The sequence below is a fragment of the Quercus robur genome, chromosome 8, assembly GCF_932294415.1.
Source record: "Quercus robur chromosome 8, dhQueRobu3.1, whole genome shotgun sequence".
Taxonomy (NCBI): Eukaryota; Viridiplantae; Streptophyta; class Magnoliopsida; order Fagales; family Fagaceae; genus Quercus; species Quercus robur.
In genome coordinates this window covers 21,921,004-21,993,092 of record NC_065541.1, presented here as the reverse complement: position 1 = coordinate 21,993,092, position 72,089 = coordinate 21,921,004, and the positions used below count along the sequence as shown (strand labels likewise).

Sequence of the window (72,089 nt, the reverse complement as noted above, 5' to 3'; positions counted from 1 at the left end):
TAGACGACAGCTTCTCCAACGCATACTTGGAGTCGTCGCGGAGGAGGGAAGGAGGTCTCTCTTGCTTAGAATCTGGTGCCGTCATTAATCCTTTTCCCGTCCCGTGCTTAGCTGGGGTGACGGTCTTGGTCCCCTCAGCCATCAAACCAACCACAGGTTAAAGAGAGACCTTTGGTTGCTTAAACGGACAGTCAGATTTTGATGTCGGTTTCCTCTTCGGGGCTGAAGCCGACACCCTAGGTACCACCTCACCGAATTCCTTCTTCTTGACGGCTTGAGCTTTAATTAAAGCTCTCCTTTTGGCGTCTTCCATCTCTGCAAATAATGACGGATGAAATTAAAGCTAAGTAAAGTCAATTAAATGGCAAAGTAAAGTTGACGGGCTTACGTCTATGAACTCGCTCGTCGTATCTAATAGCCTCTTGGGTGGGCTCAGGACCGTCGCAGTACCAATGTATGGTCTTCGAGTTCACCAACTTAGCCCAAGTCCTTTCCTCCGGCGTAGTTTTTCTGCAAATCTTTTCAAGGAAACTAAATTCCTCAAGGCTAACTTGCGGGCGCCGTCTACCTGCAGAGAAAGACGATCAAGATATACACATAAAAATGGACGGATATGAAAAGCATTACAGAATTAAGACGGGTGCATACACGACTGATTTATCACTGCCCAGGTTGTGTCGACGGGCATGTACTCCGTCTCCCCTGGACGGTTCATCCATCTGTCACCCTCTAGGAAGAAGTAACGACTCTTCCAGTCTCTATTTGAGTCTGGGGTCTCAAAGATCACCTTCAACAAGGGGCTCCGACTAGCAAAACTATACATCCCCCTTGATCCAGAAATCTCGTCTGGACGGTAACAGTGAAGAAATTCACGGACCGTCAGTCTCCTTTCTCCATTCGACATTGCACCATAAAGAATCTCCATGGCTATGAAGACCCTCCAGGCGTTAGGAGATATCTGGGTGACGGACAACCCCAGATAGTGCAAAAGTTCCCTATGAAGTGTTGAGAGCGGGAATCGAAGTCTTGCCTTCAACGCCTGCTCGTATACTCCGACACCGTCTACCCCTTCATAGTAACACTTCTCCGACGCATAGGGTAGACGGATGGAAACGTAGTCCGGGATTTGGAAGTTTGTTCTAAAGGTGCTGAAGTGTTTCTCCCTGATGACGGATGTGAACCTATGCACTGTCCACTCTGGCAACATGATGAACTGCCTTAGTCCATCAGCACCTACAACGGACTCTAGTGCTTGATTCCCGTCGTCATCGAAACCCTCTATTTCAACTATCTCAATATCCTCATTTGTTGAGGATGAAGAGGAGGCAGACGGACTCCTATATTCGCCGGGGCTCTCTTGGTCTTTATGACCGGACGGGTATACATCCTCATATTCCGTCCCGTCACGAACCACCGACTGGTTACTTGACGCACTAGACATTTCCTACAATTGACGATGAAACCTAAGACTGACGGGTTTGAAAATATTGACGGGTATAGTAAGCCTAACAACAATGCAAGGACGGAAATGTAACTTGATTATGGTATTAAAGTAAGTACTTACCACACTTAGCAGAGGACAGGTGACGGTTGGTGTAATCTGTAGATACTCGTCCTCGACGGATTGCTCTGACAAGGTTGACGGCTTCGCTCTGACAAACGATTTCTGAGTGAAAATTGTAAAAATGGGAGAGTGAGGCGCCTTATATATATAGGAAGTGCACGGAAGACGAAGCGACGCTTCGATCCTATACAACAGCCATTCAAAGATTGACACGTGGCATGCTCAATAAATGTTGACAACCTGTCAGTACGCATCAACAGATTTGTACTTATCGTGTAACCGTCAACTTTATGAATCTTCCTCTGACGGGTTGGTCCATCTGGAACCGTCACCTATCTTGCGTAAATCCGTCAACCAGTTATGACTAAACTTAAAACCTTCTTTTGTCTCATCCCCTTCTGTCATAAAATACCCGTCATACCCATACGTTAGGATCGTCACCCCATTGATCCTTTGACCTAAAAGCTGACGGACCATTGGGGTGAAGGGGGCAACTGAAGATGATAAAATATTGAGCCTGATGGGCCTACCTTAATGGGCCTGACGGATCGGAACTGCTGGGCCTCTGTGAAGATGATCCCATGCACTTTGAAGGCCCATCGCTGACAGACGTAGTAAGGGCCCATGATCCGAAGTCCCTATCGCCTAGGAAAGCCCTAAGATCCAAAAATGGAAATCCTTGCTCACCACGCTCAGAGGAATTTGTATTAGAGTCCCAGATGGAAAAGATTTGGAAACCAAGAAGAAAAGTCAACCCTCTATCACTATAAAAGGCCTAACACCCTTAGAAATCGAGGTACGCTTTAATTGACCCCCTCTAACGCTCTAAGTAAAACAGAAGAATTCTAACTTGACCGTCGGAGAGCGTTTGGCCGGGACCACACCGGTGCTCTCTGAAGGACTTCTTTCGATTGCTTCTATTGTGCAGGTTCGCTTCGAGTCGCGAGTACGGTGTGACCCATTGGTGACAATTTTCGACGTCATCAGTAACCATTGGAAAAATAGTATTGAGTGAATAAGAAATTAACGTTTAACTTATTCACTAGAAGATGTTATTAAAAGTGATGAAAATCCTGAGTCCCACATAGGAAATGAAAGAAATAATATATGAGTTTATATGCTCATGGGCCAAACATTGGGTTGGGTTTTGGTATGTGGACTAGGCCCTCTTATCCCAATAATAATTTTTTTTTTTTATTTTTTTTTTGAGTTAATCAATCTGTTCACAAAAGTTATTATTTGAACAGTGTGTCTATTCACTAACGTATATAAATTCATAGTCCCTCGTTCATGAAAACTAACTTTTCTGGAAAAAAAAAAAAAAAAAAATCTCCCAAAGAGAAAATATTTTGTGCATTTATTTTGAGTCAAAGAGAGAGAAAAAGACATAAAGTAGTTCGCAGAGTACAAACCTTGTGTATTTCTTCTCCGTACTGTAGATCATTTTATCTTAGGAGGTAGACGTCCATGAGTCTCAAAACATCACAGATTATATGAGGGGCGAAATCTATTTTAAGGAGATTGTGTTAAATACAAGACTTTATCTGAATTATTCATCTTTTACGCATTTGATCTATGAGTTATTAATTATTTGTAAATTTCTTCTTATATATATACAGTATTTATTTATTGTTTTTACCTATTACATCTATTTGTGTTATTGCTTATATTTATATCTATATGTTGTTAATTTGGTTAATTACAAAAGTAAATTGTTGATATATATCTAACAATCTTAAAGCAATTTTTTTTTTATATATTTTAATTTATTTTGTGATTGCTGTCTGAATTGGTGTGAATTACTGTGCGAGATTGTTGGACAATTTTCTTTTCATGATATTGCTTTGGCTTTCATGTTTAATATTTTGGGTTTGTGCTTATCACAAATATCTTCTTTTTAATATTATAAAATTAATGTGATCTTTGCTTTTTGAGAAAGTTGATTTGTGTCTGATAGTTGGTGGTTTTGATTATTCAATGACTTCCATCTTCTTTATCTATATTATATAATATTAGGATTTTTTTGTCTCTTCTGGATTATTGGTTTACTGGGCATAGTGTAGATTCATTTGTGTAGACTGTATGATTTGTGCCTGCTCTGTTTCTTGCCTTCCACGTGAATCTGCAATCTCTTTTTTCGTGTTGGCATCGTTTCACACAATTTCCTATCTATTCGACAAAAGCAATTGGCAGACTCTTGCTTGATTATTGTATTTGATGTTGGCCTTCAATGATTTTTATTTTTATTTTTTTTTAGAGGGAAGGCATTGGCTTATTTTATTCCAAAACAGTGGTTAAATCAGGCTGAACAAAAATGAAAACTGATAGTGAAACATAATCCTCCATCCATATTATATTATCTGGGTAATTTACTACTAATTTAACCAAATAATGTACAACTTTATTACCCCTCTCTTAACATGAGAGTAGAATAATTCAAAAAAAAAGGTTCTTAGAAACACACGCATCCAAAATAAGCCAACCATAGAAGGACAAGCCTAGTTCCTTCGTCTTCAAACCATTCATCACGATGCTTGAGTCACCCTTAACTACCACTTTATCCCAGCCCAGCTCTGCCACGAATTCCAGACCTCTGATGGCTGCCATGACCTCCACTTCAATGGGCTTATATGCTTGATTCAGTTGTTGTGATAGCGAAGCAATGACTTGCCCATTGTTGTTCCGAACAGTGATGCCGAGACCCAACTTGTTTGATTCCGAGAATACAGCACCATCGTAGTTAACCTTGAAGACCTCCGATTGGGGTGGCTGCCAATAGATAGAGTCGATTGCCTCTGGTGAGGTAATTTTGGGAGGGTGTTTTATGGGCAACCAATGGTGTTGCCAAATCTTGATGTCTCTACCATCTCCAACCCGCCAGCATGCACCATCAAGTATAACATATTAACATCACGCCTTCTCAATATACTCTTCCATGCATATAAACCTGAAACTGAATCTTTCGCTTCCAAAATAGAACAATGAGGAAAAAAAACTAGCTTTAAAGACTTAAAAAAAAGACAATCAGTGTTATTCAAAGACTTAATAGTGCTAAGAGTTCGATCTAGTCTTGCTTCGTCTGCCCATATTTCGACTATGAATATGACAAAGGGATCTTTTGCCCGTATTATTTCACCAAGATTTCACCAAGCTCTCTCTCTATATGTGGGTTTCCAAGCCCACGACAGTTCAATGCTAAGAGATTCATTGCTTCTAGCAGGGTTGTGGAATAGCCTCCGCCAATATCTGTAATTAAGTGACATTCTCCTTAAAAACTTGCCGCCTCTTATTTGGTAACTCAGGAAGAATTCTGTTGTCATCCATTGCTCTTTTGCCTAGACCATTATTTTTCTTTTCCCCCTTGCTGAGAAGGAGGTGAAACCTGGGCTCATAGAAGTCGAGACCATTTGCCCTGAGATGTGAAGTTGTTCAGGTGGGGCAATACCAAATTACATGCTTGAGAAAACGAGGGATTGATGTTTTCCTGAAGGAACGGATTGGCAGTGTTGATGCTCGGGCTGTCTTTGTTTTCTCCATCACGTGATGTGTGGCTGCCAATAAAAATATCCACGTGATCAGAATAAGTGGTTGCACTTGCTTCAAATTTGTAACTCCCTGAATCAAGGCATTTTATTGTTTCATCCAAATCGGCAAGCTGTGAAGGAGTTTTATTCTCATTTAATGTCAATCCCTGATTTTTAAGGAGAGTTAAATTAGGGAGTGAGCTGTTTTGAGAATTTAATTCTGCCGTTTCCCAGTCCTTTCCTAACTCTGACGTTGGCTTTTTTGTTGAAACTGATACGTCATCAATGCTGTCTTCCCCATCAATGCAAACTCTAATGGTTTGCCTCTCCACCGGCACAACCATCGGACTTCCAACAACCGATGAAACTTCCTCAGTCTCCCCAGTCCGATTATGCTTCTTGGTATTATTATGTTCTCTGTCAAAATATCCTAGAACAAAGAAGACGTTTTTCCCACCTGTTTGGAACGGTGTAGCTCTGAGATATGATCCAAATTGTTTTTGTTCCGTGGTCGTTGTCAACGACCCCTGCTTTGAATCCAAAGCTCGCATTCTTTGTCGTCGTGGTTCAGACGCCCACACCAATAGCACATATTGGGCAATCTCTCATATTGAAACCGGACCCAAGACTTGTCACCATTCTCCAAAGTTATCACTCTCCCTCGACACAAAGTTAGAGTAATATCAATTAAAACACGAACCCGAATAAATTTTCCTCCGTCGTCATCTATGGATTCAGGCAACCTTCGGACTTCTCCAATGATTTCACAAATACTCTCGATGACCTTTTTTGACATAAAATGGATTGGGATGTCATGTACTTGAACCCAGAACCAAGCTTTGTCAAAAACCAGTTCGTTAAATTTTGAAAACTCATCGAACTTCTACAAGACCACAAGGTGCTTGTCGAAACTCCAAGGCTGATTTTGGATAATCCTTTCCACATCTGAATTGTTATCAAAGACAAAAAGTACAATATGATCTCCCATATTCTGAATTTTAAAACCATTTGCTGATCTCCATAGTTGTTTAAAGGTTCGAACCACAGCTTCCATGAGTAGATAGCGTGAAGTTAAGAACTTTGCTGCTATAATGTATTCTTTGGATTGTTGGACTTTTGGAAGAGCAAAACCAGTGTCCTCTCTTATGGAGAGGGTTAAGTTATTCCAATTCTTGGTCAATTCTTCCATGGATAGGAAACTTGGATGAGGAACATACGAAGGAGAGCAAAAACAAAAATAAAAGTGTTTCCCTAGACCCTACAAAAAGAAAACAACCAACAAACTCAAGAGGCACTCTTGGTGATTCAAGAGAAGACAAATACAAACAAACAAACTCTCCTTCAAAGAAGGGACAAGCAACTTCTACTGCCTAAGATAGGAGGGAAAGAAAACCTAGCTTTCTTAGCGGTTTGTTTTTTTTTTTTTTTTTTTTTTTTGGTGCTAAACTTCTTAGCGGTTTGTTGTTTCCGTGTGGTATATATATTATTATTATAAACTATCATTTGCATGTCTTATGATTTTACACAAACATGTTTAGAGTTTTGTTTAGTTGGCTTATTATATGATATATGTTTTTAGCCTTAAATTTATACTAGAATTGTCAGTGTCATGTTATATTTTCATGATTATTGTGTAATATAAATATACTTTGGTTGAATTTTGATAATTCAATTTGATGGATTTTTTTTTTTTTTTTTGATAGAAATGTCAAATGAAACTGTGCCCTATTGTTGCTCCTATTACTGTTTCTGTTAATCATGGAGAAAAGCCGGAAAAAATCAATGGTATTGAGTTTAAGAGATGGCAACAAAAAAATGTTGTTTAATCTCACAACACTAAATTTGGCAAAATTCTTGTATGAGAATGCTCCAAATCTCAAGGAAAATAAGACGGATAGGCAAGTGGTTGCTACTGTGGAAGCATGGAAACATGCTAACTTCCTGTGCATAAACTATATTCTAAATGGATTGGACAACACATTGTACAATGTGTATAGTTCAATCAAGACAGCAAAAGAATTGTGGAATTCCTTGGACAAGAAGTACAAGATAGAAGATGCTGGAACTACAAACTTCATTGTGAGCAAACTTCTGGATTACAAAATGGTGGATTCCAAAACTGTGCTTAGTCAAGTGCAAGAGATACAGTTGATCTTACAAGAAATTCATGCTGAAGGTATGTCTATAAGTGAATCATTTCAAGTGGCTACTATCATTGAGAAACTGCCTTCATCTTGGAAAGATTTCAAAAATTACTTGAAGCATAAGAGCAAGGAGATGTGGCTAGAAGACTTGATCGTAAGATTGAGAATTGAGGAGGACAATCGTTCTTTATAAAAAGCCGTAGGGAATCACTACATGGAATCTAAAGCGAACATTGTGGAGCACAATAAGAATAAGCAGAAGTACTCCGGTGAAAGCTCAAATCAAGGAACCAGTGGGGGTAACTTTACAAAGTTCAACAAAAAATGCTATGTGTGTGGCAAGATGGGGCATCGTGCTAAGGACTGCCATAAGCGTAAAGATCAAGGGACCAAGAAATGCTATCAAGCCATCATTACTGAAGTGGAAAATCTTTCTCAAGATGTTAATGATATAGACCTTTCTGTAGTGATTTTTGGAGTGAACTTGGTAGAAGGAGATACCAAGAAATGGTAGATGGACATTGGGTCTACTCGCTATGTATGTTTAGATCAGAATTTGTTTTCTTCATACCATCCTATGGATAATGGAGAAGAAATATTCATGCGTAATTCCTCAACCTCTAAGGTTGTAGGAAAAAGAAAGATAATATTGAAGATGACTTCAGGCAGAGAGAAAGAGACATAGGGTAGTTTGCAGAGCACGGACCTTGTGTGCTTCTTCTCCGTGCTGATATCATTTTATTCTGGGATGTAATCATCTGTGAGTCTCAAAGCACCACAGATTGTGTGAGGGGCAAAATCTGATTTAAGGAGATTGTGTCAAATACAAAACTTGATCTGAATTGTTTATCCTTCACACATTTGGTCGGTAAGTTGTTAATTATTTGCAGATTTCTTCTTATATATATACAGTATTTATTTGTTGTTTTTGCCTATCACATCTATTTGTATTATTGCTTATATTTAGATCTATATGTTGTTCCTTTGGTTAATCACAAAAGTAAATTGTTGACATATATCCAACAGAAAGATGTATAAAACATATTTATCAGATGCAGCACCTTAAGGATTAATCACCAAATTGCCATCTAACTTCAGAACCACTAATGTCTTGCAATAGAAAATGCTACTGAGCAACTCAGAGAGCTCCTCATCCCGACCTAAAACATCGATATCAAGTTCCTATACTTTATGGAAAGTGACGTTGTCAATCCACATACCAAGACTGTAACAGTTACTACAAAAGTCGTATGTGAGGCAAAGAGTTCGGAGGGATGGCGCTTTGTGTTGAGCCAAAACTCTGGACACAATATGTTCAAAGCTGAATAACTGGTTGCCCTCACCACCTTGATTATGCGATGATCGCACACATGAATCCACTGAACAACTATACGCTCTGATATTGGAGGTCAAGTTTGGGGACAAGAGTCCAAAGATGCTTCCAACTGTTTGACAAGATACCTGTGGTGATTGCCTCTTCGGTTGGAAGGAAGGAGAGGACATGGCAGAGAATAGAGTCCTGTAGATTGCTGATTTTGTCAACCGCTGCATCTTCTTCATGAGAGAGTTCCACTTTCAGGCACTTTGAATTTGATCGAGTAGCTGACCCAACTATCAATGTTTATGTTAGAATTATGTGGTTAAATGATTAAATTTACTATGTTTTAAACTCTCAATAGCTTAACCTTTTAGAACAATTGGTAATTTAACATGGCATCAAAGTAGGAGGTTCTGAGTTCGATCATGTTTCCTTCCTCCACTCTAAAGCAAATTGCTAAGTAATATGTCTGTCATGCTTTCACAATCCCAAAACAGTTAGTTGGGCTGTAGAGGGTCAAATTGCGCCGCCCATGCCTTGGCTAAGTGGGAAGTGTATATTAAAGAGCTTTTTGATTTGGGTTGTAGAACCCACATTTTGAGTCTATTATCATGGTAAAGGCAAGGAGGATCTCTTCGTAATTTTCCTTCTTGTGAGTTCATAAAAATAAAATAAAATAAAAGTTTCATTTTATAGTAATATGTGCATAATACAGTATTATTTTCTGTCAATTAAATTGGTCGATTTAGAAATTTTTAAAATTTCCAGGGTCCATAATAGTTTGCAAATGACCCAAACCTAGAGTCATTTTGTAATTTTACCTTTAGCTAACTAAAAAAATATATATATACATTTATGATATATTTGGTTTGTGCTTACTGAAATCTTGGAGTAATGCAATGAACTCACTGCTCATCATTTTTATATGGATGGCACTCCCCAATAAATTTGGTTTGTGCTTACTGAAATCTTGGAATAATGCAGTTCCTACAATTATATTTTGTTGTTTTCCCTTTTTTTATGTTGATATTTGTAGGGATACGATGCTAACTATGTTATAAAATAAAATTTATTGAAATGAGAAGAAACTCAAGTACGCAATGAGTATACAGGAGAATCACCCGAAGAAACAAAGTAGAAAGAAGGAGAAAATGAGAAAGTGTTAGTGCTAGTGCATATACCAGATCCACAAAAATCTTTTTTTTTTTCACTATAGTTTAGTCATATGAATCAAGATACCAAAGTGAGTAACATTTTCACACTGGGTGTCTATAGTGTAAAAGTAGGAAAAAGACATAGATAATAGTAGTGAAAGCATTAATCAAGCTTGATGATGCACGCAAAATCAGTGAGCTAAATGCTTCGGGTTTCAATGGATCAATGATCACTTGAAAAACCTGAGAAGAAAGACACCAAATCAAAGGCAACCGGGGTGAACCGGCCAAGAACCCTTTGATGCTTAAGTTAGTTTTTTCTAGAACTTAGGAATTCCAACTTTTTGGGATAGTGAAAACTTACTTCAATTTGATGTGAATGAGTCCTTATATAGAGAGCCTTGGAGTGGTTACTTGTTCAGTTACTTTCCCAATATTTGTGGAAGTTAGTAAGTGCAGACATAACTTCCACAACAGCTATAGAAGTTAGAATTTTCAATCTTATCTTCTATAACTGCCATTGGAAGTTAAGCACTTATTAGGAAGTTATGGCGATAAATAAGGACCTTGTTTACATTTCAAAGTTCCACGTGGTCTGAATCCTAAACTCATGTAGATAAATCCATTACTGGAAATTTCCCAAGTGTCGGAAGATCATCAAAGCGCTTTCCTTATGGACGGCCCTTATGTCCATGGACGATCTTCTGCTTATGGACGATCTCCTTGAATGGTTGGCCCTTGGCTTTTGGACGACTCTTATGGACAAGTTAGAGATGGTTCAATTTTTTAGTTCCCCATCAATTGCCCCCATATCCAAGGGCCGTCCAGAGTGTTGTTGAGTTTTGGTACGTGCCATCATCATTATGGTCAAATTTACATTGTTCCAAATTGTGCCACATGTTGTAATCTCGTTGGTTGACTCATCGTGTCGATTCCATTTTTGAAAGAAAATGCCACGTGCCACTTCCTAGATGGCTCGTGTTGCTTCACTGACCTCACCTCTAGGCCTTATAAATAGGTGCATTCTCTCTCTTACCCTTCACTTTTCTCATAATTTCTCTTCTACCATCTCGTTCAAGAGCCTCATCTAGTCTTCGTTCTTCTAGTTTTGTCAGGTATTTCCTCTTCTCATTCTTAGGTTTTCATCTTAATCTTTCTTCCAATCAATTATGTCTTTGTCTAGTAGTAGCCTAGAGAAAGCGATAGACAAGTATCATGACGTGTCTTCTGGTAGTGGAGGTAGTTATGAGAGTGGTGAAGGTAGCACAAGCAATAGTAGTAGTAGTTCCTCAGACAAGTATTATTCGTCTGGGGTTTTTGGTTTTCCTTTAGAGGAATTCCAAGAAATGCAACGTAGGATGGCCTCTAGAGTAGGGGCTAGCTCATCTAGAAGGCCATCTAGTCCTCTTTAAGACGAGGAGGAGGAAGAAGAAGAGGAAAACGTAATTTACAACTGTGCCCTTGAGGTGGCGTCTACTTTAAACGCGCCTAAGTTAAAAACTCTTGTAGATAGGTACCAAATTCCCAGGGAGTTTAAACCTCATCTTCCTAATAAAGGAGAATGGAGTTGTTCTCCTTCTTCTAGTCTAGGAGTATACATCTTATCTTTTAGCAGGTCTTAGGTTTCCCTTAAATTCTTTTTGTAGAGGTCTTCTCCATAGGTTGGGTTTTGGACCTAACCAACTCAATCCCAATGGTTGGAGGATGATAGTCGCCATGCAAATGTTATGGTGTGACGCACTAGAAGGGAACCGTTCAATCATAATGGACGAGTTCCTTTACTGTTATAAGCCCTCGGTGATAATAAAAAAAAGAAATCCACTGGTTTTTACCAGTTCTCGTCTAGGGGCCCTTAATTTAGTTTGATAAAGGGTCGTAGCTTGTCTGACAGGCTTTGGAAAACTGAATTTCTTATTATTTCTGGAAATTGGGCTAGGGACCCAGTTGATTTGAATAATGCCCCCTTCCCTTCTTTTACCAACCCCCTAAGTCGCCTTCGTCTGGAGGGTATGTCTTCTTTCCATTTTTTCTTTTAATTATTTTCTAACATATTTACTCATCTAACCTAACTCTTTTTTTTCAATTAATGTAGCTGTTACTCGTCCACATTTGGACAAATTTTACTTAAATCGTATTGATCAAGTCCACGCCTTCCCTGAGAGATCCTTCCACGACCTAGTGACTTTTGGTCATCTAACTGTTTAGGGACTCAGCCCAATACCATCTGCAGAGAATCTTGCGTGCGAAGAAACTACCCATTAAAATAAGTATCGTCCATCTTTCTCCTTTTTTTTTTTTTTTTTTTTTTTTTTAAATTTTGTTTTCTTCGTCATAGGAATGGCTACCATGAAGGAAAACAAAGAAAAAGCTGCAACAAGTAGTGACGAGGATGTCCAAATTCAGGACGACACTACCCCAACAGTCGTCCAGAAATCTAACGTCCAAATAGGGAAAAGGAAGATGATATCTAGATCAGTGGACCTTGGTGACCATCTAATTTGTCAAGGTCTTAATAAGCAAAAGCCCAGCAAGACCCCTCTTCCCAAGGTCCCAAAGTTCACTTCTCCAACGGTAGATTTGGACAACCCAATGGTTAATGTGGCACCCGTCCAGACCATTCCACCCATCCTATCTGAGAATCTCCCCTACCCCCCCCCCCCAGCTAAAGCTCCTCACAAGACTCATCTCTTAAAGCAATCTAGGCGACCTCTTAACCTGGAGTTGGACGAGGGTTATGCATGGAAGACGTTCAAAGGAATTATCACTGATAATGAAGTAAATTCATGTTATAATATGTTAGTGAGGGACTTTGAACATTCTGCCATTCATGACCTTTTTAAGGTATATACCTTTCAATCAATTTTGTTTTATTTTCTTCAAGTTTGAATAAAATTTCTAACTTTCCTTTGTCCATTCATAAGCCATGTTAAAGTTTTACACGACATCTAGCCAAGCTAAGGAGTTATGTGATGAAGTTAAGAAGATCAAGGAGAAGAACAAAGAGCTGAACAATGAAGTCCTTTTGAAAAAGGGAGAAGTGATCAGATTGACTAAGGATCTCAATCGTTTGGAAGGAATAAAGACGAAGCTAAAAGATGAGGTTAAGGAACTTAGAGCAAATTCCATTGAAAAGGAGACCCGCATTGCTCACTTGGAGGGAAAAGTTTCAAAGTTCAACTCGTCCTTGGAGAAGGCCCGTGAAGAAGCTATTGCAACTTTTAAGAAGTCAGACAAGTACAAGAATCGTCTAGATAGACATTATGTAGCTGGCTACGAGGACTTCCGTGCTGATGCTAATTAGGCTTACCCTGACCTGGACTTTAATTCCTTCAAAATTCCTCTTGCCACAGAAAGTTCCATGCTTCCGACGAGTTCTGAAGACGTCAACATGGTGGACGATGCTACTAATGAAGTAACCCAGGATGCCACTGTTGCCAGCAAGGGCAACCCAATGTCTGGGGGCAATGCCCCTAGTGGTTTATCTCATAAATTTATCTTGTTTTAGAAAAAAAATTTATTATTTTAGTTTATTGGAAATGGCTGTTGTTTGGGGCTTTACTTTTTTAGAATTCATTCTAGTACAATTCTCTCATCCAAGTTCATGGATGAGCTATATATACAATTGCCTTTATTGGCTTTACATAACTCAAGAGTTTTTGGACGGTGGTCATCTACCCTTCTTTAGGTTTTATGAATGAATATCTATTTTTATTTTCATTTCACTTGGTGTTGAACATATATGCTTTATGAACGAATTTTTTTTTATTTCGTCCATATTTTTCCTATGGTTGTGTGTGGCCCGTCCACTTATAAGGACATTTTACCTTGTCTTGAATATATGAACAAATTTTTATCTACATCGTCCATGTTAAAATAAATTCTTCATTTCCAACACTTACCATTCTTTATATTTCACAAGTATATCTCGTCTATGAATGGCATTTCTTTTTGCTAGCTTTATACATCCATATATTTGACTTATAGCTTGCATTATTCTTCGTCCAAACATTGGATGATCCTTTATTCATCTTTGGTTAAGATGTTTCTAGCATTTGCTTGTCCTTGGATTGGACTTTGACTAGTTAAATTCATCCATAAACTTTGAGATATTTTTACGTGCACGTTTTTCTCATCCATTAGTTAGACGAATATACCTTTATTTTTACCTTGTCAAGTGCTTTAGACAAATATACCTTAGGTTTATTTTTCTTCACTTTATCCTTATTTTTTAAGGAAAGCTTATAGATGTTATAACCCTGCATCCAAAGATTTTATTCATCTTTGGCATTTTGCCTTCTTGTGGATTAGTTTGAATGGAATCACAAAAAATGAGAGACCCACACAACATCATATATATTGAAAATCCAAACTGTATGTACATAACGTAAACATCGTCCACAAGCATGGCACATGCTTAAAAGCTAGTGCCTTAGGGAATTAAAAATACTTATACAAACAGATAAACTTACATAACTTTGTCCATCACAAATTCGTCCATGGATAGCGCAAAAGTTAAAAACTAATGCGCTTTTTTAGGGAATTCAAATACTTAAAACACGTAATAGTAATAACAAATATAAGCAAACATAAGTAAAACAACACATTCCATGGTATGCTCATCCAGGCTGACCTTTTATTGATAGTATCTCTTTAGATACTCAACATTCCAAGGGTGCTCTAGCTTCCATCCATCTAGGGCTTCCAAGAAATATGATCCCTGCCTTTTGCAGTTGATAACCCTATAAGGTCCTTCCCAATTAGGCCCTAGTTTCCCATGAGCTAGGTTTCTGGTTGCCAAAGAGACCCTTTTGAGGACAAGGTCCCCAATGTTGATGCGCCTGGGTTTCACCATAGCATCATATTGCTTGGCCATAAGATTTTTGTATCTTGCTGTCCTTTGCTCTGCATCCATCCTTACCTCGTCAATAAGATCGAGATTAAGATGAAGTTGTTCTTCATTTTCCTCATCCTGATACTTCATCACCTTGTGGTTAGCCATATGTACTTCTGCAGATATGACTGCTTCACTCTCATAGGCTAATTTGAAAGAAGTTTACCCTATAGGGGTCCTCACCATCGTCCTGTAAGCCCATAAAACACCTGGCAACCCATCTAGCCATACTCCCTTTGCCCCCTTAAGGCGAGTCTTGATGATTTTCAATAAGGATCAGTTTGCAACTTCTGCTTGTTCGTTTTCTTGTGGATGGGGAGGGTGAGGAATAATGATTCTTGATTCCAAATTGCTTGAAAAAATCCCTAAAAGGTGTGTTATCAAATTGTCATCCAGTGTTAGACACTAATACCCTAGGTACTCCAAACCTGCATATAATGCTCTTCCAGATGAAGTTCTTGACATTTTGTTATGTAATCTTTGCTAAGGGTTCAGCTTCCACCCACTTAGTGAAGTAATTAATCCCCACCATGAAACACTTCATCTGCCTAATTCCAATTAGAAAGGAACCCAAAATATCCAATCCCCACTGTGCAAAGGGCCATAGGGCTATCATTGGGGTAAGGTACTCTGACAGCTATCTAGGGACGTTGTTGAATTGTTGACATTGATCGCACACCTTGACATATGCCTTAGCATCAACTTGAATGGTTGGCCAGTAATAACCCGCACGGACATCCTTGTGGATAAGTGATCTAGCTCTTGAATGGTTGCCACACACTCCCTCATGAACTTCTCTCAATACATAGTTTGCTTCATCTAGAGCTAAACACCCTAGGTAAGGCTGAGAGAAGCCTCTTTTGTGTAGCACCTCGTCTATAAGGACGTACCTAGCTGATCTGATCCTTAACCTTTTGGCCTCATCTTTTCTCTCTAGAAGTCTTCCATCTTTTAGATAGGTGACTATTGGAGTCATCCAATTTTCTTTACCTTCTATCTACTGTACCTCTAGAAGATCTATGCTTGGCATATATTACACTTCATCAAAATTGTCCATCAATTCATTTGTTGATGCTTCCTTCACTAAGGCATCTGCTTCCATGTTCTCTTCCCTTGGGATTTCAACGAAACTAGCTTCTTTATATTTTTTAACAAGGCGTCTTACCTTATTAAGATATTTCTTCATCTATTCTTCCTTAGCTTCATACGTTCCATTCACTTAACCCATAACCAATTAAGAGTCTTCTTGGACAAGCACTGACTCTGCCTCTAAAGACTCGGTCAATTCTAGCCCCTTAAGAAGGGCTTTATACTCCACTTCATTGTTGGTTTCTTGATGTTATAAACAAACCTATATTTCAACTTATCTCCTTCTCGGGATAGCAAAACAACTCATATTCCTCCTGTATGTAGTGTAGACAATCCATCCATATGAACGACCCATGTCTTAACATCTTCCATCGCGTCTAAGTCACCATCAATTGGAGTAAACTCTGCAATGAAATCTACTAGAACTTGAGCCTTTATTGCATTTCTTGGTTGGTACCTAATGTCAAACTCACTAAACTCAACAGCTCATTGGATCAATCGTCCTATGGCTTCTAGCTTGTTCATTGCCTTTTTGAGTGGACAATCTGTCATAAAATTGACAACGTGAGCTTGGAAGTAATACCTTAACTTCCTGGAAGTCGTTATCAAGGCAAAAGCCAATTTTTCCATTAGCGAATATTGTCCTTCCACTCCACTCAAAGCCTGACTTGTATAATAAACAGGTTTCTACCCCTTCTCTTCTTCTCTAATCAATGTTGAACTTATCACATGTGGGGACACTGCTAAGTATAAATAGAACTCCTCACCTAGTACAAATGGACTTCGCAGTGGAGTCATGGTAAGGTAAACTTTAAGATCCTGGAAGACCTTTTGACACTCGTCTGTCCATTTGAACACCTTTTTGAGAACTTTGAAGAAGGGTAAACATTTATTTATAGCTTTTGAAACAAACCTGTTTAGCGCTGCAACTCATCCAATGAAGGACTGGACTTCCTTGATATTCTTTGGTGGTTCCATGCTCAATATGTCTTGGATCTTGTCTGGGTTAGCTTCAATTCCTCTTTTTAAACCATGAATCCTAAAAACTTCCCAGACGAAACTCCGAATGCACATTTACTCAGATTCAGCTTCATTTTGTATCATCTGAGTGTTTTAAAGGTCTCCTGTAGGTCGTCTAGATGTCTCTCCTTATCCAAGCTCTTCACCAGCATATCGTCCACATACACCTCTACATTCCGTCCTATCTGTGAACGGAACATGTGATTAACTAACCTCTAAAAAGTTGCCCCCGCGTTCTTAAAACCGAAAGGCATCACCTTATAACAAAATAAACCTTGACTGGTAATGAAGGATGTCTTCTCTTGATCTGCCTCGTCCATCTTTATCTAATTACACCCTAAGAAGGCATCCATGAAACTTAACAACTGATGACTTGTTGTTAAGTCCACCAACTGATCACTGCATGGCAAAGGATAAATATCCTTAGGGTAAGCTTTATTTAAGTCAATGAAGTCTACGCACATCTTCCACTTGCCATTTGCCTTCTAGACCATCACCACATTGATTAACCAATCTGGGTAATAAACTTTCCGAATAAATTACGCTGTGGTTAACTTCTGGACCTCTTCCTTAATAGCATTGTCTCGCTCAAGAGCAAAGACCCTTTTCTTCTGACGAACAGGATTAGAAGATGGATGCACAATCAACTGATGGGTGATAACACTTAGGTCAATCCCCGACATGTCTTCATGACTCCATGCAAAAACATCGATTCTTTTCCTTAAGAATTGGACGAGGTCTTTCCTTGTCTTCTCTTCCATACCTGTTCCAATTTTGGTAATTTTCTCGAGATTACCCTCTTCCAAGAAAATGTCTTCTACTACTTCGGTAGGCTCTGCAACAATTCTTCTCTCTTCAATGCTCATTGTCTACGTGTGCTCGTCCATGGCCAACATGGCTAAATAACACTATCTTGCTGCTAACTGATCTCCTTGCACTTGCCCTATCCCTTACTCTGTAGGGAATTTGACTGATAGGTGGTAAGTAGATGTTACAACCTTCCAACTATTTAAAGTTGGCCTTCCAATAATGGTGTTATAAGAAGATGAGCAATCCACCACGAGGAAATTCACTTCCTTAGTTATCTGCTATGGATATGATCCCACCACTACAGATAACGTGATGGTGCCTACAGGTTGCACTTTCATTTCTCTAAATCCCACCAAGGGAGAACATACTAGACAAAGTTGATCTCATCCGAGCCTTATTTGTTGGAAGGCGAGGTAATACAAGATGTCTACTGAACTTTCATTATCCACTAACACCCTTCTAATTGTATAATTCGCGATGAGTAAAGTGATGATGATTGCATCATCATGTGGGTGGTGGATTCTTTCAGCATCCTCATCTGTGAACGTAATGGCTGGCTCGTCTGTCCCTCTCATCCTTGGTGATCGTCCATAGAGTTGGACATTTTGTACCACCTTGAGGTACGTCTTCTTTAACTTGGAAGACTGCCCTGTTGAAGTTCCCCCTATGATAACCCTTATTTCTCCAAATGGGGGCCGTGATGACTCTTCTACCTTTTCTTTCAACTTCTCGTCTTTATGATCCCTTCCAACGAAATGCCTCAACTTTCCTTGTCTAATAAGATTCTCTATCTACTGCTTTAAGTCATAGCACTCATCTGTGTCATGCCCATGATCTCTATGGAAGCGGCAATATTTGTTTTTATTGCGCTTGTTGGGATCTCCCTTCATCTTCTCTGGCCATTTCAAGGTGGGGTCATTTTTTATTTGCAGTACTTGATCAAGTGGAGCATTCAAGGGTGCGTAGGGCTAACTCCTTCTTGAAGACGAACCCGCTTTCCTATTGTCTCGATCCTTCTTTTCTCTTGTCCAAGCCTTCTTTAGACAAAGACCCTATTTAGGACAGCGTGGGAGATCTGCTTTCATTTGCTCGACTTTCTTCCTTTTCTTGGCAATGATTGCATCTTCTGCATTCATGAAGCTTTGGGCAGAATGAATGAGTTCATCCATGGTTTGAGGCTCTTGCTCGTAGAGCTTATGGATGAATAAATCGAAATTAACCCCATTATGGAAGGCTACCAATGATAGCTTGTCGTCCATCTTGTCCACCGTGAGGGCTTCCCTATTGAAACGAGTAATGAAGGATCGCAAGCTTTCATTTTTCCCTTGCTTTATGGTTAACAGGCTAGACGAGGAGCGCTCATGCCTTTGTCCTCCAATAAAATTGCTGACAAACAACTTACTCAATTCTTTGAAAGAACTCATAGTGTTTAGAAGTATCTTGCTGAATCACACTCATGCTGGTCCTTTAAAGGTGGTAGGGAAGGCCCTACACATAATTTCGTCTAGAACTCCTAAAAGGTTGCGATATGATTACACGGGTTGCGCGTTCCATCATATTAGTCCAGGGAAGGCATCTTGAACTTGAAAGGCAGGGGATAACTATTGATGGAAGCCACAAAAAGGGAATCAGTTTGATGAATTAAATCATCTACAAGATTTGTCCTTCTAATGTTTTCTCTCATCTCATCCATGGTCTTTCTCATTTGATCCATCTCCCTCTCCAAGTTTGGCACTCTTCGTGAAGCAGTAGTCCTTGATTGGTTCTCATGCTCAGCGTTTTCTCCTTCTCTGACTTCTTGACTCTAGGCTTATCCTTCGACATATCTCTCATTACGCTGTCTCCTTAGAGTAATTTCCCTAGTCAACTCTTGGTTCTGATGGGTTAATTCTGCCACGGCCGCTGCCATGGACTGCACTTGTTGTATGGAAGGTGATTCCATGACAGGTGCTGACTGGCGATCATGGTTAGGATGACTAGAAGCGTTCCCACTCTCTTGATGGCCTAGATTGATGGCCATTGATCTTGTCCGAACCATGCAGCCCTTTGTCAAAGAAAGATAATTTGCAATATGCAAACTTAATCTTTCCCACAAACGGAGCCAACTGATGATGCACAGAAAATCAGTGGGCTGAATGCTCCAGGCTTCAATGGATCAATGATCACTTGAAAAACCTGAGAAGAAAGACACCAAATCAAAAGCGACCGGGGTAGACCGGCCAAGAACCCTCCGATGCTTAAGTTAGTTTTTTCTGGAACTCAAGAATTCCAACTTTTTGGGATAGTGAAAACTTACTTTGATTTGATGTGGATGAGTCCTTATATAAAGAGCCTTGGAGTGGTGACTCGTTCAATAACTTCCCCAATATTTGTGGAAGTTAGTAAGTGCAGACATAACTTCCACAACAGCTATAAAAGTTAGAATTTTCAGTCTTATCTTCTATAACTGCTGTTGGAAGTTAAGCACTTATTAGGAAGTTATGGTGATAAATAAGGACCTTGTTCACATTTCAAAGTTCCATGTGGTCCGAATCTTAAACTTATGTAGGTAAATCCGTTATTGGAAATTTCCCAAGTGTTGGAAGATTGTCTAGGCGCTTTCCTTATGGACGGCCCTTACGTCCTCAGACGACCTTCTGCTTATGGACGATCTCCTTGAATGGTTGGCCCTTGGCTTTTGGACGACTCTTATGGACGAGTTAGGGATGCTTCAATTTTTTAGTTCCCCATCAAAGTTTTAAAAAATATTGAAGAAGTTTAAGAATTAGTTGAATGGGAAACCTGCCCATTCATAATTCCATTTAGGAACACACTTGTTGGATAGGTTTAGGGACGGACCCACTAAGGGGGGGGGGGGGGGGGGGGGGGCAACACAAAAAAAAAAAAAAAAAAAAAAAAAACCATTTCTTTGAAAAAATTTAGTATATTGGAAGACTCATATTTTAGAGTTTATAGTTGGCCCCCCTCAAATTTTTGAATTGGTCCAAATAGCCCAAAAGAAACTAATCACCTAACCCTTTCTTTGGGCCTGTGGCCCCTCCATAGTCTAAATACAACACAATAAAAAATCTACAAATCACCAATATCATAATTCAATTATTCATAACCAAAAAAATCTCATAGAAAAAAAAATTCCCTTAGGGGGTGACAATAATTTATATGACTTTTTAATTGATTTATAAATTATGGGAAAGTCAATTACAATATTTAAATTTTTTTCAAAAGATAAAATGCAAAATTCTTTTAGAAGCCAATATTAATGATGTAGCATTGCCAACTCTTAATATTAATATCCCAATTTTTTAAAATCCTCAAAAAAAGTTTTGAAAACTTCATTAGTATGATTTTTAGTTGCATTCAAAAGTGTGGGTTTATCATATTGGTGAGTTGGTCAACGTAATAAAATCAACATTTTTATTCAAATTACCCAAAATTTGGAGATCTGAAGTCCTCTTTTTTTTTTTTTTCTTCTTCTTTGAAAAGGTTAGAATATCATATTGTAACTTTCAACTTTTTTTATTCATATTATTTTCTTCTTGACTTAAATATTTATGGTAATAAAATGCAATTGTTTTGCCTACCATGATTTTTTTTTTTAATAAACCATGTCACTTGAAATTTTTTTGGTTCATGCTTTGTCCCCCCCGGGTTCAAATCCTGGTTCCGTCCCTGGATAGGTTCGAATCCCCTTTTCAATTGCAATGGAGGAACTAACAGGTTCTGGTTCTGCATCGACCAACTAAAAATATCGAAGTAGCTGACACATTTCATAGTCCAAAAGCTTCCTATTCCAAATCCAAACTGATTCAAAAGACGTGTTTAAACAGCTAATAAGTGGGTGCTCAGGATTACTAAAAACACCATCTATACACATAAATACATTATAACTAAACACGGATCACAAATAATTTGGTTTATTCATGAATTTTTCTGTTTTAGTATGATTAAAAAATCAACTATACTTATGAAGGTCAAATGGACAGTTTGCACATAGATTAATCTCAAGAAACAAATTTCAATCAAATGATTTATAAATGGGCAAAACATGACATAATCAATAATAACAAGAAAAAGTAGATTAATTTGAGGATTTGTTGTGGTAGATATATGATTTTTTTTTTTTTTAATTTATGATACAATTTAAAACGTAGATTTAAGGAGAACAGATAATTTTGCAAGTCTATTTTGTCTCTTTTTTTTATAATTATTCTTTATATTCTAATCTGCAATTATCACATATAGCTTTTGAATTTTTTTTTTTTTTCTAATTTTTCACGAGAAGCCAAGAAAAAGAAAAAAGGTTTTAAGTTCGTTTTCCCTTTTAATATATATATATATATATATATATATATATATATACACACTAATCTCATCGCCTCGTGAATATATATATATATATAGATGAGCAAGATTTCGGTACAATACTTAACTTAGGTGCTGTTATTTAGGTTTTCCTCTTAAGATTCTGCCACGTAGATTTTTTTTATGAGATGAAAATATATTTTTTTAATTAAGTAATCACATAATTTTAAGAGAATAACCTAAAGAACAGTATATAAGATATTGTACTTAAGTTTTGTTATATATATAGCCGACTTTACCATACATATATATATATATATATATATATGATAAAGTCGGCTATTGGGGTTTTCCAAATAGAATTGTAAATGGTCTTTACAGTGACCGACTTGATTAGCCAAAAGCCAAAAAAAAAAATACAGTGTCCGACTTGGGGGTGGCAATACAAGCCGGGCCGACTTTACTATGTATACATAGGTTATCAGTTATCACTAGTCTCATTCATCATTCATAATAGAGTTTCTTACAGATTTCGGCCTCCAAATTCTTTAAAGTCTCGCAAGTAAAAATCTTTGTAGCTGTTTTATTTATTTCAACTTCTTCTTGTTGTGGTTCAACTTAGCATATTGCCCAATTTGTTCACTCAGTAGAGATGCTTTTTTATTTTTCTGTGCTTTTTGTTTACAAACTTCGTGAAATAGTTTGAGAATCCTCCTTCAATATATTAGGTTTCACAAATCTTATCAACACATATATTATTCAAGAAATAATTTAGAAATTAAATATGTATCATAAAATTCTAGGACAATAAATTTTAAGGGTTATACTTTCTTTCTTTCACTCTCATATGTTCGTGATAATTTTAGAAATCCTTTTATTTATTTACTCTTTTTTTTTTTTTATGGGAGAAACATAATTTTAGGAATCCTGATATTCAATGTTTCTGGGAAATTCCAACGTGGGACTGGGTGGTAGTTCTACATAATTTAATATGATATGTTTCTGTGATCTTGTAGGAGCCCTTTCTGACAATGGGTCAATGATGCTTTTGTTTTTTTTTTTTTTTTTTTTTTTTTTTTTTTTTTTTTTTTTTTCCCTTTTGAGAAGGAAGGCTGTTATTAAGTAAGTCTTCTATATTGCTGGTTCTTAATATAAATATATAAAAGTACTACCTACCGAAAAAATTTAGACTTCCAATATAGGCCTGAAGGTTTGAATAGCATTATTTTGGTTTATACTGTTAAAAATGATGTTCTCTCTCTCTCTCTCTCTCTCTCTCTCTCTCTCTCTCTCTAATATGAAATTCGATAATTATAATTGTATTTCTTTATGGAATTATATATTATGACATTAGGTTAATAATTGTGTTTGTAAATAAAACTACACATGCTATCATTTAAAGAAAATATGATATATGGATTTTAATAGAGGATTTAATTATAAAATAAAATTTAATTAAAAAATATATTGACAGAATGATGTGGAAAATGGTACCATATATTTTCATATTTATATAAATTATAGATAGATTATAATTTTAAAAAAAAATTTATTGTGAACTCAAATTTTAGCATAAACATAGGATCATAGTAAATGTTCTATTATAATAGAATGGATTAATTTTTCTCAAGATTTTTTCCTGTTTTTCACGTAAAATTTGATTTGTTATTTTCTTGTTTCTTGGGTGATTTCTTAATAGAAGTATAGTGCCTTTTTAAATTTCAATATTGCTTAGCGTTATTTAATTTAATTATGAGAAAAATAGTAATTTATACCAACAATGTAGTGTTTTAGCTTCCACCAACACAATGCATGAGTGGCTCCATGTTGCTACACATGGCTCCATGCCAAAATCAAAAAGTGATTTATTTATTTGCTTGAAACATGTGGGAGAAGGGGTTCTAACCTTTCTTTTCACGAGGGAAAGACCGACAATATCATTAATTGACTATGCTTTTTCACCTATTTAATTTAGAGTGATTTTATTTAGCTAGCATTTTGAACATGCTATATACATGGAAGGAGAAAATGTACCACTAGGAAAGCACAAAAGGAATCCAGTTGCGAACTCAGATTCAACCTTTACTTCAAGTAGACCCAAACGACTTTTTACAGACGCACAAATTGATCATGTAAATGTTCATAGCTCTCTCTCTCTCTCTCTCTCTCGTTGTGCATTCTTAGATATCTCAAATGTGCTAATTTTGTGAAATGGCTCTCAGCTCGTAATTGCGATAGAATACTCATTGCTATTGGATATGAGTAAAGATGATGCAGTAGAGTACATCTCAACTCATGCAAAAGTACACCCTCAAGCTGTAGGTTTGGGTATGCATCTTGTTACCTTTTTAGGTGTTTGTATCTAATCATTTCTTGATCAAATTTTTATTTTTATTCTTTACAAAACTGGTTGCTTGTAACATATATTGGTGTGAGAATTTCTATTAATTGCATGATCAAGTCTTAATACTTCAACTATAACATATTATGAATAAGCTGGGCTTGACATTGAGAAAAACTTGTTCATGCTTGTTAATTTAGTACACAAGCCAAGCTTAAATCAAACTATAAGAGGTTTGATTTAAACACGTGTGCGTGAATGTGTGAATATACCTAAATAAATATAGACTTGATATTGGATTGTTTAAATTTGTAAACAAATTCATAAGATAATATATAGTTCATTTTTTAGAAAAATTGTTAGTAAAAATTACATATATTGTTTCTACTATTCAAGGTAAGTGAGTCAAAATTTTATAAGTTCATAAAATAAAAAATTCTAATTAATCAACTTAAGTAATATAATTTCAACAATAATTTAGTTATTAATTATTAGCATAAATTTGCAAAAAGATAAAATAAAAAATAAAATAAATAAAATAAAAAATTAGTTGTAGTGCTTACTATATATGAGAAAAGAATAAGTTAATCAAATAGCTCATAAATAAGCTTTGACTTATTTGACATTAACCAAACTTGAAAAAATTATTTGGTTTGTTGATGAACTTGAAGTTGACTCATGTTTGAATGAAAATTAAATGAAAAACCCTACACCTTTAATACTCTGCCCAGTTTAGCTTATTTACAAGCCTGGATATATATGACTGCCCTTCACGTGTAGAAAATTACAAAATGTCATTAGTTTAGATAATTTACAAGCTTGAAACATATTGAAATGAAAAGGAAAGCATTCAATTTTGGAACCTGCAGGAAATCAAGTCATTATGCGTTTGGTTTTGTAACCAATTATATCTTATGAACTTATTAGACTCATATAGATTATTTTATTCTTTCTTTGTCAACATGTATCTTTCTTTTTTTTTTGGTTACTTCAGTGTGGGATAGGTTGGAGTTGGAGAATCCAAATGTTTTCAATGACTATAACAAAAGAATACAGTCAAAGATACAAAAGCGAAGTTCAAAGAATTCTGCACCTCCGAAGGTTCCTTTGCCTCCTAAAGGTAATTTCCTACTGTATCATTTCATGGCCATGAAAATGCAACACTGTGATTTATGACAATAGTATCTTAGATATATTATAATGTAGCATACCTGTTTCATCCCATCATCTAATGCTGCTTGATTTACATATTTATTTTTATGAAATATTTTATACAGTACACAATTCTTTCATGGGATACCCTAAAGAACAGCTTCCTGGCCCTGCTAGCAATCAAGCTCATATCCATCAATGTGGAGATTTCATATTTTTATGTTATTTGCTGATCAATCACTTACATTTGGTTTATGTTTTTTTATATAAGTTTCCATAGGTTTATGTTCAAATCCATTAATGTGGAGATTTCATATTATTATGTTATTTGCTAATCCATCACTTCCATTTGGTTTATGTTTGTGTATTTGAGATATAATTTTCACAATTTACACTACTTGTTGAGAAACAATTTATTGAGTTTTGTTAATTGTAGTGGATTTTGAGTAAAATAGCATTTTATATATACTATATTCTATAATGTGGCATACTTGTTTCATCCCATCATGAAATGCTGCTGGATTTTCATGTTTCTTTCGATGAAAATTATCACACAATACATAATTCTCTTATTAGATACCCTTCTCAATAACAGCTTCCAAACCCTGCTACCACGTAAAAAGTAGATCCAAAGCAATTGGTTGCATACCATAGAAGCTCATACCAATTCAACATAATAACTAAGTACTCTTTCATGATTTCATATAGGAACATAAATGTCAACAGTATTTGAATCACCTAAATTATCCATGCATATCATAGTAGACAACACATTTTGCTTCATAAGATATTTAAACAGCCCAAAAATGGGTCCTCGTGACTACTTAATACCATTTGTAAAGATGAATTCAAAAATTAAACATGGCTCACCATCAAATTTCCACCAAGAATCCAGAAGTTGATTAATAAACAAAGGAGTTGCAACTATTTAATAAATACAAGAAACAATAACGCATGAGCACAAAAGAAGATACACTTTATTTACCAAAAAAAAGAAAAAGAGAGATGTACCTTTGAGATTCTCCTTTATCATCTCATCTACACCAAGAAGTGAATCTTACTATAGCTAAGCCCTGTGAGAGTAATAAGTCATAAGGCACTTCAATAGTTGCATATGTGCCTAATATACATTACAAATTTAGGAACAAAGTGTTTCTCACCAAAAAAAAAAAAAAAAGGAACAAAGAACCTAGCACACAGTCAAGACAAGCAATGGAGGTACCACGTAAATTGTAGACAGACACTACCTGTTACATTTAAGATATTATGACTTATATACATCAACAGAAAGTGGGTTCAACATCCAAGTTCATTTTACAGACATGGACACCACCTACAACCTGTAAATTGCCAACTAAGCTTAAATTCATATCTTCAACCCACAATTTCAACCTAAAATCATGATCTGAATGTGCAATTTCAAGATCTATGTTATTTTCACAAATTGTTTGAAGACTGAAATGTTATTATAATTTTAAATTTAAATAAAAATTTTGACTCAGATCACTCTAGGTTGATGTGTTGCTATCAAAAAGAGAAACTGATAACATGTAGAGACATTTATTCAAACACCATGATTGAGAAGAAACATTAATGCATACAAGTAGATCTTGATCCAAAGCAATTGGTTTCACAACAAAAAGTCATAAATCAATGACATGTAAGTAATCTTCTATATGGTGTGAGTTTGAGGTAGAACTATCTAAAAAGAAATCCAGAATTTTCCTGTGGTTTATAGTTATTGGGAAGTGGGTAATATTTTCAAAATTGAGTCTGCAATGCAGGAAGAGGAAAAAAGATGAAAAGAACAATAGTGAAAGCATCAAAGTTAAAAAATAAGTGAACATGTATAAGAGTTAGATGAATGGGAAAACTGTCCATCATGATTCCATGTAGGAACATACAAGTTGACATCATTTTGAATTCCTTGTTTCAGTTGTAATGGATGACCTAACAGGTTCTGCATCAATCATCTAACCATATCAAAGTAGCAGACACATTTCACATAAGAACCACCTGAGCCTTTTGGGTCTAGAAGCTACCTTATCAAAATCCAAACTCATTTGAGATACAGGTGTTTAAATAGTCCAAAAATGGGTCATCATGATTGCTATCAACCATTGAGAACATGAACTCATAAACAAAAGATAGATCACCAAGAACTTTTTCCTCTAAGATTCAAGAAGTTCAAAAATAAACAAGGACTTAAACTCCTTAATACGTACAACCAGTAATAAGGCAGAACCACCCAAGAAGATTTACCTTGGACATCTTACTTTGTCATCTCGTCTACATTAAGAAGTACTTCTTAATATATCTAACACCTATTGGCGTACATAGGGTTTCTTACTGTCTTTGCATATCTAACTTACATACATTTTAAGGGAAAAAAAAGGGTAAAAGGGAGGAGGGATTGAGGTTTGCACATAGTCATGTCAAGTAATAGAGGTGCCATGTTGATAGAATGAAGTTCCCGCTTGTTACACCAAAGAGTTATCTATGAGTATACGTATATTTGTGAAGATTGAGTAGTAAGGAAATTTTATTTTATTTTAAAACACATGTCTAGGGTTCTACTACTTCAAAGGTTCTAAGCCTTTTTTCTAACATATAGTTTATACGGTCACAAATTTATTCAAAACATTCAATTATTTTACCATTTCAACTTCATAGTCAAAAAACAAATTGAGTGAACCAAATTCTAAAATTTTAGGCATATCAAGAAGTATCAAAAGTTTATTCATGAACATTTCTTTATCAAATTTTTAACTTGACTCAAAAGTCAATTATACTTATATTAAAAATGACAAATGGATTTCAAAAATCTATTATCTCGAAGCCTGGAAACAATTTTATTCCGAGAAGATTGGAGTACTTTGTATAATTGATTCTCTCTCTCTCTTTCTCTTAAATAATTTAGAAAGGGGCAAAACATGAAAAAAAAATTCATTAAAAACCATAAAAGAGTAATGTAACTATACCACAAAAAGTGTCTGTTATACTTATAACTGAAAATAGTTTAAACATACATCCAATCAGTTGCTAAGTAGCAGTTAAACAAATATACCTCAATTGACTGTAAGAAGACATGTCATTGAGCACCTTGGGAACCTAGATATTTTCTTGACAATGCTTCCCTTTAACTTTCCATCACGAACATGAATTGTTGCTTTCTTCAACACTCTTGCCTCCTTTAGAATATATTTTACAAATTCCAGTTCATGTTTGAAACCAAATCCTTTATACCAGAAACTAGTAAGGCAAGATGTCAAATTATTAGGATCATCTGGTGGCTCCTTCCAGCATACTTTGTGTTTAAGGTAACCATGACTCTGATGACAAAAGACACAACAAATCATAAGTGTTAATTTTAGGGAAGATCAACTAAAAGTACATCACATTAATTAAACTAACCTTATGAGTAACAAAAAGAACTTCTAGATTAGGAGCATTTTGGAGCAAGGCTTGTAGCATGTGCCATGTCCAAGCATACACTTTGAAGTCCAATTGGACCAAATTTTGGAACTGGGAAAGGCAAGCAGAACCATAGCTGAGACACTGCATGACAAGAGTATAATCACAACAAAGTCAAAGCTTGTGCTAGTAACTGTCTTTAAATTCAATAGAGAATGGAGTGAGACTTTAACCAGCTATTGTCCTACCATTTCTAATATTGCCATTAAAACTTTAATTTACAACCTCACTTTTTCCATCCCACAATCTTTGAAGGAGTAAGTGCAATTTGAACAAGAATAAAACATTCTAATAAAAGGACCTCACCTGTAAGCTACTAGAGGAAAATGAGAGGAGTTTGACATTATAGAGTGCGGCAAGAAAGTTGAATACCCTATCTGCACAACATTTATCGCGATGTCTATCATCTTCCCAATCCCAATGCCAATCTATCCCAAATGTAGGAGCCTCAAAACTACTAATATAAACATCAGCCTGAACTAAGCTGTCTAGTTTGTGAAGGAAAACAATGTCACGCAGATGACCTTCAAACTTAAAGTACTCCAGAGCTGGGGCGTTTATCTCCAGTTTGTAATCAAGAGAACCAAAAGCAGATCCATCGAAGTCATGTTGGCCAAAAGTTATACTTAAACGTTTCAAAGTAGAAGCACATATTTTATGTTTGAACACAGCCTTCAAAGCTTGTCTTTGAAATGACAAATCTTCGAGAACCGGGCAGCCAGAGAGGAGCCTAAAAACAGAGTCAGGTCTATAAACAATATGTACAAGACGGAGTATCTTTAGGATTGGGAATTGAAATGATGGAGGAGGATCAAGCACAATTGCGCCATATAAATTCAAAACTACTAACGTCTTGCAAGAGAAAATGCTCTGAGGCAATTTCCAAAACAAAAAATCACCATAAATCTGGAGATCAAGTTCTTCCAAATTACGCTCAACGACATTGCCAATCCATTTATCAAGACGAGAACAGTTACGACACAAGAAGCATTTGAGGCGAAGAGTTCGTAGGTAAGGTGCTCTGTGTAGAGTCAAAAGTGTGGACACAATGTGTCCAAAGCTGAAGGGTTTGCACCGAACTTGGCCGCATGACAATGAATCGCCGATTGTTTTACTGTCGAGGTCGAGTCTCGAGAAGAGAGTCCAAAGGTGTTGCCATCTGCTTGACAAAATGCTTGTGGCTACTACCTCTTGAATTGGAAGAAATGAAAGGATGTGGCAAATAAGAGATTCTGGTAGATCGCTGATCCTATCGACCCATGTGTCTTTTTTGGGAGAGCGTTTCTGGGATTTTGTCTTCGATTCGGCCATCAAAGAGTCTCAATTCTGTTTGGGGTGAAAGAGAATTATATGGAATTCAAATTGATTTGAAGTTTTTATAAGTACAAAATTGGAATTCATTTACAGAGAGAGAGACAATTACCTCATGTAAGATCGTCGCTTTTGTTGGCCTCTCAGGCTTGGCTTTGTAATGTGCACAGAGAGCAGGGGCCGCGAGGTTCCTCGCCGCTGGTGAACTCAGTCGCTCTCTCTCTCTCTCTCTCTCTCTCTCGGACTCAAAGCTAGGGATTTGATTCTTGAATCCCTTTTTTTTTTTTTTTTTTTTTTGGTTCAGGGAAGGGGAACGACGACGTCGTTCCCCCTTAATGTTTTCTTTCTTTTTTTTTCTTTTTTTTTCCAGATTTTTCTTTTAATTCCAAATTTAAAAAAAAAAAAAAAAAAATGCAAAACGGCGTTGTTTTGACTGAAGTAACATATTTGTAACGGACCCTTGAATTGATAAAAATTAAAATTTAGAGGTTTGAATTAACAAAACTGAAAGTAAGAGGACTGAAATGAAAAAATGTGAAAGTTAGAGGGTTAATTTTACATTTTTGTCTAAAATTAAAACTCATGTCAAGAGAGAAGTAAAGGAACAAGGCCGCAAAATTGGATTTCTTTTTTAAAATAACCATAAAAGCCAAACTATTTTGTTAGTTAGCATAGTCTTGAAACTATTTGAGTATCTAACAACTCGAGATCAAAAGACTCGATTTTGGAATTATTAATCGAGGACAATAAACTCAATTTCAACATCATGTTTCAACTGAGGTGGACACTTGATCTACGTAGGCACTGAACTTGAGTCCAACGGACTCGAGTTCTATCAAATAGAAATCGAGTCCGTTGGACTCGGTTTAGTTTTGCTTCATTTTCCTTCAAGAACCAGACAAACTTTCTTGTTCTTCCAAGCCCCAAAAACCCATGAACAAAACCAAATACAAAACCCAGAACAAATCAAACCCACTCTCCACTCTCCACTCCATTAACAGATAATGGTATTTTAATTTCAGTACCCAGCAATTCTGAAATACCACCTACTAACAACGACAAAGCATACCAACAAAACCCAGAGATCAAAACGCAGAGATCAACAACTAGAGATCAAAACGCAGAGATCAACATCGAAGAAGAAAGAAGCAACGATGCAAAACCCAGCAAACCAGAGAAGTAATAAGGAAGCAACCCAGGCGCTGATTCTAACCAAGCCCAAGCAGCGAAAGCTTCAGGCGACGGAAATCGGATCGGACTTATTGTGGGTGTGGTTTCTCGGAATTTTTTTTTAAAATAACAATAAATATTAAAAAATTTAGTTAATTGTCATATTTCAAAACAATTTTGAAAAATAACATCTCGAGTATCTAAAACTCGAGTTCCAGATGGAACTCGAGTTTTTAAGTCTCGATTTGGAGAAAAAAAATTGCGCTGAAAATCGAGTTTTAGAGACTCGATTTCTATAAATTGCAAAAAACGCCGCTATATGGCTTTAAAACGTCACTATAGGGATTAAAAACGCCACTATAGGGCACCCTAAACCTGGTACTTACAAAAATTTTTTGCAGGAAAACGCCGCTATAGGGATTTAAAACGTCACTGTAAGACTTAAAAACGCCACTATAGGTGAAATTTTTTGCATAAAACTCGAGATCTATGTGGCATTTTCCCACTCAGAACGCGAGTCTTTGAAGGTCGAGTTTTTTAAGTGGATCTCGATTTTTTGAAACTCGAGATGCTATTTTCTAAAATTGTTTCAAACGTTGTCTAACTTACAAAATAGAAAGGCTGAAGAAGGTTAGTCTGCTCAAAACCTCGGTTTCTCGCCACCGCTCCAATGGAGGAGAAGAACATATTGGAGTGGAGAGTGGAAAGTGGGTTTGATTTGTTTTGGGTTTTGTATTTGATTTTGTTCATGGGTTTTTGGGGCTTGGAAGTAGAGAGTGGGATAGCATTTGGAGAAAGTAAAAAAAGGAAAGGAAAAACAAGAAAGCCGATCAATTCTTGAAGCAAAACTAAATCAAGTCTGTAGGACTCGATTTCTAGATGAAAAAACTCGAGTCCGTGTGACTCGAGTTCTATGTCTACGTGGACAAATTTCCACGTCAGCTACAGCATGGTGTTGAAATCGAGTTTATTATCCTCAATTTATAACTCCAAAATTGAGTCTTTTGGTCTCGAGTTGTTAGATACCCAAATAGTTTCAAAACTGTGTTAACTAACAAAATAGTTTGGCTTTTATGGTTATTTTCAAAAAAAATCCCACAAAATTGGGAGGTGGGTTTTGCATTTTAACTTTTAAGAGAGGTGAGGTTTCAAAACACAAATGATGAGATGAGAGTAATCTCAAACACAACGTTCGAAGTTCGTTTTATTTTCTACTTTCTGACTTTCTTCTAGCTAATTTTTTTTTTTTATTATTGGATAAATTCCACAAACCAACCTGAGGTTTGTAATAATACCAATTAAGTTCAAAATATTTTAAAACCTACCAATTTCATCTTAAAAGACAATTTTGTCCCTGAACTTAAAAAAAATTAAAAAAAAAATACGCCGTTACTTTTTTTTACTTTCTCTTCTTCCTTTTTCTTCTGTCTCTTTCCTCTCCCCCTTTCTTCTATGAGTTCTCCATCTCAGAACTCTCTCTAACGGAACCTTAGCCACGACAAAGCCCATGACTTAGTCACTAGCATCAACAACACCACCACACAAGGTCTTCTCGATTCCCACTGCAAGATTGACCCCATCAGCACCGTCAACGAACTCTTGCCCCTTCTCTCTCAAATCAGAACCCACACGGTGGTGGTGGTGGTGCTTCGATCTAGACCTTGCCTTCAACAGACTCTCTCATCCTCTTTACGGCGGCGTTGTGGATCGCGGCACAACATTTGGATTCCAGGTTTGGGTCCTATCTCTTCAAGAGACGATAAAGCTAATCTTGTGATATTGTGTGTTTTTTCTGGTTTCTTTAATGAGGTTGATAGTTGGGGTTGTGTTGGTTTTCTATATTGTTTGGCTGAGATTTTTGTTGGTTTTTTTAGTGGGTTTTGTTGGGATTTTTTGGAGATTTCATTGTGAATTTACAAAGGGATTTATGTGTTGTTTGGCTTGGATTTTTGCTTGATTTTTCTAGGATTTTTGTTGGGATTTTTAGGAGATTTCATTGGGAATTTTCAAAGGGATTTATGTGTGTTGTTTGGCTTGGATTTTGGTTTTTTTTTTTTTTTTTTTTGGGTTTCTATTGGTTTTGAAAGAGATTTCTATTGGTGGTGTTGTTGATGCTGGTGACCGTCATGGGCTTCGCCATGGCTAAGGTTCCATTAGAGAGAGAGAGTTCTAAGATGGAGAACTTAGAGAAGAAGGGGGGAGAGGAAAGAGACAGAAGAGAAAATAAAAAAAAGTAACAGCGCATTTTTTTTTTTTAAGTCCAGGGACAAAATTGCCTTTTAGGACGAAATTGGTAGGTTTTAAAATATTTTGGACTTAATTTGGTATTATCACAAACCTCAAGTCAAGGGTGGTTTGTGGAATTTACCCCTTTTTATTTTATATATACGTATCATCTCTTTTCTACGTAATAAGGTCATTCAGAAAGTTAATTTCATAAAATATAAAAAATACATCTAATCTAATTAGATAAGAACAAAGTTTAACTACAAAATTTACTTGGTTTTTGCACCTAATCTCTTCTCTATGTGCAAGTTTTTGCATTTTCTTTGGTTTGGTTTAATTTTTGGGCTTTACCCTTTACACTTATCCAAGTGTTTCAAGACTTGTGATGGATTGCATAGAGTTGGCTGTGGTGAAATTTTCATTTAATCAAAATTGGTTTTGAGTATGCTATTTTGTTATTTATTTATTTATTTACGAAAATCACCTTTAAATAGTTGGCTGCGTGGTTTAAAAATAATAAAATAATTTAAAATTCACAATCATATAATAAACTCACAAAAAATTATATGAACTTGATCACTTATTATTTTAAACACTTAAATAAATAATTATATATAATGTGCAATAAACTTTTGACAATAAGAATAATAAAATAGATATCACTGTAGTACATGGTTTGCCTAAGATGCAACACTCGTTCTCTTTATGGCATTTCACACCACCGTCAAAAAATATCAAAGGTACATCTTAACCGTGCAACAGGTTCACTAGCATGACAACAACTCAGCTACATGCATTATAAGTTACATATATTTGCACTATTCCATAAAGCAAAGACTCCACTACAAGAACACCCTTCGCCAACAAAATTGAAGTCTATATATATATATATATATATATATATATATAATAAAAATAAATAAATAAATAAAAAATTACCCGCTCTATACTTGGCCGCTAGGTGCGCAGTGCACCTCTCTTAAGTAGTAAAACTCCCTTATTTTATACATATAAAAAACATGTAAGTTATAACATCAATTTAATCACAATATAATGGCGACAAAATTTGTGTACCAACTATTTTAAATTAATAGTTATAATATCTCATAATAAATTTTGTAACATTATAAATTGTAAATGTAAATAAATATTTATTTATTATTATTAAATCACACCACTAAATAATATTTCAAAGGGTAAACTAGTAAAATGATCCTCAGTTAAACAGTTCTAAAGGGTTGAAATGGGTTTCACATCTGATTTTTTTTTTTTTTGAACTGACATGAACTTGTTAAGGCTCGACCCTAATCTGCTAATTTTATATCGTATTTATGTCATGTTCACATGCTATATATTATAAGCCTTAACTATACCTTTTTTTTTTAGATAAAATAGACACAAGACACAAGGGATGGAGAAAGAGGAAAACCTTAACTATACTAGTGTGCATATTTGTTAGGACATATGTGGAACATTTTAAGAACATATGTCATATAGAATTGGCTAATCCTTTAACAAAACACACTTTACTTGTAATTGAATAGATCTAGGATGGTTTAAGTCTTCAAGAAACATGTTGTTCAAGTCAAGAGTTAAAACCATGCAAATCTGTTCAAGAAACAAGTGAAGAAGTGTTGTATTTTAAAACTCGACAGATAGCTCGACAAATTGTATCTATCGAGGTTTAAAAGGCAATTTTAACCCGATGCTCGACTGCTACTCAACAAATACCCTATCTATCGAGAATTACGAAATTCAGATTTTCAGATATGTTTTTTACGTATATTCAAACTATGTGTTTAGGTTTTCTTTTCTCACAACCCTAGACATATATAAGGATTATTTTAAGGGTCGTCTCACTAGATGCAAAGGTTGTTGTACTTGTTGTTACATGCATATTGTGGCCGGAAACAATCTACCCTAGTTCATCTTTCTCTTGAAAAAGTTGCTGCGTTTGTACGCCATAGGGTTTTGTGACCAAGGGGCTTCTTAATCTTCATCGTGTGGATGAAATGAAGAACTTTGCAGCCAACATCTTTCTCAAGTTGGTGTGTTAGTCACATACTGGGATCCGTGCATCAATTGGTTAGTCACGTACTTGGAGCTGTGCATTGAAATGAGAAATTCTCACTACATTACAAGTCCAATTATGTATTGGGGTAAGGGTTTAATTGTAGGTTAGTATAAGGTACTAAGATTCCTTTACTTGTAACCGTTTGTTTTGATAATAGTGGATTATCGGAAGTGGTGACCTTAAATTCACCCAGTGAGGTTTTGCTTCGATGGTTTTCCCTATTTGTAAACAAATTACCTATGTCAAATTTATTTTCCGCTGCATTTAGTTATTTGGTGATTTGTTTGTGCTACAACGCGTATTGCATGTTAATTGACTTAATTAATTCACTTGGCTAATTACCTAAGAGGTCAATACATTCTTGGCCTATCAATATTAATTTAAAAATGCAAGCGACTGGGGTCGCCGCTGGCACTGCGGTTCCATCCATTCCATTCATTTCCATTCTAAAGTTGGGAGATTTGTAGAATGATACTTGGATAATAACTGAGTCTAATTGGGTATCCAATTAAAACTCAATAAACATTAATGTTAGTTGGATTTAATTGAGTTAATACTTAATACCCATTTAACCCAATTAATAATTGGGTGGGTTTGAGTGGGCAAATAGGTTTCGGTTGATTTTGCCACCCCTAAGAGCAATTACATCAATCAACGTAAAATGCAATAAGTGCAAAAATTTACATAACATGACACAAAAAACACCAGCATTAGTCTTTCTAAACCTTTGTAAATATACAAAGATGCTACAGTAACCATGTAAATATACATGGTTACTATAACTTTGTATACGATATTTTAATAATTTCTCTTTTTTTCTCTCTCTCTTCTTTGTCTGTGTTTGTCCCAAGTTTGCTGCACATACTCCCAACACTGCCCAACCATCACCCAATCACCACCACCACAATTCATCACAATCCATGATATTCCAATCACAAAATCAACCAAAAACAAAGGAAAATCAAACCAAAAATCAATCCAAACCAGAAATCACATATGAGAACGCTTCAAAAATCACCTGAGTAAGGTGTATTTACTGAGCTACAAACATTGCCCACCCGAAAGCAAGAGATTCAGCAACTTATGGATCAACTATCTAAGCATAACATGATAGAAGACACATTTCATATGAGAGCCACTCGTAACTTTTTCGGCCCATAAGCTTCCTAATTAAAATCGAAACAAATTAAAATATAGGTGTTTAATTAACCCAAAAATTGACCCTTATACTATTAAATACCATATGTACTAATGAATTTACAAACTAAACATTAATCAAGAAGAACTAAACGAGAATTCTTTTAATTTGTAATTAGTTTATGATTCGTATGCTTTCCTTACCAACAAAAATATGATAATTAATTTGTATAAATATCTGTGTGATCATTTTTCCAAGTGTCAAATAGGTCTATAAGCTTCCTCCAGGAATCAAGAAGCTTTTAAGATCTTACTTAATCTAAATACTATCTATAAACATGAATTGATAATCTAAACATGGATCACCAGAAACTTTTTCCCCAAGGAATCAAGAAGAAAGGGCTTACAACTATTTAATAAACAAAAAAAAAAGTAATGAGGAAAGCTCAGACCTCTGCTTTTAAGATCTTACTTAATCATTTCATCTACACCAAGAGCATCTTATACTATATTTCACCCCTATGTTTACTTCAGTTGCACATATTACAAAGGCAAACAAAAGACTCGGATACATGACTAGTAATAGAGGTGTTATGTCAAAAGATGCATGTTGCCAAATCACTGACCTGTTATGCCAAAATGATATCACTGAATTAGTTATAGGCTAGTGAAGAAGATTTGATAAGAAATAACCTTGTAGAAAGCTAAGAAAAGTACACAACATACCGAATCTTTCTTCCAATATATAGTTCATTTTTGAGGTCACACTTTCAAGAGAGACATTCAATTCTTTTTACCATTTCAACTATTCCAGGCAACAATCTTTAAAATCATTCATATGAAGAGACAACAAAAGCTTATTTATGAACATTTCTTTATCCAAAATTTATCCTAATTCATACTATTATTTGAACTGTGCAGGTCAAGTGGAGGTTTTGAACATTTTTTGTCACAAGAATCAATCTATCACGATTCACAAGGAGATTAGAGAACACCGGATAATTGATCCATTCTCTCTCCATCAAATAATTTAAAAGGAGGGCAGAACAAAAAAGAGAATTAACAGCCAGAAAAAACTAATAACACATTATGATCAACACAGGTCCATACATAGAAAACAATTGTGGCATGCCTTTGAAATTAGTTGCTAATTACCATTCAGGGAGAGAGAGAGAGCCTTGGTTTCAGACATGTCCTAGAGAGCCTTGGGAACATTGATAGCATCTGGTCAACACTTTCCTTTAACTTTCCACTAGAAGCTTTGATGGTCATTGTTTTCAAGGCCCTTGCCTCCTTTAGAATATATATTACAAATTCCACTTCATGTTATAATCCTTCAAATCCTCTAAAATTAAAATTTGTAAGGTGTGATGAAAGATAATCAGGACCATTTGGAGGCTCCACCCAGCATGCCTTTGTCTTCACTGTTTAAAAAAAGCTGATGGCAAAAATACAGTAGTAGATCATATTTTTAGGTTTGGGGAAGATTAATTAAAAAAATATCCTCCAATTAATTGGAATAACCTTATTAAAAACAAGACCTTCTAAATTAGGAGATGCAAGGAGCAAGGCTTGAAGCACATGCCAGTTAGAAGGATTAAGTTTGAAGTCCAATTAGACCAAAATTTGGAAATTGGAAAAATAAATTGAACCAAAGCCAAGGCATTGCATGTCAAGAGTAGTCGCCAGTAGGCCTGTCCACGGGTCGGGTCGGTTCGGGTTTGGGCCTGAACTGAACTCGACCCGTTTGAATCGGGTGGATGAATCTTAGACCCGTATTCAATCGAATAGTCAGGTCGGATCCGGTGCTTCGGGTCACCAGATGGGCGGATCGGAGTTGTCGGTTAGGCGGGTTGGGCCATTAATATGGGCCCAGTTTTTGAACTTCTATGAAATTTTTGTTGGTAAAATTTTATCAGCCCTTTTAGCCCAAATTAAGGAGTTGGCAATTTTAAAAATTATTTGGGTGTCATAATTTTTAAACTTTCCATATAAAACAGATTGGGCCTCCGTTTTCCCTAATTTTTTTAAAAAAATGGGGCTTTCAACTAAACTTAAATTAAGCAACTTCACTTCCAAATATATTGGGCCTTCAGAACAAAAACTTCCTAGAAAAATAACCTCACCAAAGGTCACAAAATAAGCCAATTTCTACCACCTATTAAGCATTAAATATCCTGAACAAAATACCCCACAACAACACAAAATAAACCTATTTTTACAACATCCGTTCAGCATCCACACATGGACCACAAAAACTAAACTCATCAATATATATTGTAAAACCTAAACAAAGAGCACAACACAAGTAACACACAAAATCCTATTTTCACCACCTGTGACTTGTTAAACAGCCACATTGACTACCCAAAAATTACCCCAACAAATAACCTGGACAAAATAGCAAAACAATACACAAAACGTGTATTTCCATTCCAACAACCACACAACAAGTGATTAATTATAAGAAGGCAGTAAAATCAATGTTTCCACAAGGCAGTAAATCATAAGGCAGCAACCTTGCTGGCTATACAATGTTCCCAGCAATATAATTAATTACAAATTATAAAATACCACAGGTATTTCCAAAAAAAATAGCTTTTCCCAAACATTAAATGACAAATTCTCAAGCTTATAACTAATAGAAAAGAAAACCTATATGATTCCTAGGATTTCTTTCCTATAAGCATTAAGACTAGTATTGTTAGAAAAGCAATTTACAAAAAAACTTCCAAAATGTTCCCAAAAGGTTCTGCCTCCTTTACAAAATAAGTGATTCCGCCTACAAAAGACAAAATAATATTTAACAAATAATACATTACTACCAAATACAAGACCAAATATAAAGGGCAGCAAGCCAGCAAGCTTATAACAGTAAGAGGCCAAAGGCAGTAACATACCAAGTCAGTTATCAATCTTCAACACTAATTATGGGTCGTTTGTCTAAGCTAGAACCCAATTTGGAGCTGGTACTTGCTGATGCACTTGATGATGACTGTTGATTTAAAACTAGAAAAGAAAAGGAAATAAATACAACATATTAAATTTTGTTTGAACATGAGACATAGACTATAGGTTCTAGAATTTAAACATATTACCTAAATCATGAAATTCCTCCTCCAATGCCTCAACCTCATCCCTTGATTGGCGATGAGAAATTGGTACTGTGGCTTGAAGCCAATTTTGTGCACATACAAGGTTTTGAACCATGAGAGGAGAGAGAGAACTTCGAAATGGATCAACAATGCGGCCTCCGGTGCTGAATGCTGACTTAGATGCAACAGTCGAAACTGGTACAGTCAGCACATCCTTAGCCACTTTGGACAACATTGGGTACCTACTAGAATTGTCCTTCCACCACCCCAACACCTCAAAATTCACATCCCTTCTACCATCACAATTTTCAGCTAAATACTTGTCAACCTCATTACTACAACTTATAGATTGCTCAACTTCTAAGAAAAGCTCATATCGAGAGTGAACCATCACATATGGATCACTTGCATCACCTACCATTGGTGTCCTCTCACCCCCACTTGGTTCTTGCACATTTGGGGAATTAACAGAACAGAAAAAAGTATACAACTTCATCAAAAGAGCTTTCACCTTATCAACCATCACATTCCCCACTTCATTCCCATAAATTTCAGAAAAAGAGAACTTCAAAACCTCAATTTTTTTCGTGGATCAAGAACAACAGCCACATACAAAAGAGGATTAATTTTATCATCTTCCCCCCAGTACTTCTCAAATATAGTTTGCATGTTTGTGGCTGTGTTTTTCAAGAGGGTGTTTTAGGATTTAACTAAATGAGAAATACTCTCCTGATTAACAAAGATCTCATCAAAAAAGGCATTTGAGGTCACATACAAAGAGCCAGAGAACTTCTTTGTTGCATTGTAAAAAAGCCTCAAGAAAGTCACAAATGTCCTACAATTTTGGAAATCACTCATACAAGGAGATCCCAAACCACCACTATCTTCCTTGCTCCTAAAATATGATGAATAACCATCATCTTCAAAGTCCATCCTAAGGAATACTTTCTCGAATTTTTCAGCAGTTTCTAACATAAGGTAAGTTGAGTTCCACTTAGTAGGTACATCTAAACAAAGAAGACTCTTGGAGTCCATACCTAACCTCTCCATAAAATTCCTAAAGGTTTGATTTCTATTGGACGAGGACTTCACATACCTCACAGCTTCACGCACCCTAGCAACAGATGCATCAATTTCTTTCAAACCCTCCCCAACAATGAGATTTAGGATAAGAAGACTCTTGGAGTCCATACCTAACCTCTCCATAAAATTCCTAAAGGTTTGATTTCTATTGGACGAGGACTTCACATACCTCACAGCTTCACGCACCCTAGCAATAGATGCATCAATTTCTTTCAAACCCTCCCCAACAATGAGATTTAGGATATGGGCACAACACCTCATGTGCACTAACTCATTTCCTAAAACTGTCCCATTCCAATCTTTTGTTACCCTTTGTAAAAATTTAATTGTGGTTAAATTGGAACTAGCATTATCCACTGTCAAAGTGAATATGCCATCAATACCCCACTCACGCAAAGACATCTCAATCTTTCTACCTATAGTCTCCCCCTTATGATCTTCAACTTGACAAAAATTTAAAATTCTCTTATGCAACTTCCAAGCATCATCAATAAAGTGACATGTGAGACACATATAATTCAAATTTTGTAGAGAAGTCCATGTGTCCGTAGTAAGACACACCCTACAACCCTTCAAGGATTTCCTTAGCTTCTCTCTCTCTCACTATTATAAATTCCAATCACATCTCTAGCCACAGTTTGTCGAGATGGAATATCTTTTAGACGAAGCTTAGGTTGTAAGATAGTTACATATTTCTTAAACCCATAACCCTCAACACACCTAAAAGGCAACTCATCAATTATTATCATTTCAGCTAGTGCCTTTCTAGAAGCCTCAACAGAAAAAGTTGTTGACACAAGTTTGAACCCTTCATCTCCATCATTTTTGGGTTCAAAAGCTAAGGTTTTCTGCCCTTTATCTTCTTTATTAGGGTTCTTAGGACAGATTGTCACATGAGCTAACAAATTACTAATACCACAACTCTTACTATCAGCCAGATATGATTTTTTACAATAATTACATACAGCCATAGTGACACCCTCGTCTACCTTTACTTTTTCAAAATGATTCCAAGCTAAAGACTTTTTCCTACCACTACCAATACCAGTCTTACTCACTACACTAGGTGGAACTGGGGGCAACTCACCATCAGTAGCTTCAGCTTGGGTTGCAGCAGCAGCCTCTTGGGTGGCAGTGGCAGTAGCACCATCCGCTTGTGTAGAAACAAAGGGAGCATTAGTGGAGGAATCCATGACCTAAAAAATCAAACATAGAAATTAGCAAACTAACAATTAATAATAATAATCAAACAAACCAAAAAGGAAAATCTTTGATGCTTGAATCCAGATAACAGCATTCTACATAAAACTCTAACAAAAAAAAGAACAAAATCCCTACTTTTAACACAAAACACAAAGGGAAACAAAAATCATACCTTAAAGAAACTAGGGGTGTTGGAGTTATGAATTTGAAGACTGAAAACCCCACTTGGACAACTTTCAATTCCTGAGTAAAATTAAAATAAGAACAGAATTAATCAAACAAATAAACAAAGAACAAAAAACTTGGGAGTTTATTTGATTTTTAACAGTATAAATTTTACTAAATAATAAAAGCTGAAACATTGAACACATCCACAACAGCTTAAGTTACATGAATCAACTCTACGTCTCTAACAAAAAAAGAACAAAATCCCAACTTTGAACACAAAAAACAAAGGGAAACAAAAATCATACCTTAAAAAACCGTGGGTGTTAATTTCAAGTTTGAAGACTGAAAACCCCACATGTACAACTTTCAATTCCTAAATAAATTTTAAATAGGAACAAAATTAATCAAACAACTGAAGTTACTGAACAAAGAACAAAGAACAAAAGTAAATGGTTAAGGTTTCAACTATTTCTAGTTAGGGTTTCAAATTATAAAACTTAGGGTTTATTTGATTTTAACAGTAGATTTTCATAACATATATAATCAATGAGAGACTGAAAAAAAGAGAGATGAGAAAAGGAGAACACATACCCTAGGTTCAACCCATATGATCGGCGGCAGGGAGAGGAGTGGCTGTTGGTGGTGGCGGCGGCGGCGGCGGTGGCTAGGTGTGAAGAACTTGTAGTGAGAAGCTAGGGTTTGGACCTTGGAGTAGAGAGAGGCAAAGTGAGAACTGAGAGTTTGAGAGTGTGGTCTGTTCATTGGTGAGAAGATCGAAGATGAAAGCTTTTAAAGAGTGAAGATTGAAGACTGATGAAGATTTGAGATTTCGTATGAAATTGGTGAAGGGACTGTAGAGATTAGAGAGTGAGAGACAGAGAGCATTTGTGTGAGACTAGAGGATTTGGTGAAGAGATTCCAGGTTTTGAGGATTTGAGATTGAGATAGAGAGAGAGAGAGAGAGATACAGAGAACGTTACTTTGAGAGTGAGAGCCTGAGAGGTATGAGATTGCGATTAGAGAGAGAGAGAGAGTGAGGTCTGAGGCCGTGGATTTGGTGAGAGAGTGATTAGGTGAAGAATGAAGAGAGATTGAGGCCGTTGATGACATGTTGATCACTTGATCTTGATTCGGTGAAGATTGAACTCTGAAGAGTGAGAGAGAGAGTTGGGATATGAGATTAAGATTGAGATATCTAATCAAATATTTCATCTTTAATTGTGACCGTTAGATTTTGATATTAGTTTAATTTTAACCGTTGATTTTGATATCTCTGACTCTCTGTGCTGTGCTAGGGGGCTGTACTGCTGTAGAGTAGACTGAGTAGTATTATTTATAACCGTTGATTTTAAACAGCTATTTCTTAAAAAAAAAAAAAAAAAGATTTAAATGGTTGGATTTGAAATTGGGAAGTTGTGCCCAAAAATGGTTGATCAGAACATTACCCACTAACCAGCTCATGACATGACTTATAGCAGACTGAGTGGACTGTGGTGGAGAGTGGTTTATTATTTTATTTTACCAAATATTCGGTCGGGTAGGGTTATTTGGATTTTTTATTGTGTAACCTGAAACCCGAACCGATTATTCGGTTCCTCTTAAAACAACAACCGTAACCAACCCGTATATGCACTCGGATTCACCCATGGACCTTCGGGTCGGGCGGGTCGGATTACACGAGTCGCTGGACAGGCCTAGTCGCCAGATTAAAATACTTCTTTAAAAAAAAAAAAGGATAGAATCTTTAGGCTCAGTAATTGAAAGATGAAGGAGGATTAATCTCAATTCTACCGCTTATTTCCATAACCACCAACATTTTGCAATAGAAAATGCTACAAGGCAACCTTTACCAACCAGGAAGTCTCTAGAACCACCTTCTGCACACGCTAGAAGGCCACGTGTCCCCCTAAAACCCTAAACCCTCCATATATGATACCGCACGCTTGGCTACTCTGTACTCAGCCTCCACTTCCAGCAAAGCCAGCAAACAAACACAGACAACTTCCATAGTTTTCACTTCCCTAAGCCTTAACAATGGCAACCAGAATGGTACTTGGAAACACCAAAGTTCCCCTCCATATCCTTCGGAATCGCATCGTCCAAAAATGCAATGGCATAAACAATACCTCCAAGGTGGCTGCTCATAACATTGTGTTCAACAAAAGAGAAGGTGGGGTCTTTGGGTTTGATCTTAATCTTAAGGGGGAAGAGGGTGTGGTAGCTATTGATAAAGGTGAGAGGGCTAGTGGTGGCTTTGTCTTTGTTGAGAAAGCTGATAAAGAAGCTGGTTTGGTAAATGGGTATTTTGCCAAGGACCAGACTCGGGTTGTGGAGGCTGCCAGTCAGCGACGTGTCAATGATGGTGATGATGATGAGGAGGAGGAGGATGAGTTGGATGGGCTTGATGAAGATGAGTGGAGTGATGAGGATGAGGATGTTGATGATGATGACTTTGTTGAGGAAGAGGATAAGGATGATGATGATTTCCAAGTTAGGAAGAGGAAGTGAGTCTTTGATCATCATTGATGAAATTGTTTTTTGACAATTTTTCTTTTCCTTCTTCTTAAAGGGTTGAGATTGTAGAATGGGGTTGTACTCTCTCTGTTGCATATTTTCTTGGTTAATACTATTAGATTTAGTACTTGTTGAATATTGATATCCTCTCTTTACTGTGGTTATTACTTACTATCGTGATGGTGATGAGTGTGTCTATGAGAAATGATTGTTTGTATTCAGGGTTTTATTTTATGCTGGTGAAATCAAGCATCCCCAATAGCCTCTCTAAATGCATTTTTCTCTCAATTTTGGAGAGAGAACCCCCTAAACAACACTCCAGCAGTTTTTCCAAATATTTTTGACAATGCGATTTCTTAGAGGCTTTTCTATACTCTTCTTTTTTATTTTTAGTTCAACAAAGAATAATTGCTTGTCTGGAAGTTAATTTGAACATTGTAATATGTTTTTTTCATAATGTTCTTAGGACACATCAATTCCTTCTTCAAAATGATACTAGCTGTTTCTTTTCATGTTCTGAATGGTGTCGTGTGCTTGGCATGGTGCTGAAGCAGAGATAGCATTGGTAAAATTCTATGGCATGTTGAATAATGGTGTGAATCTATCTGTTGAATGGTGATTTTTTTTAAGATAACCAAATATTCTAAATAGAGAAGATAAATACTATTTATTAAATAGTAAGGACCATGGAAGACAATGAGAGATAGCATTGGTAACATATTGAAATGGCACCATGTAAATTGGTACAAAATCAATTTTTACACCGACGATAATTTTTGGGAGATTCAAGGGAATTACTCTTCCCTTGGACACTACATTGTAGATGATAGGGGAATGGAAAATAAGATTGACCTTATCCAGATACGGCCATGAGATTTTCAAAGAAAAATATATAAGTTAAGGCGAAGGAATTTGTAAGCTAAAGAGACTGTACAAATCCTTGTAAAGGATTTGAGAATTTGATTAAAATTTGGAATGAGAGTAAAATTGATGAGATTCTTAAAGTAATTCAGTCATTCAATGGAGAACAAGATGGATGTTCCAAGTAAAGGAAGAGGAGAGGGGGAGATCACATATCCTAAAGTAAAAGACAATTTCTCACATGTTGGAAGATTTAGATCGGGTTGTTGAGAGTGAGATTGGCAGTGGAGGTTCCGGCATATTGTAGCTATTATTTTTCGTGTTTTTCTTTTCAGTTTTCAGTGTATTTTGTGGTTAGTGAGATGAGGGTAATTTGGGTCATTCCTTGCATTTCCAAAGGTAATATTGATCAAAAGCGTTTTTGCGTTTGCAAAAGCTCGAGAAACCTTTCCGCACGTTTTGGATGAATTCTTTGCATTTCAAAACACAGCTTTTTTGAGAAAGCACGTTTTGAAACATTACCAAACGCCTGATTTATTTTTTTGGTTTCAAAAAGCGCTTTTTGTAGTCTGAAAGCAGATACAAACGGGCACTTTGCCTCCTAAAGGTAATTTCCTACTTTATCATTTCATGGCCACGAAAATGCAACACTGTAATTTATGACAATAGTATCCTAGACATATTATAATGTGGCATACCTGTTTCATCCCATCATCTAATGCTGCTTGATTTACATATTTCTTTTTATGAAATATTTTATGCAGTACACAATTCTTTCATGGGATACCCTAAAGAACAGCTTCCTGGCCCTGCTAGCAATCAAGATTAGGGATGGCAATTTATATCTGACCTGCGAATACCCAGTCCGGCCCGACCCTAATGGGTCGGATTTTACCAGGCCCGATAAATTATAGGGTCGAGTATGGGTTTTTTTAAAAAAAAAAAACCCGAAGTGGGTCTGAGTCGGGTTCGGGTTTTTGCAAAAACCCAACCCGAACCCGGACCTGGACCCGACCCATTTATATATAAGTTAAAAATACTAAAATACCACCATATATATATATATATATATATATTTGTAAGTTAAAAAAAAAAAAAAAAAAAAAAAAAAAAAAAAAACCCTAACCCTATGTTCTCATTTCACTCACTCAGCCGCATATCTCTTTCCCCTCTCCCACTCTCTCAGTCACTCCCTCTCACTCACCCCCAACCCCCGATCTGTCATCGCCGGCCTGAATATCTGTCACCGCCGGCCTGATTAGCTTGAAGCCCTTCACCACTAGCCATCACTTGCGCCTCTAGCTGCCTCGCTTCCTCCATGTGTCTCCACCGGACCACCTCGTTCTCTATCTTTTTTTTTTTCTTTTTCTTTTTTGGGTTCATTTCGTCTCAATCATGTGAATTGTTTTTGTTTGTGTTAGGATTTGTATTTGTGTTTGTGATTTTGTAAGGGAAAATCATAAATCTGAAATTTTTGTGTTTATGTTTGTGTCTGTTTTTGTGTTTGTGATTTTGAATGGGAAAATCATAAATCTGAATTTGTGTTTGTGTTTGTGATTTTGAATGGGAAAATTATAAATTTGAAATTTTTGTGTTTGTGTTTGTGATAGGAATTGTGTTTGTTTTTGTGATTTTGAAAGGGAAAATCATAAATCTTTGGTCATTGTTCATCCATGATTTCCTGGTGGGTCTTTTTATTTTTCAAGTTTTCAATTTCATTCTTTGATTTTCTCTACCGATCCTCAAATCTTTATTATTTTTCAACAATTTTTGTATGTGGGTATTTCATTCTTTGATTTCTTTGATTTTCTCTACCTAAGTATACTCCTGCTAGTAAATTAAAAAAAAAAAAAAAAAAAAAATTTGTGTTTGCCTAGATTCAAGCCTTCAATCTGTCAAACACATTTTCAAAAATAATGAATCTGGGCAAACATTTTTTTTTTTAATTATTAGGCCACAGTATGAAGACTTTAGGCAAATTTTTTTTTTGGGGATTGGGCCACAGTTTAGGCCCAAATCGTGGCATGCTGGGCGAGGCCCGCGGGTGCCTGACGGGTCGAGTTTAGTGTTAAAAAAAAATCCATTTAATAAACGGGCCGGGTCTAGGTTTTTAGGACAGACCCGCGGGTCGGGTCCGAGTATGAAAAACCCGGCCCAAACCCGACCCGTTGTCATTCCTAATCAAGATCATATCCATTAATGTGGAGAATTCATATTGTTATGTTATTTGCTGATCAATCACTTACATTTGGTTTATGTTTTTTTGTATAAGTTTCCATAGGTTTATGTTCAAATCCATTAATGTGGAGATTTCATATTATTATGTTCTTTGCTAATCTATCACTTCCATTTGGTTTATGTTTGTGTATTTGAGATATAATTTTCACAATTTACACTATTTGTTGAGAAACAATTTATTGAGTTTTGTTAATTGTAGTGGATTTTGAGTAAAATAGCATTTTATATATACTATATCCTATAATGTGGCATACTTGTTTCATCCCATCATGTAATGCTGCTGGATTTTCATGTTTCTTTCGATGAAAATTATCACACAATACATAATTCTCTTATTAGATACCCTTCTCAATAACAGCTTCCAAACCCTGCTACCACGTAAAAAGTAGGTCCAAAGCAATTGGTTGCATACCATAGAAGCTCATACCAATTCAACATAATAACTAAGTACTCTTTCATGGTTTCATATAGGAACATAAATGTTAACAGTATTTGAATCACCTAAATTAACAATGCATATCATAGTAGACAAACCATTTTGCTTCATAAGATACTTAAACAGCCCAAAAATGGGTCCTCGTGACTACTAAATACCATTTGTAAAGATGGATTCATAAATTAAACATGGCTCACCAACAAATTTTCCACCAAGAATCAAGAAGTTGATTAATAAACAAAGGAGTTGCAACTATTTAATAAATACAAGTAATAATAACGCATAAGCACAAAAGAAGATACACCTTATTTACCAAAAAAAAGAAGAAGAAAGATATACCTTTGAGATTCTCCTTTATAATCTCATCTAAACCAAGAAGTGAATCTTACTATAGCTAAGCCCTGTGAGAGTACATATGTCATAAGGCACTTCAATAGTTGCATATGTGCCAAATATACATTACAAATTTAGGACAAAGTGTTTCTCAAAAAAAAAAAAAAAAGGAGGAAAAATGAACCTAGCACACGGTCAAGACAAGCTATGGAGGTACCATGTAAATTGTAAACAGACACCACCTGTTACATTTAAGATATTATGCCTTATATACATCAACAAAAAGTGGGTTCAACATCCAAGTTCATGTTGCAGAAGTGGACACCTCCTACAACCTGTAAATTGCCAACTAAGCTCAAATTTATATCTTCAACTCACGATTTCAACCTAAAATCAAGATCTGAAGGTGCAATTTCAAGATCTATGCTATTTTCACAAATTGGTTGAAGACTGAAATGTTAATATAATTTTAGATTTAAATAAAAATTTTGACTCAGATCACTCTAGGTTGATGTGTTGCTGTCAAAAAGAGAAACTGATAACATGTAGAAACATTTATTCAAACACCATGATTGAGAAGAAACATTAATGCATACAAGTAGATCTTGATCCAAAGCAATTGATTTCACAACAAAAAGTCAGAAATCAATGACATATGTAAGTAATCTTCTATATGGTGTGAGTTTGAGGCAGAACTACAGAGGTAGAATTATCTACAAAGAAATCCAGATTTTTCCTAAGGTTTATATTTATCGGAAAGTGGGTAATATTTTAAAATTTGAGTCTGCAATGCAGGAAGAGGAAAAAAGATGAAAAGAATAATAGTGAAAGCATCAAAGTTAAAAAATAAGTGAACATGTATAAGAGTTAGATGAATGGGAAAACTGTCCATCATGGTTCCATGTAGGAACATACAAGTTGACATCATTTTGAATTCCTTGTTTCAGTTGTAATGGATGACCTAACAGGTTCTGCATCAATCATCTAGCCATATCAAAGTAGCAGACACATTTCACATAAGAAGTTAAGAACCACCGCAGCCTTTTGGGTCTAGAAGCATCCTTATCAAAAGCCAAACTCATTTAAGATACAGGTGTTTAAATAGTCCAAAAATGGGTCATCATGATTGCTATAAACCATTTAGAACATGAACTCATAAACTAAAGATAGATCACCAAGAACTTTTTCCTCTAAGATTCAAGATGTTCAAAAATAAACAAGGACTTGAAACTCCTTAATACGTACAACCAGTGATAAGGCAGAACCACCCAAGAAGATTTACCTTGGACATCTTACTTTGTCATCTCGTCTACGTTAAGAAGTGCTTCTTAATATATCTAACACCTATTGGCGTACATAAGGTTTCTTACTGTCTTTGCATATCTAACTTATATACATTATAAGGAAAAAAAAAAAAAAAAAAAAAGAGAGGGTAAAAGGGAGGAGGGATTGAGGTTTGCACATGGTCATGTCAAGTAATAGAGGTGCCATGTCGATAGAATGAAGTTCCCACCTGTTACACTGAAGAGTTATCTATGAGTATACATATATTTGTGAAGATTGAGTAGTAAGGCAATTTTATTTTATTTTAAAATGCATGTCTAGGGTTCTAGTATTTCAAAGGTTCTAAGCCTTTTTTCTAACATATAATTTATATAGTCACAAATTTATTCAAAACATTCAATTATTTACCACTTTAAACTTCATAGTCAAAAAACAAATTGAGTGAACCAAATTCTAAAATTTTAGGCATATCAAGAAGTATCAAAAGTTTATTCATGAACATTTCTTTATCAAATTTTTAACTAGACTCAAAAGTCAATTATACTTATATTAAAAATGACAAATGGATTTCACAAATCTATTATCTTGAAGCCAGGAAACAATTTTATTCCGAGAAGGTTGGAGTACTTTATATAATTGATTCTCTCTCTCTTTCACTTAAATAATTTAGAAAGGGGCAAAACATGGAAAAAAAAAATATCATTAAAAACCATAAAAGAGTAATGTAACTATACCACAAGAAGTGTCTGTTATACTTATAACTGAAAATAGTTTGAACATACATCCAATCAGTTGCTAAGTAGCAGTTAAACAAATATACCTCAATTGACTGTAAGAAGACATGTTATTGAGCACCTTGGGAACCTAGATATTTTCTTGACAATGCTTCCCTTTAACTTTCCATCACGAACATGAATTGTTGCTTTCTTCAACACTCTTGCCTCCTTTAGAATATATTTTACAAATTCCAGTTCATGTTTGAAACCAAATCCTTTATACCAGAAACTAGTAAGGCAAGATGTCAAATTATTAGGATCATCTGGTGGCTCCTTCCAGCATACTTTGTGTTTAAGGTAACCATGACTCTGATGACAAAAGACACAACAAATCATAAGTGTTAATTTTAGGGAAGATCAACTAAAAGTACATCACATTAATTAAACTAACCTTATGAGTAACAAAAAGAACTTCTAGATTAGGAGCATTTTGGAGCAAGGCTTGTAGCATGTGCCATGTCCAAGCATTAACTTTGAAGTCCAATTGGACCAAATTTTGGAACTGGGAAAGGCAAGCAGAACCATAGCTGAGACACTGCATGACATGAGTATAATCACAACAAAGTCAAAGCTTGTGCTAGTAACTGTATTTAAATTCAATAGAGAATGGAGTGAGACTTTAACCAGCTATTGTCCTACCATTTCTAATATTGCTATTAAAACTTTAATTTACAACCTCACTTTTTCCATCCCACAATTGTTGAAGGAGTAAGTGCAATTTGAACAAGAATAAAACATTCTAATAAAAGGACCTCACCTTTAAGCCACTAGAGAAAAATGACAGGAGTTTGACGTTATAGAGTGCGGCAAGAAAGTTGAATACCCTATCTGCACAACATTCATTGCGATGTCTATCATCTTCCCAATCTACCCAAAATGTAGGAGCCTCAAAACTACTAATATAAACATCAGCCTGAACTAAGCTGTCTAGTTTGTGAAGGAAAACAATGTCACGCAGATGACCATCAAACTTAAAGTACTCCAGAGCTGGAGCGTTTATCTCAAGTTTGTAATCAAGAGAACCAAAATAAGATCCATCAAATTCAGATTGGCCAAAAGTTATACTTAAACGTTTCAAAGTAGAAGCACATATTTTATGTTTGAACACACCCTCCAAATCTTCTCTTTGAAATGACAAATCTTCGAGAACCGGGCAGCCAGAGAGGAGCCTAAAAACAGAGTCAGGTCTATAAACAATATGTATCAGACGGAGTATCTTTAGGCTTGGGAATTGAAATGATGGAGGAGGATCAAGCACAATCGTGCCATTCAAATTCAAAACTACTAACGTCTTGCAAGAGAAAATGCTCTGAGGCAATTTCCAAATGGAATCATCACCATAAATCTCGAGATCAAGTTCTTCCAATTTACGTTCAACGACATTGCCAATCCATTTATCAAGACGAGAACAGTTACGACAGAAGAAGCATTTGAGGCGAAAAGTTCGAAGGTAAGGTGCTGTGTGTAGAGTCAAGAGTGTGGACACAATGTGCCCAAAGCTGAAGGGTTTGCACTGACCTTGATTAGGCGATTGACCGCATGACAATGAATCGCCGATTGTTACACTGTCGAGGTCGAGTCTCGAGACGAGAGTCCAAAGGTGTTCCCATCTGCTTGACAAAATGCTTGTGGCTACTGCCTCTTGGATTGGAAGAAATGAAAGGATGTGGCAAATAAGAGATTCTGGTAAATCGCTGATCCTATCGACCAATGTGTCATTTTTGGGAGACAGTTTCTGGGATTTTGTCTTCGATTCGGCCATCAAAGAGTCTCAATTCTGTTTGGGGTGAAAGAGAATTATATAGAATTGAAATTGATTTGAAGTTTTTATAAGTATAAAATTGGAATTCATTTACAGAGAGAGAGAGAGAGAATTAATCATGTAAGATCGTCGCTTTTGTTGGCCTCTCAGGCTTGGCCCTAAGAAATACGGATTGAATGGAACCTTTTAGCAGTTAGAATTAAAACTCATGTCAAGAGAGAAATAAAGGAACAAGACCGCAAAATTGGGAGGTGGGTTTTCGTTTCAACTTTTAAGAGAGGTGAGGTTTCAAAACACAATGATGGGATGAGAGTAATCTCAAACACGATGTTCGGAGTTCGTTTTACTCTCTGCTTTCCGACTTTCTTTTCGCTTTTTATTTTTTATTTTTTATTTTATATATATATATACACACACACACGTATAATCTCTGCTCTACCTGTTAAGAGCCACATCAGTGGTTTTATAAATTAGTAAAATATACATTTTGACCAATTTTACACATTTTAAGCAAAAAATACACCCACATCAGCCTGTTTAAAAATGTGTAAACTTATCTAAAATTTTCAACGAGCTACAGTACCCATATAAATTTACACGGATACTGTAGCATGTCTATTTTGTTTTTTAATAATTTTTCCTCTCTCCTCTCTCTCTCTCTCTCTCTCTCTCTCTCTCTCTCTCTCACAGGCGCACAACTCTCTCTTTCTCTCATCTCATCCATTTTTCTTCCTCTAGCTACCGCCGATCGTCATTGCGGCCGATGAGAACGAGGTCGAGCAAGCACCACCACGGCCACAGCCATAGCCATGGAAGACGAGAGGTTTGAAACTCAAGACAATTGCTACTACCCTGGGTGTAGAAAAGATGCAAATTGCAACTGTGAGATTTGCTTGGCTAGCATCAATGCCACGCTTGATCTCATGCCCGTCGGTGTCCACCAAACCACACTCATAAAGCTCTCATCTTCTCGTGCCCAGAACAACGATGTTGAACGCACTCCCATCTCTTTCAATGCTTCGATTTTGTCCACACCCAAATCGAGTTCTCGCCTTTTTTGTCCTCTCCGGTTCTCAAATCGAGTGTGAGATCAAATCTGATGGAGAGGATGGAGAAGAGTGAAAAAGAGTGGGTTTGGAAGGTTTGGTTTGTGAAATTGGTGGTGGGTTTAAGCTTGATTTTCATGGTGGAGTTTGGTTTTTTAGTCGGGTTTGTGGGATTTTAAGACCAATGTTGTCTGATTTAATGGATTCTGGTTTCTGATGATGGTGGTGATGGTGGCTGGGTGGTGATGATGGTGGTGATGGTGGCTGTGGGTCTGTGAGGGAGAGGGGCAGTGAGGGAGTAAATAATAAAAAATTGTAAAATAATGAATATTTTATTGAATAAATGTGTAGAATAGATAAACTGATGTAGGTGTTTTGTAAAAGTGAACGTGTAAAATAGAAAAAGTAGGTTTTTTCGTGTAAAATAGATAGAAAATTTCCATGGACTGATGTGGATGCTTGGTCAAGTTAATCGGTCATGTTAATTATGCGAATAATTTTCATTCATTATAATTTCAGAGTATTAAATTTTTCAATCACAAAAAAAAATTTAGAGGTGTAATAAAAAAATTATTTTACCTATAAATGTATAATACTCATCACACCTTTTAATTTTTTTTGTAATTGAAAAATGTAGTAATCTCAAATTATAATATATAAAAATTAGGCTAGTGTTCCTCTACGAATTACTTGTTTCATTTTATTCCTTTATGGGCTCCCAAATGAAGTGTAAAAGTTAATAATTTTCATCTATCATAATTCGGAGTTACAATATTTTTCAATCACACCTCTAGGTATTTTTGCAATTGAAAAATGCAACAAGCTTGAATTAAGATAAATAGAAAGTGTTAACCTTTAAAAAAGAACCTCTAAGCATACGAAAGAATCTTATAAAATTTAAGATGTATTTTATTTTTATTTTTCTAACCTTCTATAAAAAAAAAGTTTTATATTTAAAATTTCAAATGAAAAAGAAAGGTCCAAGAATTAATTTGAGTAACATACTACAAACTATCACTAACTCACTATCTTAGCACCATGCACTATATCAACATCCATTATAAACATTATCAACACTATGCATGATCCCTCCATAATATCTAGAATTGACATCATTAACATCAAGAGGTTGAATGCCCACCACCATAGAGTGTGGTTTGGTGGTAGGAGTTATCGTATCGTTTAACATAATACTTGCCAAGAGTTGAGCGATTAGAGTAGTACTTTAACGAATGTGTTATGTCCACATTGATAGTCCTATCAAGTCCAAATGGTACACATGGTATTACTCATTGTTGTCACGTGGCATGAGATTGATGAGTCCACACCATAGACCCTCTTTTTATTTGGGAAAAAAGAAAAGAAAAAATCGAATGCCCAACCATTTCACTAAATCACATTTGAATGTTTGTACATAGCCATATCTTAGTAGTAACAAAGTTTTCTTATAGTTGTAGGATTAATTGGTCCGAACAAAAAGAAATTGATTTTAGTATAGGATTACTTGACCAATTAGATTAATCAATCCAAATAGCTCTCAAATCTCAATCATCTAAGACTAAGAGAAATGAAAAGGCAAATATGTCTGCATTCAATCAAAATAACTTATATATAAAAAAATAAAAATAAAATATCATAAAAAATTCTTGTCAAACCAAGTGTGGTTCTACAACTTGACAAATGCATCATTGTTTTTGAATAAAATGTTTTTCTATTTCCATATCCTTCTAGTTAAAGAAAATAGGATAAACAATTACACAATTTTATACAAAAAAAAATATATTAATATTAATACAAAGCGGTCATCTAGATTACGACCTAAATATTCCAAAACTACTCACAATACTTCTATTCTACTAACATTTACATTAATTAATTAATTAATCAATAAATTAGCCCAACAAACTCACTCCAAAAATAAAAAAGAAATTACATTTTTGAAAAACTAAACCACATCTTGCCTTTACAAACAATATGATTTCCACGCCTAGCTTCAGTGGTTTATTGTTTTTTCTAGTCTTTCAATCCTTTTCTTAGCAGTTTGGGTATGCAACTTTGCATACATTGATTAATTACTAAAGGAAAGATAATCGAGATACACCACCTCTGTTCTTGAGGATGCCCACACTGAATAGTCCTTGCTTCCTAAACAAAATATTAGATACATTTATCTATTAGTTTACAAAGTAGAAGAAAATATTAAAGAATCAAAGAAAAATAAAACTCAAAACATATTAGATTTACTTTTTCAAGTGTGGTATAGAGAGAAAAAAAAAAAAAAAAAACATATCAAATTTCACATCATCATCTATCTTTATATATATATATATATATATATATGATTTTTTAAACCCATTAAAAAAAAAAAAAAAGTTAAACCTGATAGCAGCGTTGGGCCTCTGGTTATGATCTGATAATGCAAGAAATTGCAGTTGTGCGAACGTCTGTTGGAAATTCCCTTTGAATTATGAAAGCTAGGTTTTTTCCTATCCATATGGCTAAAGAATTTATGAACCCCTAAATGGGTATTAAAAAATTAAAAAAAAAAAATCTACCACAAAAAAAAGCCCAATCAAATGAGTATAAAATATATGTTAATGCAATTCAATAATTAGAAGGAAGAAATGGATTCATAGCAGCATACCAATGGACAAAGAAACAAAAGGAGTCCAAAGACCATTCCTAAACACAACACTTCCAAAACCAACATTGTACACTGGTCCATCCATTGTGTTTAAAACGTGGGTTGAGTATTTTAGTAATCGAAGGTGATGGGGAAAGACCAGTGTTGCTCATCCTTAGATAGTCGTCCATAGAATGTAAACTCGTCCTTGAGTAGTCGTCCATCGGACGTAAAGCACCATGGTAACTGAACCTACTACTCACCCATTATCATTCAAGGGTTCTTAAGAGGAGCTTGTCCAAACCTAGCAAGGTCCTCCGGATATGGACAACCTTCAACACAAGGTTCATCTACATGAGCTTGAGAACCGAACCACGTGGTGAGATCCTAATGCATCATTGTAACCTCCTGCCAAACACTTAACTTCCAATTGCAGTTACGGAAGATGAGAGTAAATACTCTAACTTCTATAGCGGTTATAAGAAGTGAGTATAAACCTTCTGACCTCCACAAATGTGGGCGAAGTTACAAGACAAGTAACTGCTTCCATAGCACTATATAAATACTCATTCCCGATAAATAAAGGCAAGTTTTTACCATTTAGACGATTCCCAGAAATTTGGAAATCTAGATTTTGAAGATAGAAACTAACTTCATCATCGGAAGGTTATTGGCCGGTCAACTCCGGTCTCCTTTGATTGTTTGTTTTCCTTTTCAAGCCCTCCAGATCATTAAAGCCTGAAGCATTCAGCCCACTGAATTCTTGTGATCATCAGAAGGAATATGAACGTTGTAGCAGTTTAAATCTCTAATAGATATCAATTTGAGTTTGAAAACCACCAAGAGAGTTGTCCTATTTTGTAAGTCATATTTTAGGTAGAAGTTAAAGGGATATTATTACTGTGTTATCCTCATATTTGTTGTTGTTTGTAGTGAAATCTGAAGCAAAGAGGTGGGTGAGAGGAGTTTCTTAACAATGATGATAATGGTGAATAGAAGATTAACACAGAATTGAGAGAATTGGAGAACTGAAGAAGAAGCAATTTGAGTTTGAAAACTAACGTGAGTGTACTGGGAGTGTGGTCCTATTTTGTAGATAGTGTTTTACGTGGAAATTAAAGAAGCATTTTTACCAAGTTTGGTCCCTACTTAAACATAGGTTGTAGAGGTATTTTGGAACCAAAACAAAATTCAATCCAAACAGGGGAAGCCCCTTAAATAATAGTATAGATAGATAAAATATAAAAAATACATGTAATCTAATTAGATAATTTTTATTCTTTTTAAAAATAAAAAATAAGGTTAAGATTGTAATTTAACAAAATTCAAAAAAAAAAAAATCCAAAGAAACTTTTTTCCAAAAATTTAGCATATTCTAGTTAACTCAACTAGTAAAGTTTCTGATAGTTAAATAAGAGATCTGGGGTTTAATCCCCGCCTACACTAAAAACCGATTGGTATCTTGGTTTGATGATAAAGAGCCATCATCAAGAGCGAACGTCATAAGTTGAAATTCTCTCCAAAAAAAATATATCTACACAAGTTTGATACTTTTTTTTCTAAAAACTAGCACACATTAAAACCAATAGTTTTCTCATTTTCAAAATCCTAATTTTGTGTGTGTGTGTGTGTGTGTGTGTGTTTTTTTATTTATTTATTTATTTATTTATTTATTTATTATAATCCCTTCATGTGTAACCACACTAACAATAGACAATTCAAATTGAAAAATTACATTAAATTCAAAAAAAAAAAAACTTATCTGCACATGCGATAAGGCTAGTTTATTTTATTGTTTATTCTTATTTTTAGAAGAATTTTATTGTTTATTTTGTGTGTGTGCACGCATTTTTTTTTAATTTTTATTTGTTTTGAAAAGAGAGGGAGCCTGCAAGGAGTGGTACTACACGTGAATGGATAAATGATAAATCATGGGCGTGGTTAATTTAAATTTTATTTATTTTATAAAAGTTAGTCGGTTTAAAATCTAAATTTCCGGTAAAGGGATTTTTTTTTTCTTAATAAATTTCTGGGTAATGACATTCTGAGTTTAAATAAGCTTTTGAAAAAAAGTTAGGCAAAAAATGCTCATAAACCCTTGAACTTTGAAGTAGTGGTCAAGACACTTCTAAACTTATTTTGGCCAATTTACTCCTTTAACTTTGTACGCTTGCCAAATCAATACTTCTATTAGTTTGGTGTTAAAAAAAAAATAACGGAAAAAATCATGTGAGAAGTACACACAAAAATTATCAAGGTGAATCAACTCAATTGAGAAGGAGAGAGAAAGCTAGGTTTAGAGAGAGGAAGACAAGAGACTATGGAACTAGAATCTAGAACCAATACGAAAACCTCTCTTTGGTGTCGGAACCTTTGTCCTATCATCAGCTTGCAATTAGTATGCTTTTCTTTTCCTTTTTCTTTTTTTCTGCTTTTGTTTTTCCAATCTCAATCTCTATGTGCAAGTTTTTGCATTTTTTTTGTTTGGTTTAATTTTTGGGCTTCACCCTTTACACTTATCCAGTTGTTTCAAGACTTGTTATGGATTGTGTAGAGTTGGTTGTGGTGAAATTTTCATTTGATCAAATTGGTTTTGAGTATACTATATAACTGTTTGATAAAATACCTAAGAGCGATATGACTAGTGTTCTAATAGGTTTTCTTCTTCTTCTTCATCTTCTTCCTTTTTTTTTTTTTTTTTTTTTTTTTTTTTTTTTTTTTTAATTATGAAAATCACCTTAAAATAGTTGGCTACGGGGTTTAAAAATAATAAAATAATTTAAAATTCACAATCATATAATAAACTCACAAAAAATTATATGAACTTCACTTATTATTTTAATCACTTAAATAAATAATTATATATAATGTGCAATAAACTTTTGACAATAAGAATAATAAGATAGACATCACCGTGGTACATGGTTCCGCTAAGATGCAACACTCGTTCTCTTTATGGCATTTCACACTACCGTCGGAGAATATCAAAGGTAAATCTTAACCAGTGCAACAGGATCACTAGCATGACAACAACTCAGCTACATGCATTGTAAGTTACATATATTTGCACTATTTCATAAAGTAAAGGCTCCACTACAAGAACACCCTTCGCCCACAAAATTGAAGTCTATATAAAAAAAAATACCCACTCTATAAATGGCCTCTAGGTGCACGGTGTACCTCTCTTGAGTAGTAAAACTCCCTTATTTTATACGTATAATACACGTAAGTTATAACATCAATTTAATCACAATATAACGGCGACAAAATTTGTGTACCAATTATTTTAAATTAGAGATGAGTTCAAGTTATATCTGATGTAACTTCACAAAAGTTACACTTTTTTTGGACCTTTGATTTGTATTAGATCTAAGGGTGAAAAAAACACTCATAGTCATGTATTTATTATTCCCTAGAAATTAGTAACTAAGTAGTTAACTCTTCTTATTAAAAATAGAAAAATAAAAAACAGCATTAACTCTGCTCTCCATCATCATCTTCATCTTCTCTACCTTTCTCACATGGTCTTGCGTTCTATGTACTTTCACCCTCAACAATGGAAATTAAGGGCGAGTTTAGGAAACAAGTGAAAATTTTATTATTATTTTATGTCTAGGAGTGTTTGAACGAAGAAGATAAGTGTTTTGTTTGGAATGTTTGTAGATGGAGGTGACGCAGAAGATACTTGTTGATGGAGAAGTGAATAGGGCACTGTGTATGCCATAGAACCCGGTAGTTGTGGGTGCAAAGAAAAGTGGGTTTGATGTGTATGTATTTGATTGTAGCAAGCTATTGGAGAAGCAACAAGGGGGTGACTGTGAGCCTAATTTGATACTTTGTATGTTGGAGAAGCAATTGGTGGTTAATGTTGGTATGTTAGTCATGCTGCATTGATACTTTGTTTATGGGACTTGTGAATGTATCTCACAGGCTCATGAAATGTTGGTGGAAGATGTATCCTAGCATTCAAAGAATGAAAATTTGTTTAGGTCTGTAGGGGACGATTGTCATTTGATGATTTGGGACTTGCGCACAAACCAACCCTAACAATCTGTCAAAGCTCACGAAAGAGTGGTAACAAAAATAATAATAATAAAAATTTCACTTGTTTCCTGAACTCGCCCTTAAGGATCCGTTTGGTTGAAGGAGTGGAAAAGTGAGAGAATGGAAAAGTGAAAGGATAGAAAAGATTTGGTTTTCCCTCATGTGTGTTTGGTTGGAGGGGTGAAAAAGTGGGAGGGTGGAAAACTTTTTTTGTTTGGTTGGAGAGAAAAGGGGAGGATGGAAAATGTAGTTTATATAAATTGACTATTATGTCATTGTTATATAATAATGGGAAAGTAAGAGGGGTAGGTGAGTGTAATAAAGTGGGGGTATTTATGTAAAATGCATTTCTCATCACTTTTTCCTCCTCATTTTCCTCCCAATTTGGGAGGATAAAAAGTGGGCCCAGAAGGGAAAACTTTCTTCCCTATTTTCTGTCTCTCCTATTTTCTTTCCTCAACCAAACAGTGGAAAATAACATTTTCCATCTGATTTTCCTCTTCTTATTTTCCATCCTTCCTATTTTCATCCCAACCAAACACACCCTAATTTCCATTGTTGAGGGTGAAAGTACATAGAACACAAGAACATGTGAAAGAGGGAGAGAAGATGAAGATGATGATGGAGAGCAGAGTTAATGCTGCTTTTTTTTTTTTTTTTCTTTTTTTTTTTATACAAGATAGAATTCTACTATAGTCTAATTTAAGTGTATATGTGTGTGAAAGTACATAGAACACAAGACCATGTGAGAGAGGGAGGGAAGATGAAGATGATGATGGAGAGCAAAGTTAATGCTGTTTTTTTTTTTTTTTTTTTTTTTCTATTTTTTTTTATACAAGATAGAATTCTATTATAGCCTAATCTAAGTGTATATGTGTGTGAAACATCCTCCTGGAGACTTGAACCCTAGCCCTTGCCCCCTACACTCCAAAAACACTTATACTTGTAGAGTGACCATCGCACCAAGTGTGTGCAGTGGTTATTTTTCTATTTTTAATAAGAAGAGTTAATGACTTAGTTACTAATTTCTAGGGAATAATAAATACTTGATTATTAGTGTTTTTTTAATCCTTAGATCCAATACAAATCAAAGGTCCAAAAAAGGGGTAACTTGAGCCCATCTTTTTAAATTAATAGTTATAATATCTCATTATAAATTGTAAATGTAAATAAATATTTATTTTTATTAAATCACACCACTAAATAATGTTTCAAAGGGTAAACTAGTAAAATGATCCTCAGCTAAACGGTTCTAACGAGTCAAAACGGGTTTCACGTCTGATTTTTTTTTTTTTTTTTGAATTGACATGAACTTGTTAAGTCTCGACCCTAATTTGCTAATTTTATATCATATTTATGTCATGTTCACATGCTATATATTACAAACCTTAACTATACTTTTTTTTTGAGATAATATAGACACAAGACAAACAAGGGTTGGGAAAAGAGGAAAACCTTAACTATACTAATGTACATATTAATTTAAAAATGCAAGGGACTGGGGGGCTGCCACTGGTACTGTGGTTCCATCATTTTCATTTCTTTCCATTCTAGAGTTGGGTGATTTGTAGAAATGATACTTGGATCATAATTGAGTCTAATTGGGTATCCAATTAAAACCCAATAAACAATTATGTTGATTGGGTTAATACTTAATACCCATTTAACCCAATTAATAATTGGGTGGGTTTGGGTCTTATTTAAGTGGGTGAGTTTGGATGGGAAATAGGTTTTGGTTGATTTTGCCACTCCTAAGCAATTGCATCAGTCAACATAAAATGCAAAAATTGCAAAATTTTACACAACATGGCACAAAAAACACCAAAATCAGTCCTTCTAAACCTTTGTAAATATACAAAGATACTACAGTAACCATTTAAATATACATGGTTACTGTAACTTTGTATACAATATTTTAATAATTTCTCTCTTTCTCTCTTTCTCTTCTTTGTCTGTTTTTGTCCCAAGTTTGCTGCACATACACCCAACACTGCCCAACCATCACCCAATCACCACCACCATCCATTGCAATCCATGATATTCCAATCACAAAATCAACCAAAAACAAAGGACAATCAAACCAGAAATCACCTATGAGTCCGCTTCAAAAATCACCTGAGCTTGTGTATTTACTGAGCTACAAACATTGCCCACCCGAAGGCAAGAGATTCAGCTACTTATGGATCAACTATCTAAGCATAACATAATAGTTAGACGCATTTCATATTAGAGCCACTCGTAACTTTTTCGGTCCATAAGCTTCCTAATTGAAATCTAAACAAATTAAAATATAGGTGTTTAATTAACCCAAAAATTGACCCTTATACCATTAAATACCATATGTACTCATGAGTTTACAAACTAAACATTAATCATGAAGAACTAAACTAGAATTCTTTCAATTTGAAATTATTTTATGATTCGTATGCTTTCCTTACCAACAAAAATATGATAATTAATTTGTATAAATATCTGTGTGATCATTTGTCCAAGTGTCAAATAGGTCTATAAGCTTCCTCCAGGAATCAAGAAGCTTTTAAGATCTTACTTAATCTAAATACTGTCTATAAACATGAATTGATAATCTAAACATGGATCACCAGAAACTTTTTCCCCAAGGAATCAAGAAGCAAAGGGCTTACAACTATTTAATAAACAAAAAAAAAAAAAAAAAAAAAAAAGTTAATGAGGAAAGCTCAGACCTCTGCTTTTAAGATCTTGCTTAATCATTTCATTTACTCCAAGAGCATCCTATACCATATTTCACCCCTATGTTTACTTCAGTTGCACATATTACAAAGGCAAACAAAAGACTCAGATACATGACTAGTAATAGAGGTGTTATGTCGAAAGATACATGTTGCCAAATCACTGACCTGTTATGCCAAAGTGATATCATTGAATTAGTTATAGGCTAGTGAAGAAGATTTGATAAGAAACAACCTTGTAGAAAGCTAAGAAAAGTACACAACATTCTGAGTCTTCCTTCCAATATATAGTTTATTTTTGAGGTCACACTTACGAGAGAGACATTCAATTCTTTTTACCATTTCAACTATTCCAGGCAACAATCTTTAAAATCATTCATATGAAGAGACAACAAAAGCTTATTTATGAACATTTCTTTATCCAAAATTTAGCCTAATTCATAACATTTATACTGTGCAGGTCAAGTGGAGGTTTTGAACATTTTTTGTCACAAGAATCAATCTATCACAAGGAGATTATAGAACACCGGATAACTGATCCATTCTCTCTCTCCATCAAATAATTTAAAAGGAGGGCAGAACAAAAAAGAGAATTAACAGCCAGAAAAGACTAATAACACATTATGATCAACACAGGTCCATACATAGAAAACAATTGTGGCATGCCTTTGAAATTAGTTGCTAATTACCATTTAGGGAGAGAGAGAGCCTTGGTTTCAGACATGTCCTAGAGAGCCTTGGGAACACTGCAGATAGCATCTCGTCAACACTTTCCATTAACTTTCCACTAGAGGCTTTGATGGTCATTGTTTTCAAGGCCCTTGCCTCCTTTAGAACATATATTACAAATTCCACTTTATGTTATAATCCTTCAAATCCTCTAAAATTAAAATTTGTAAGGTGTGATGAAAGATAATCAGGACCATTTGGAGGCTCCACCCAGCATGCCTTTGTCTTCACTGTTTAAAAAAAGCTGATGGCAAAAATACAGTAGTAGATCATATTTTTAGGTTTAGGGAAGATTAATTAAAAAAATCCTCCAATTAACTTGAATAACCTTATTAAAAATAAGACCTAAATTAAGAGATGTAAGGAGCAAGGCTTGAAGCACATGCCAGTTTTGAAGTCCAATTAGACCAAAAATTGGAAATTGGAAAAATAAATTGAACCGAAGCCAAGGCATTGCATGTCAACATTATAATCATAACAACATATATTGTACATTTGTACTAGAATTTTTTATAAATTTCCATGGAAGTGAGGCTCTAACTAACTATAATCTTAAGAATTTGCTTTCATTAAGTTTCAGACACACCTAGTTGATCTTAAACCTATTATCTGACTTCCCATTATTTTTGAAGGAGAATATATCATTCGAACAATAGCTCATCGTTAGAGTCCAAGCAATAGTCATTAAAAATAACAAATAAATGATAAATGATAAAATAGAAAGGCCATTTTCTTACCTCTGACATCAGGAAATAATGAAAGGAATTTTGCTCTATCTTGTGCTCTAAAAAGTTTAAAAAACCTACTCCATAATATCATTTGCAGCTAGTTGTAGAAGTGAAACATAGATATCTTCTTCAACTAAGTTGGCTAGTTTTTAAGGAAAACTAATATGTCTCGCAGATTACCTTTAAACTTAAAGTACTCAAGAGCTAGGGCCTTTATCTCAATCATGTAACCATCAAGATCGAGTAGAAACAGGCTAAACTCTATATGAAAAAGTTTAAGCGCAGGAGCAAATAATCCAGAATAGAACATATCGTCCTGACTATTTCTTCCAAATGTCAAAAATATTGGAGGACCAGGCAGCCACAGTGGAGCCGCCTAAAAGAGTAGTCGCCAGATTAAAATACTTCTTTAAAAAAAAGGATAGAATCTTTAGGCTCAGTAATTGAAAGGATGAAGGAGGATTAATCTCAATTCTACCGCTTAGTTCCATAACCACCAACATTTTGCAATAGAAAATGCTACAAGGCAACTCAAACCAATCCCCAGGGGCTGTTGAACCATAAGAATATGACAGAGAAACGTATGGATATGACCGAGAAGACAATCTGGTAGACTACTGAACCTGTCAACCAATCCATCTTGTTTCCAGTTTAATTTAATGCCCATTTGCTACAGCTAGCTATTTTTGGGGAAAGGGACGGTTTGAAAGAATTTTAAAAAGCTATTATTAGGAGCAAACAGGCACTTCATAGCAGATTCTGCCCTCCAACATGTTTCAAGTTTTGTTTTGGTGAAGGTTAGGACTTCGTAAAGATCCTTAATTGTTCCAAGGAGATTCAGTAATAAGGACCGGCTTTGAAGGCAGTTAGCCTCCACAAGAGAGAGAGTTCAAGTCTATCTTCTCAATGATTCTATTACAATCAGAAGCTAGCCTTTATAATATCCATTGGCACTAACTAGTAACTACCAGCCAACTTGGCATTAATAGCTTCCTAATTAACTCAGCATACAACTGAAGAGTAACTAACAGAACAGGTTACAAAAGTTAAGCACATGGCAATCTAATAAACAACTCTAATTACATTCTTACATACTCCACGAGTCACTCCCACATGTACCGTATCCCTGAGTTGCAGAACTGCATAACTGAGAAGAAGAAATAAAATTTATTGAAATGAGAAGAAACGTCTCAAATAAACAATGAGTACACAGGAGAATCACCTGAAGAAATGGAAAATGAGAAGAAGTGTTACTGTTAGTGAGTATGAGAACATCCAAATCCGAAAAATAAATTTTTTTCTCATGGTAGTTTAAAGTCATAGGAATCGATATACAAAAGTGAGTAATATTTTCACTAGATGGGAGTTTGTGGTATGAAAAAAGGGCAAAAAAAACAAGGACAGTAGCTAAAGCATTAATCAAATTTTATAAATAATAATAATAATTTTTTTTTTTTTTTAGTGAAGAAGTATATGAAACCTGTCCATTCATGCCTCCATGTACGAGCATAAATGTTAAATAGATTTGAATTCCCTTTTCAGTTTCCATGGATGAATTAATAGGTTCTGCTTTAACCAGCTAAACATATCGTAGTAGCAGATCACATTTCAAATCAAACCACTTTAACCTTCAGGGGTCTAGAAGCTTCCAAATCAAAATTCAAACTGATTAAAATTACAGGTACGTGTTCAAATAGCCAACAGCTGGATCCTCAGGATTACTAAATATACCATCTATGCACATAAACTAAACATGGATCACAAAGAAAATTTTTCCTCCAAAATTTAAGAACTTCATTAATAAACAAAAGAATTGCAACTAGTTAATAAATAGGCATAACATTCCAAAAAGATCTTACGTTTGTCTTTCTCTACATTAAGAAGGGCTACTTACTAAATATAATCTAACCCCTATTGAGGTACATAGGGCACTTAAGTGTTCAGTCTATGCATATCTAATTTATATACATTATGAGAAAGGGAAAAAAGCTGGCACATAGTCGTTCCCAGACATGGCAATACGGGTCAGAATTTTCTGACCCGACCAGACCTGAAAAATACTTGACCTGAACCCGATTTTTTTTACCTGAAGCAAAAACAGGTTGACCCGTGACCCGATTCGACCCGGTCAACCCGACTCAACCCATTAAAAAAAAAATTCACTAAAAAAAATATTTAAACTACGTCTTGACACTAGGTGCATAAAGCACAAAGTACCAAAACTAATAGTTAATATATTATAGATATAAACAAGTAAAACAACAGACAAGACATGACATGAGAGAATGACTATTTGAGTTTCATCACAACCAATAAGAGCTAAGCTTCACAGACATGACATGAGGGAATGAGACAAAGACAACACAAGACTGTCGAGACAATCTTAAAAAAAAAAAAAAAAAAAAAAACTCATTCAATTCTAGTTGTAGTCCAAAGCCAAAGGCAAAATGCACAAGCGTGAAAGTTGAAACGTGACAAACTAAACCACAAAGGGCCCCAAAGCTTCCTTAGTTCAGTTCCTCTACTCTTGTCTCTTGCACCTTTGCCCTTCTTTTCATACTTTCACATATTCCACACTTTTTTAGTTTCATACAAAGCAAGGAAGATTATGTAAGTGAATTGCATTTTGTTTGATATATGTTGTGCTATGTTTTTTTAATAATAAAGATTGTAATGTTGTGTGGTATTATTTTTCATTGCAATTTTTTTAAATGATTAGGAATTTGATCATTATGAAAGTAGTCGTGGTGCCAAAACAAAAATAAAATAAAATTAAAAAAATTAAAAAAAAATCTCAGTTGGACTTGTATTTAGAAGAGCCTAGACTTAACAAAAAGAAAAATTCAAAGTTGGAAGTTCTCTCTTGGTGAAAAGAGCATTACAATCGATTTCCAGAGCTCTCTTTAGTGACACGGGATCTCATGAGCATTCCGATAACCACTGGTGCTTCTGAATCAAGTTTTAACACTGGGAAAAAAATTCCTACTCCGTATCGATCCCGTCTTTTACCTAAGAATGTGGAAACTACGTTGTGTACTAAAAGTTGGCTATATGGATTTGAAGGTAATTTAATTTTTTTTTATAGTCATAATTATACAAATTTAATTCTTTATTGATTTGCTTTCATGATACATTAAATTATATTAAAATATTGTACTGTAGATGAAGATGCTGACGAAATTGGCCAACTTAAGCTACAATTTGCAAGTATGAATATTTGTAGTGCTAAATTTACTACCAACATTGAGTAGATTAAGATTGAGGCGTAATTCTTATAAAATATTTACTTATTCTTTTTTACTTAATATATTATATTTATTTTTAAATATTTTTTGTTTAGTTTATCTTTTTAAGTAATCTAGCTTTACTATTATTTTAAATACAACAGGAACATGTGCACTTAAGAGAACCAATAACTTGCTACTTTGCTAGCTTACTTGTTTTGTTTGTTTTAAGATATATTTCTTTTTGAAGATGTAAACTTGTAATTATATGCATTTTGACAGTGAACTATTAACTTTGAAGATTTTTTCCATCATGAATTTATGACTACAAATAATTTTTGTCATGCTCAAAACTGTCAAAATTGGAAGAATATTAACAAGTAGCATTAAGTGCAATTCATTTGCTTAATTGATTTTATTCATTCTCTCTAAATAAGTTGTCATTGATTTGTTTTTGTAATTGAAAAAAAAAAAAAAAAAACCTTATTTGAAAAATACAGGTCAATCCGATCCGACCCGATCTGATTCGTAACCCGATTAACCCGTTTTAACCCACAATCCAATTGACCCCAACCCAACCCACCTATTTTGCCACATCTAGTCATTCCAAGTAATGGAGGTGCAATATGTTGATAAAAGGATGTTGCCACCTGTAACACAAAAGTCTTAACTTTGAGAGTACAATTATTTGTAAATATTTACTAATAAAACAAAATTTAAAAACAAAAGTTTTACGAATGTTCTAAGTCTTTCTTCCACTACATAATTTTTGAGGTAACACATTTAGTAGAAACAATTAGTGTGCGTTTAGTATTGGCTTAAAAAACCAACGTTTTTTACTATTTAACATATTTTTGCTACTATTCATGAACAAACCCTTAATAACAAATTAAGTGAACTAGATTCTAAAATTTCATGCATATCCAAACACAGCAAAATTTTATTCACGAACGCTTCTTCATCAAGTTTTAGTCTTTTTATCTACCAAAAAATATGAAGGTCAAATAAACATTTGCACATCGATAATCAGACAGCTAAGAAATAAATTTTATCACCAGGAGAAGGTTAGTAAATATATCCTTCTATAAGGACTCAATTTGTAACAATCCCAAATTTGTATTAGGTTCGAACGTTAAAGGCCCAAACAATAAATTTGTAAAGAGTGGGCTAAAAGGCTAGACCTTGGTGAACGAACAGTCGTTAGTCATGGTATTCAAGATGATCGCACGGAGGTGAACTGAGCTTATCCAAGGAGACTTTCTCCTCGGCACGGCCTGGGTGGCTCCAGTTCTTAGACCTGGCCCCCGTCCCCCCTCTTCCTCTCTCTCTCTCCCCCCCCCCCCCAACCTTTTTCAAGGAGGGATTCTTACATTATATAGCCCCTCTCAGTTGATTCTGATCTTCCATCTGTTGATCAGGCAGGTAACTATTTGAGTGCTTGTCCCATCAGCCGCCTTCCCCCATCTTCTGTTAGTTGCAGTAACCAAAGTCATACTGTTAGGGGTCCTTTCCCCATTAATGCGGCCAGGACGTTTGTTGGTGCATTCAATGCGGAAGTGACAGCTTTTCTTTGAACCACTCCTACACTGTACCCTCGTGCACGTTCTATTGTACTCACCCTTTCTTTTGGGAGTGCTCTGAGGGTTGCCTTTGATGGCGTGCCGTTCTTCCCTTCTAGATTTTGAGATGCTGAGGACGAGGTGCATTCAATGCGGAAGTGACAGCTTTTCTTTGAACCACTCCTACACTGTACCCCCGTGCACGTTCTACTGTACTCACCCTTTCTAGGCCATTTGGACTTTCGCTGCATGTCCTGGCAACGTCTCTCCTCGGCGCGGACCTTGGGCCCTAATGTAAAGTGGGTCGAGGTCACAAATTCTTTGGCCTCATAATAGCCCTTCAAAACCCTGCTGTCCAGCTCCTCGGACGGAGAGGAGGGTTTTGATGACGTCAGGCCTCTGTCATAACTTGTCAATCCTTGTCATCTATCAGTACCAAAGACTCTTCGTCTGCCTAAGACACATTCTTGGCGCCTTGGTATGTGAAACGCGTCTTCATTAAATGCGGGCGGCTCTATGCTCCCCATGTTCAACAGTGCGATGATAATCTAACGGTGGAGATTTCCTTACCTTTATGGGCAGGAAAATTCGCACAGTTACTTTTGATGGGAGGTATAAATAATTTTTAGAACTGATTTGTCTCTTCACTTTCGCACTTAAGAGTTCTGGCCCACATATCCTGGGTTCAGTCAAACTTCCATCCAAACTCAAGTCTCTCTCCAACATAAAAAGCCCGTCCGAGGAACTTTTCCTCCTTTCTGTAAGTTTTCTGCTCTCACTAACTCGTGCTTTCTCTCTTCTGGGTTTATTTTTCTCTTGTTCCTCTCCTTCTCCCGTCATCCCCTAAGTCTGTTTAGCAGTTCTTAGAGATAGGTAAATTTAAAAAGTTGGTTGAGACCGAAGAGGTGATGGAAAAGTTCATCGCCGACTATAGGATACCTCCCAATGTGAGTTTAAGGTACTGCAAGGAGAGGGAGTAGCATCTTAAGAGAAGAACGGGCGAGGTGGTGATTCCCCTTCTCGCCTTTATAGAAGGGGGTGTAAGAATCCCCATGGGGCCGGTAATGAGGGATTACCTTAGGCATTTCCGATTAGCTCCCACCCAGTGCATTGCTAATGTGTTTAGGATCCTGAGTTGCGTGGACGCCTTAAACGAAAAAATGGGGCTAAGACTGACCCATCATGATGGAAACTGGTGCTACAACCTCCAACATTTGAGGGGCAAATCCTATTACATAAAGACGAGAGACGATAGGGTTCGGCTAATCCAGTGCCTCCCCGAGTCCAGCAAAGAATTAAACAAGGACTTTCTTATTGTATCTGGGGAGTGGCACGATGGCCTTCCTTGTCCAACTGTGGAGAGAGAACTAGGTGGGATGTAGAGAGTAGGAGAGGGCTAATCTTTTGTGGCGTCTTAATTTGTATGGTTCGGTTACTAACTATGAACATGCCTTCTTTTTGCAGATCCACACGCCTTTTACCGACACTTTCATCTGACCAACCGGGTGGATTTGGAAACCGTTTTCAAAGCGGCGGTTTTTGTAAACGAAGAGGACAACCAAGTTAGAGCCGCTCACAAAATCTTAGGATACGATCCTATCTAGAAGTCATTTGCTGCCCCGAAGCATGTGATCAGAGCTAATGATCCTCGGCTTCAAAGAATCACTATAACCGAGCACGAGTTTTTGATCTCTGAAGGATCTCCAGTTCCGAAAGGTATCTCGTTGGCGGGCTCTTCTCCGTCCCACCAAGCAGAGGAGGACAAGGGTGATTTGGGTTTATCCGAGGAAGAGTTCGGTGCATTTTACCAAGCTGATCCATCCGAGGATCCTTCCGATGACTTGGGTGACCCTGACTTGTCTGAGGCAAAACTGTTATTAGTGGGAATATCTTTTCGGGCGGAGATGGGTCTTAAGAGAAAGCCCTCGACCAGCTTGCTCGATCTCATTGAGGGTCAGCCGAGGAAGGGTGCACAGGGAAGGTCGCAATCCAATGTTCCAACTCCCCCACTACAGCCCCAGCCTGTCCAGACTAGGCCTTCTCCTTCCCGGTCGGAATCACAATCTCCCTGACCCAAACTTCCCGCCCCTCCCCAATCTACTCTGCCTTCTCGGCTTGAGCCCACTGACCCAAAGAGAAAGAGGAGTTCCAAGGGTAAGGAGCCAATGGACGGGGGGAAATCTTACTCCTCTCGAGAGGACGATGAAGCCCTGCGAGCTCAAAAACAGTTAAAGATCGGGCATCAAGGCCAGGGGAAAGGGATCGATGCCCAATCCGCACCGAATGCTTGGCTTCCTGCCCCAATGCTCCATGGGGAGCCACTGACGGAAGATGCATCCATAAGGAGTTTCCGAGACGGCGAAGGCGCTTATGTGGCCAACGCGTTAGAGAGGACCCTGCTGCTTCCCACTAACATGCACGAGTTGAAGAGTATGAGGATGCAGGAGGTTTTCCTTAGCATGAAGAGGTACCTAGGTATGGTAAGGCTCCTAATACCTATGACTCCGTCGACTTTTGCTCCTAGATTTTCATTCATAATGTGTTGGTTTCAATTGGTAGGCCGTCCAAGCCACCTATAGGCTGGAGGATAAGGTTTAGGGGCAGAGTAAGTCCGTAGAACTTGAGCGTAATAAGCATATAGAGGCTGCGCGAACCCTTAAAAATTCTGAGGCTGACCTCGCAAAGGCCAGGGAGGACTTAAAGGAGATGACCAAGGCCAGGGATAATGCTGAGGCAAGCTTGGACGGTGCCCAAAAATAGGCCAAGGACCAGACGAGGCGCCTGCTTGCTGCCGAGGAGCAATTGGAGATCGCCAAGGAGTAGATCGGTGATTTAAAGAAGAAACTGACCGAGGCAGAAAGGGCTAAGGGCGTCGCAGAATGGGCTAGGGACGAAGCCATGAGGGCCAAGATAGAGGCTGAGTTTGCCAAGACGGAGGCCGAGACCTCCAAGGACAAGGCCGAAAAGGAGGCTT

The 72,089-nt window shown here is 35.9% G+C and overlaps 3 protein-coding genes across 5 annotated transcripts in view; all 3 read right to left on the bottom strand.

Moving 5' to 3' along the window:
• LOC126696047 (uncharacterized) overlaps nt 1-227 on the bottom strand; it is a 743-nt gene extending 516 nt beyond the window's left edge. Inside the window, exon 1 of the mRNA XM_050392831.1 lies at nt 1-227. This exon is cut by the window's left edge and continues 83 nt beyond it. Within this exon, the coding sequence (XP_050248788.1) occupies nt 1-142 (142 nt within the window). The 5' untranslated portion in view covers nt 143-227.
• Nucleotides 228-26,097: 25,870 nt separating this feature from the next.
• Nucleotides 26,098-30,377, bottom strand: LOC126694990 (FBD-associated F-box protein At1g66310-like). Its single transcript, XM_050391574.1, has 5 exons — nt 30,207-30,377; nt 29,090-30,109; nt 28,724-28,867; nt 28,377-28,641; nt 26,098-26,382 (listed from the first exon to the last, which is right to left on the bottom strand). Exons 2-4 carry the CDS (start codon nt 30,092-30,094, stop codon nt 28,378-28,380), a joined length of 1,413 nt encoding a protein of 470 aa, XP_050247531.1. The 5' UTR covers nt 30,095-30,109; nt 30,207-30,377; the 3' UTR covers nt 26,098-26,382; nt 28,377.
• A 19,416-nt stretch (nt 30,378-49,793) lies between these two features.
• LOC126694991 (F-box/FBD/LRR-repeat protein At3g52680-like) lies at nt 49,794-52,826 on the bottom strand. 3 transcript variants are annotated; one of them, XM_050391577.1, is made up of 6 exons: nt 52,572-52,826; nt 52,211-52,471; nt 51,450-51,520; nt 51,084-51,227; nt 50,737-51,001; nt 49,794-50,145 (listed from the first exon to the last, which is right to left on the bottom strand). In XM_050391577.1, exons 2-5 carry the CDS (start codon nt 52,452-52,454, stop codon nt 50,738-50,740), a joined length of 723 nt encoding a protein of 240 aa, XP_050247534.1. In that variant the 5' UTR covers nt 52,455-52,471; nt 52,572-52,826; the 3' UTR covers nt 49,794-50,145; nt 50,737. The 3 variants fall into 3 exon arrangements, with proteins under 3 accessions (XP_050247534.1, XP_050247533.1, XP_050247532.1); XM_050391576.1 differs by having other exon boundaries at nt 49,794-50,153; nt 51,450-52,471; XM_050391575.1 differs by having other exon boundaries at nt 51,450-52,471.
• Between the last annotated feature and the right edge of the window lie 19,263 nt (nt 52,827-72,089).

Excerpts from the sequence above, each read along its gene's own strand:
- LOC126694990 (XM_050391574.1), bottom strand. The coding sequence starts at position 30,094 with ATGGCCGAATCGAAGACAAAATCCCAGAAACGCTCTCCCAAAAAAGAC. Across the intron at positions 28,868-29,089 it reads TTTCCTCTAGTAGCTTACAG|TGTCTCAGCTATGGTTCTGC; the intron begins GTGAGGTCCTTT and ends CTTGTCATGCAG. Across the intron at positions 28,642-28,723 it reads TTCTTTTTGTTACTCATAAG|AGTCATGGTTACCTTAAACA; the intron begins GTTAGTTTAATT and ends TTTTGTCATCAG.
- LOC126694991 (XM_050391576.1), bottom strand. The coding sequence starts at position 52,454 with ATGGCCGAATCGAAGACAAAATCCCAGAAACTGTCTCCCAAAAATGAC. Across the intron at positions 51,228-51,449 it reads TTTTCTCTAGTGGCTTAAAG|TGTCTCAGCTATGGTTCTGC; the intron begins GTGAGGTCCTTT and ends CATGTCATGCAG. Across the intron at positions 51,002-51,083 it reads TTCTTTTTGTTACTCATAAG|AGTCATGGTTACCTTAAACA; the intron begins GTTAGTTTAATT and ends TTTTGTCATCAG.